The sequence below is a fragment of the Lynx rufus genome, unplaced genomic scaffold, assembly GCF_022079265.1.
Source record: "Lynx rufus isolate CCGP_SWC_20201006 ecotype Redwood Valley unplaced genomic scaffold, mLynRuf1.p SCAF_9, whole genome shotgun sequence".
Lineage (NCBI taxonomy): Eukaryota > Metazoa > Chordata > Mammalia > Carnivora > Felidae > Lynx > Lynx rufus.
In genome coordinates this window covers 89038562-89110324 of record NW_025814897.1, presented here as the reverse complement: position 1 = coordinate 89110324, position 71763 = coordinate 89038562, and the positions used below count along the sequence as shown (strand labels likewise).

The window sequence follows — 71763 nt, the reverse complement described above, 5'->3', positions numbered from 1 at the left end:
GACGCTTCACCTACTGAACCACCCAGGCGCCCCTGGGAATTTTCATTTCTAATGCGTTGCCCCATGAGGCGGGTGCTACTGGTTCAGGGATCACACACTCTGAGAACCACTGGTGTAGACTTGTAAATCCGCATCAGTAACAACAACCATCACTGGTATCATACCTAGCAAACATTAGTCACTAATAGTTGAGGGTATGATTGAATTGAAAACAAAGACATGCAGGCCTTTATACTTGATAAGGTGGCCCTGCTCACTTTGTGTTTCAATAGGTTCAGACTGAGTTTGCTTCATTGTTCAGTCCAACCTAGGTAAGAACAAGAAAAGGAAAGAATGTTTGGACAAGGGAGGATTTAATCCTTGGGTTTGAGCTAGCATGTAGAAGCAAATATTTATTGAGCACCTTGTATAGACATGGCCCCGTGTAGACCTCTCTTTATTTTTATCCTTTAGTTATAGGACATTTCTAGAAGAGAGGAGACTTCCAGACACCTGTGACTATGAGTAGTAGAACTCAAGAGATGGAGGAAGGAGTGTCTTGGTGGAAGGAATGACCTAAATATCAACACACACACGTATACTCATTGAATTTAGAGGGGAAGTGGGAGAATCAGATTTGGTATCTCAAGGAGGCACAAAATAAATGGTAGCTGAAGTAAAGAAGTCTGATGACACTTTGTGACTCCTCAATCACCTGGAGCTTCTCCTTTTCCCAGAAAAGGAAAATAGAACCCCTTATCAGTGATCTAAGTGGAACACTTTCCTACCATCTTCCACACAGACAGACCTCACTATCCCATAATTTCATATTTGTGATACATACACATGCCTATATACATACACATACACCCAGGCACGCATATACTGTAAATGATTCTCGTGACAATAAAGCTTTTTAAATTGAGTAGAACGGACAACTTTGACGTAGCATTACTACCACTATTTGTTTTGTGCTTTTTTTAAAAGAAAGGTAAGTTTTGCTTTTTTTTTTTTTTAAATAAAGGTACATGTTATCTAGAGCCACAGATGTTTGATTTTTTAATGGTTTCAGGACTAGAATTTAGTGATTCATATTTGTTTTACTCTCATCAGTTCCACTACTAAACCTAATAATTATTTTCATAAGGCATTACATACCTGCAAAGAGCTATCAATGAAAACTTCCCTCTTACTTCAGGGTACTTATTTGCAAAGTAAAGAAACTGATTCTGGCCAGGACAGCAAAAAAAAAGAAAGAAAGAAAAGAAAGAGAGCAAGAGAAAGAAAGAGAGAAAAGAAGGAAGGAAGGAAGGAAGGAAGGAAGGAAGGAAGAAAGAAAGAAAGAAAGAAAGAAAAGCCAGCCAGTCCGCCTGGAATACGTGAATCTGCTTGGAAGAGCCCATACAATTGCCTTTGCTGCAAAGGAGCCTGGGAATACGTGAATCTGCTTGGGAAAGCCCATACAATTGCCTTTGCTGCAAAGGAGCCTGGGAAGTAGTCTCTCCCTTCCACCGAGAGTCACAAGATGGGAAATTCTCCAAATACAGCCAAGAGGTTGAGGTGCTGGGCAGTCAAATGGAGCAATAGATGTCCATTTGGCTACTTTTAGGCCGCTAAACATTGTATAATTTTCTTTTCCTTAACAATTCTACTCTTCAGATATTTCAAAGTCATACAGATTTTTTTTTTAAATAATGAATTTACATGCCAGTTCTGAAAGGAAGCATGTACTTTCTTGTTATGAAAAATCTTTTCCCAGAGTCTCTGGGTTTGGAGGGGTCAGAAAACGGGACTCAGTAGCTCTGAACATTTCAGTGAGGAACTGATATGTGCAGGAGGGTTGGCTGCAGAAATACTAGACCTTGTCTAGACTAGTTGTCTGCATTTTAGCTCATTATATGTTCGCCTCTGGAGACTCATTCATTCTACCTGCTAGAGTTTTGGCACAAAACGGATGGCCACTCCAAAGGATGATTGAAAGAGAGTTTAAGGAAGGGCTATTTAGGAAGGTGTAGATCTCCTTGGTGGAAACAGACAAGGGATAATGAAGTACCCTAGGGCTATAAGCGCATGAAGGTGCTAGATTGATAAGGTCTGAAGGGGGAAAGGGAAGAAGCCAGCCCAGGTCCTATAGCTGTGAGAGCAAGAAGGCTGATGACATACTATACCACACACACTCAGTCCACCAGGCTTTATCACTGCATGCTGGTCAGTTCCATGCACTTTACCAGGGTCCCAGATCAAGAGCAGAGGCTATTCAAAGAAGTTTTCTTCTTTGTTGCTTTGGGCTTTCTCCAAGGTGCAAGAAGTCACTTAGCCAACACAGGTACAACACAGAAATTCAAGGAGTTTGTGTTTCCAGGAGCGATTTCAATCAGTAATGAATAGGCTTCAATGGATAAACCACCAAAGTCCTTGACCTCTGTGGTAGTCATTCTGAGGCACATGCTAACAGTTCCTCAGAGAGTCCTCAACGTGACTGAGCCCCAGTTGTCCATGGAAGTAACTAGATTATTAATAAAAACTTTATTGGCTTTTCTTCCTCCCTTCTACTGTCTGGGACCAACTCCCAAGTAAACCACTGACACTCCAGTTCTTTTCTCAGGGGCTGCTTTCAAGGGAACTCAAACTAAAACACAGAAAGCCAATCTTGTGTGGAGAACCACAACCACCACCAGTCTGCAACTTGGCATGAAGGGAACTTGGGGAATAAATGATGACATTTGCTTCTTTCCATCCTACCATGTCCTTCCAGGGCCTCTTGGAAGCCAGAGGTGAGAAAACCCAGTTGATGTGGTCTGTAGCGATCAGTCTCACAGGGCACAGAGACAGATGGAGAATGGTAGAGTGAATTTGGAGAAGCAAATAGAAACTATTCATCTCAGCCCACCCCTGTTGTCCCTCAGCATCTTCAAAGTCCCTCAATGATTGTATTGTTTCAGGGTGATGAATTCTATCACACTGTCACCTGAGATCTAAGACTTTAGCCCCCCACCAGAGCTTTTCTGATGAGGTCATGGAGGAAAGCAGAGGCAAAGAAATAATTGATATAAAATAGGCTTCTACAGATCCCAATTCTATACCCAGCCATTAGGTCTAAGGTAATAACTATAGTTTCCTTTCTACCACCCATTCTATGCTTTCTATGCCCTCTGCCAGCACCATGTTTGGATGACATCCTTTACCTTTTATGACCCAAACCTTCATCGCCACAAGATCTGAGTCCTGAGGGCAGCTCTCTTCATTTGCATGCCACAGTTATCCCATGATCAGGACCAAAAGGCAAAGGGTACCAGGAGATGCCCCTGGTGTCCTATGTTTGGAATCCCCCCAAATTCTAACCATAGTCATTCTTGGCCCCATTGTGTGGCAGCATGTCAATTTTTCCTTACTAATACAGTGATTCTCTTCTCTTTCGGTTCAGGTATATGAGGTTCCCATGATGGCCAGCAGCAAGCTCAGCTGATAATTCATTAGAACCATAGCTGTGGTCCCTGGGGGAAGCATTCTACCTTCGGGCACTAGGACCTCCAATCTTATTAAGCTCACAGACACAGGGAAAGGAGGCAACATTTTTTTCTAGGAAGGTTATTTCTTGTAACAATGAGAGGGGGCACTTTTATTACCACCCCTGGGGTTCCAAATCTGTGCATTCTCCAGGTGGGGCAATGTTGACCATATGTTGACTATTTGTCATATGCTGCAGATTGTGGGACAGCACCCTAACCTCACAGGGTAGTGCCTGACAGATAGATCTGTAACTGAGGCTTCTGCAGGCTGTCTTACTATTACTCCCAGGGTGATAGGCAGTCTCTAAAATGCCTCCCGATGATCCCTGCTTCCAGGTATTCATGTCCCTGTGTATTCTCTTCCCCTTGAATGTGTGCTGGACCTGGTGACCTGCTTCCAATGAATAGAATATAGCAGAAGGGACGGGATGTCACTTCTAAGATTGAGTTACAAAAAGACTCTGGTTTCTGTCTTCCTCACTTCCTCCTGCTTTCTTGTTGGCTTGTTCTGATGGAATCCGGCTGTTCTGTTGTGAGCGGCTCTCTGGGGGAGGTTCACATGGCAAGAAGCAGATTTCTGCAGCCAATAGCCAGCCAGGACCTGCAGCCTGCCAACAGCCATGTGGGTGAGTGACTCCAACCCTAGTCAAGTCTTGAGATGATTACAGTCTTGGCCAATATCTGGCTTCTAACTTTGTGAGGGGCTCTAAGTACCCAGAGAAACCATGCCCATAGTCCTGACATCTGGAAACTGGGAGTTAATACTTGCTGCTTTAGGATGTGAAGTTGTGAGGTAATTTGTTAAGTAGCAATAGATAACTAATACATCCAGCCAACTTCTTCTGGTTGTTGGGGTATATGGAAACATCAGTAAATTCTGTAGTCATGAACCCCATGCTGTACTATTGTTACAAAATGATTCCCTTACTTGGAGTCAACTTCATATGGAACACCACTCTAGCAAATAAAGCTCTCTATACAACCCCAAAAGATAATGCTACACAGCACTGAGGGTAAGGAAAGAAAATTCTGTAAATGAAATGGGTGTCTTTTCCTATGAGGACAAAAGCCTGCCTTCTCCATAACAAAAGGGACTCATCTTGCTAATCATCTTGCTACCAGGCTGGTCCCCGGGGAATGGAAACACATTACAGGCTTATAGTTGTTTCTTTTTGGGGCAGAGTGGTCTTGGCAATGGTGATAGCTATATGAGCCTTGGTAAGGGAACATTTATGTTGTTGGGCCCACATTGCCACCCACTCCTGCTGCCATGACTGTTTCTCACATGGAGCAAGCACAGGGTCATCTAGAAGAGACTGATATCCTTCAGACAGATCACCTTGTCCATTTGATTATTGGGAGCCCCGTCCGCAGTAAATGCCCTTGGTGAGTATGTATAGAGGACACAGATAGCCTCCCACTGTGTGCCTCTTCCCAGAGAGCCACACCTCTCCCCAACCTCCTTGTCACTAGTCTTTCAGTTCTTCTCTTTCCAAGTCCCCAGCCCATCAGAAGTTCTACTCAGAGCATTTCCCATCACCGCTGTCTCTTAGGGACACCCCTGACTGTGTCTGTAATAGTGGCCATCCACTTCTGTTGGTGCCAGGATCCCATGCAGACCCATCCATAAACTTGATCTGTTATTGTCTCTTCTTCTTTAACTAACCATGACAAATTTCCATGAAGGCATCCATATGGCTGCAAGGAGAAGGACTAAATGCCATTGGGGTCTGAGACACTTGCTCATGCAGAGTATTTGTGCCTTTCAGACCACACAACTGGCCGATTTTCTTTCTTTCTTTTTTTAAATTTATTTTTGAGAGACAAAGCATGAGCAGGGGAGGGGCAGAGAGAGGGGGCACAGATGATCCAAAGCGGGCTTTGCACTGACAGCAGCAAGCCCAACGCGGGGCTCAAACTCACAAATCGTGAGATCATGACCTGAGCCGAAGCTGGACATTCAAGTGACTGAGCCACCCAGGTGCCCCGGCTTGCTGATTTTCTACCTGCATTCTCAGTTGAATATTCAAAGCTTCTAACTTGCCCTTTTCATTGTGTATACTCTTTTAGGGTCTCCAGAGATAGCCTGCTTGCACCATAATCTTTATAATCATCATTGTCACCTAAGGGACTAAAACCACAGCCATTGATCTCAAAACAATACCCATTGCATCGCCTGCCATAGCAGAAATGATCAAGTACTCCTAAGACCACAGCAAACCACAATAAACAGTGCCCCTCCACCCACAAGATAGTTGTATGTGTGCTTAATGGGTCTTAGCAACCCAATCCCAGATTCCCGTTTTGCAGGGCTGTTTTCTTGGGCCACTCTGGTACCATTTACTATCAGTGTCCTGGCACAAAACAGACAGCACTCTGACTAAGGGGACTGAAGAGAATTCAAGAGGGTACTGTTCACAAACGTGTGGCTGGGATACTAAAGCACTCTGGGCGTGACTAACGAGAAAGCCACCACCACTCCCGCATCAGAGGAGGAGAGGAATGGAGTGGTTCCCAGAACCTAGTGGGGCCTCAAGCCGTAAGGGAGAGCTGGTTTCCGTAGAGGAGCACAGCTGTTGTGGAGGTCTGGTTGGCAGGGAGCTGGGGAGTAAACACTCTGAGCATGCTCTTATCCCGCTCTCCACCCCCCTACCCTCGTCTGCCATGAGCCATCGACCAGATGTCAGAGGCAAGAGAGGCTGCTGATGTGCACACACGTCAGCCTCCAGAACTACAGAGCATGTGGACCAGGGTGGCAGGTGGATATGAAGGGGCAGATGGGGACCTTTCAGCACATGCCATCCTCTCAAGAAGGTAAGAACGGAGTTGGCCTAAATGTCAGGAGACTCCACTTTTATCACCACCTCTGTCAATCCTTCTCATCTATAAAGGAGTTTTAGTTTCCATGCTTGCCCAACTGTCTTAGTACCAATGGGGTTGGGGACACAGGCAGGAGAGCGCTAGCGTTGGCTCCAACTATGGTGGGATGTGGGTCTTGAGTTTTGCTTGAAGGTTTGAGAAACAAATCATTATTTCTTTAACATGCATTATGAAATCGAGCACAACGTTTCTAATTGTGTTGTTGAGATACTGTGCATTTAGGGAGGTGAAGTTTAAGTGCCACCCCCCCCCCATTCTGTGCTGGGGACATGATCATTCTCACATGTCACCACGTGGGCTTTGGTGGAGGAATTCAGCAAGCACTGAATGATTCTCAAGAGTGTCTCCACATCTGACCTCCAGAGCTCCCAAAGATCCAGACTTCTCCTGGCATTTGAGTTCCACTCCCTTAGAGCCTGGATTCATTTTTCAAATAGCCCCAAACAGAAAAGCTCAACTTGGGAAGGTATGAAGCCCTCTCAAACATGCGTTGAGTTTGCGAGCCCATCACATCTCAGCCCCACCTTGAAATATCTGACCGGGATGCAGTGCTGCCCATTGGTTGACCTCCTAGCAATGAGCTGTTCCCTGGAGGGCTGCTGGCTTCCCAAGGGCAAGAGCTGGGCTCAAAACATAAGAAGAGTGAAAGGTAAGCAGACACTGGCAGCCAGAAGTGTCAGAGCAGAATAAGACAGGGATAATGGTGGCAAGAGGTGGAAGCAGAGAGGAGCTTAGCAGTTGGTAATGGGGGCACGGAAGTGACCATGGAGGTGGTGGGACTTACTGTAGGTCTCGTGCTAAACTTCGCTGTTGCTGCAATAAAGCAAAAGGAAATAGACCTACATCCAGTTGAGCTACCATTATTTATTGGCTCGGTGGCAGGCTCTGTGTTAAGAACTGAGGACAGCACCCAGGGAGTCAACTACGGTCCTCTGCTCCGAGCTACTGAAGGGATGAGAACAGTACCCAGATAAGACAGATGAGTCTATCGGCTTGCATGGCACTTACATCTGTCTAACGGAGGCAGAAGAACAGAAAAATGAGGAAGGAGACTGACTCATCCATTCAGATACTGCTAGGTGCTATGAAGAAAAGAGTCTATGGGCTAGACAGGGGCTGGTGAACTTCCCCTTCAAGGGTCAGACGATAGTTTCAGCTTTGCGGGCCATCTGGTCTCTGCTGCTACCTGTCATAAATAGTACTCAGCTCTGCTCTTGTAGCACAAAGGCAGCCACAAGCAGCATGTAAATAAATGGGTCTGAGCAGATCTGAGCCTCTGACCATAATTTGCCAAGCCCTGGAATAGGACAAGCTGGGAGGAGGGGAAAGGATGTTAAACACCCCGGGGACCTGAATAATAATAATAATAATAATGGCCAATCATGGGTGGTCTTGGAGAAAAGCAGTCCAGATAGGACAGTGAGCACTTGCAAAAGCCAGGGGGTGAAGGATGCGGCATGTTCCAGGGAGAGAACGAAGGCTGGTGCATATGGAATATATTAAACCAGAGCGAAAGAAGTATGGGGTGATGTCACCAAGGTAGGATGCCACCGAGTCTGGAGTTTTTCTAAGTATGACGGGAAGCCATTGGAGGGTTTTAAGGACAGTGACAATCAGAGAGGTCTGTTTCTTGTCAGACAGAAGAAAGAAAATAGTAATTCCTTATTTACAGGGCATCTGGACAGTGTTTCGCACATGGTGGTATGTAATACCTTCTTGTGTATTGGTTGATAAGGCACTGTGCCTCCAAAAGTCATCAAACGCAGGAGAAGGTGGGACTATAGAAACCAGCTGGTGCATCTCCTATATTTTAGAGCAGAGTGGATGGAAACACAGAGAGGTTAAACACTTTGCCCAAGATCAGTCAGCAAGTTAGAAGCAGAGCTCGGCCAGGAACCCTAGGGAGAGAGAATGTCAGCAGAGAAGCTTGGCCTGATAACAAAGCATTCATTGTGGGAAGGGCGGGATGATTCTGGACCCAGTAATGGTGAGGTCACTTGGCTATATCAGTGAGCCCGACTCCATATGGACTTAATGTAAGAGATCTGGGGAGAGACAAGCTATGAGCAAAACTTGAGCAGCAAAGATTTGTAGGTACTATGAGTTGAGCGGTGGCCTTGAGTGCACGGAGAAGGTCCTGGGCATGTATGTCCTTCCAGTGCCTGTTAGCTGAAGAATCATGGACACAGGACTCCAGTGGGAGAGGTCAGATGTGGACAAGAGGTCACGAGCAGCCCCCAAATGGAAGTGACAAGGGCTCGTTTATGAGAGCGTTTCATAAAACACTAAGAGAGCTCAGAAATACTTTAGTGACACTTTGAGAAGAGCTGAAGGATATAGTAGCCGGCGAGACCAGTGAAAGGTGACTTCTCGCTGTCACCTGCATTCCATTTTTGCCCCCCTGTCTGGTGTGCTCTCGGGAAGCACGAGTCACGTTTCAAATCCAGGTGAAAATATACGCACCCATATCCTTGTCCATTCAGCAAATACGCGGGCACCACCTTAAGTACCTATCTACTGGCTCTTCCAAAACATTGGTTTTTCTTGGAGCTCGTACACATAGCACTAATGACCCCAGACCTGTGCCAAAAGCAAGCTTTGCCAACCAACCTTGCATGCTGGTCCGGGCAGGATTATGAAAGACAGAAAGGGTCATACCTTTCGTGTGGAATACAGCAGGGCTGGGCACCAGGAGGGCCATGCTCAGGGTCTTGATGTCACCTCTCAGGAGATCGGACTCCCCCACAAACGGGGGAAGCAAGGTCTCACCGACTTAAGACCCTGATGGCCTGCCAGCCAGGTAGCTTTCCTGTCATTCCGGGCTAGGGCCCCAAGTCCTGCCTCTTGCACGACAAAGCTAACTTTCTATTTTTAGGGGGAAAACTGCAATGAAATGTACTTTCCAATTTTAGGGCTCTTGCCTGGGTTCTATTTCTAGTGACCAACTGGAAAAATATCTCTCATTCTGCATGTACGTATTTGAAATCTGGCCAGTGACTTCAGAGTCCACTCCCTGGAGAGAGTTCGCAAGAGAGAATCACTTCCAAACAATGACAGGACCGTGCTTTAAGGAGAATGTTAGCCTGTATTTTGCAGAAAAGATGTTAACCTTCCCGGCGCCGACCCTATCACCTTCAGCCACAGGGAAATTTGATTTATGTTTTGTTTCCCTCTGGGATTCAACTATGGCCTTGGGGCTTTCTGTTAGTGAAGATGATGAAACTTTAGAACGCCTAAGGAAGAAAAGTCAGAGTTCCCAGAAGAATGCCAGCCCTTTCGTGACTTTCTCCCAATGGGTTCCAATTCTAGGAGGAATCATGGACAGAAGAGAAATGCCTTACTGTAAACAAAACTGAGCATAAGATGTGCTGCATGGGCCTGTATTATCTTCACTAGAGAGGATGTAAGCCTGCCCAGGAAAAGGTGTTGGAAGGAAGCCACAAAAACCAACATCAATTGAAACATTAGATGATCCACGCAGTGGGATTGAGACAGTTAAGGCAAGTCAGATCCGTTGGCCCAACAGGACAGTTACGTAGCTGGCATTATTCAACATGTCTCAAATGTGCTTCCACTTTTAGGAGATGGAAACCGTGCTCTCTTTTGGGGGATGATGACTCATCTTTAACCCCAGATACACTTGATGAGGCTGGGCAATGCGTCTGGAGGGCCCAGGCCTGGCTTCTCAATCTGGAGTAACTGTCCCCTGGAATTCCAGGCACCATGACAGGTTCACGAAGTTTAGGAAAACAGAGCATATGTCTCTGGAACATTCTTTTCACTTGCAGGTTGGTAGTTTAAAAAATAACGGTAAAGTATATAATGTATCGGGGCGCCTGGGTGGCTCAGTCAGTTAAGCATCCAACTTTGGCTCAGGTCACGATCTCGCAGCCCATGGGTTCGAGCCCCGCGTTGGGCTCTGTGCTGATGGCTCAGAGCCTGGAGCCTGCTTCAGATTCTGTGTCTCCGTCTCTCTGCTCCTCCCCTGCTCACTCTCTCTCTCTCTCTCTCAAATATACATAAACAGTTTTTAAAAAAGTAAAAAAAAAAAAGTATATAATGTATCAGTGAGGCCTATTGATGACCATATCGTATGTTCTGAAAGTCTTTCTCTATTGGGAAAACGTCTTCTATTGTGAGTCCTGCTGGGATTCACTCTTCCGCTTTCCCTTGTAGCTAGGCTAGGGGCTGTGTCTTAGGTGATGCCAGGCAGATACATTCAGCTTGGCAGAAAGCCCTCCAAGAGAGGGGCCCTGGAGGATTCCACATTTTGGCACCACGGTGGCAGAAGCGTCGTCTCCCACGTGCAGCAGTGCTGGGTCTCTGGTATCATCTCCAGTGGGATCAGAGTGAGGAGACCCACCTGGAATGAGCTGTGGCATTTGTGTTCAAGCCTGATGCCCCGGGGGGTTCGCCGGGGCAGCCCCTGCCGGATGATTTGGGCATGGTTCCTGTGTGTGGAGAGCACGACTTTCTGGTTCTCCTTTCAAATCCACAGTTGCCCTTAAATGTCCTGTTCTGCCTCAGCTTGCAGGAACGGCCTCTGCTGTCTTCAAGCAAGAACCCTAGCTGCTACCCATGAATGGCTCACGGAGCCAAAACAAAGGCTCGCCAGCCAACGTCCATGAAATTTCACACTTGTGTGGAGCACTGTAGGCTTAACTTTTTTATTCTTTTTGGTTGCTAAGGGCACGTTGACCGAAACGTCTTGAAAATCCCTAGCTGAAGGTAAAGTATGGGGGAACAAAGGAAATAAATGAGAGGTGGGAAGGAGGCAGGACAGAGGACAAAGGAGGCGCAGAGAGAAAGATAAATAAGCGAAAGCAGCGTTGGTGGGGCTCCGCGTCGGGCTCTGTGCTGACGGCTCGGAGCCTGGAGCCCGCTTCGGATTCTGTGTCTCCCTCTCTCTCTGCCCCTATCCCACTCGCATTCTGTCTCTGTCTCTCTCAAAGAGAGATGACCATTAAAAAAAAAATTTTTTTTTTAAAAAGAAGTATTTGTGTACATCATCGCCTCCTTAAAAAGGCTGAGGCAGGGGCGCCTGGGTGGCGCAGTCGGTTAAGCGTCTGACTTCAGCCAGGTCACGATCTCGTGGTCCGTGAGTTCGAGCCCCGCGTCAGGCTCTGGGCTGATGGCTCAGAGCCTGGAGCCTGTTTCCGATTCTGTGTCTCCCTCTCTCTCTGCCCCTCCCCGTTCATGCTCTGTCTCTCTCTGTCCCAAAAATAAATAAACGTTAAAAAAAAATTTAAAAAAAAAAAAAAAAGGCTGAGGCATGCATTATCCCATGTGTTCCTCCCATCAACCTCCTGACTGTGCCCATTTTACAGATATGGAAGTTGAGGCCTACTCAGAGAGACTGTGGGACTTGTCCAAGACTATGTAGGCGGAAGGCAGCGGAGGCAAGTGTTGGAGCAGACACTTCTCCATCGATGGGCGGACGCTCTGTTTCTTCATCTTGTTTTCCTCAACAGCAAAGGAAACTGAAGCCCAGAGGGGAAGAACCAGAAGCCATCTTTCCGACCTCCCTCTCCCAGGATGCTTCTCTCTAAAACTTGTTCCCCACACCCAACACCCTGTCCGTGCCAGGTGACCAGATCCCCGTGGCCCAGCTGTCCGGCAGGTGTGGGTCTGCTTGGGTCCTGCGGTTTCAGGTGTTGGAATGCCGCTCTGAGCAGCAGGTGCTGTCCTCAGCGAGTGTAAACAGTCCCTGGCCAGAGGCACTGCGGCTTCCAAGGTGCCAGCTGGCTTTGGCGGGAGCAGGAGCTCTGTCTCTTCCTTCTCTGCCCGTCCCTCTCATTATGCAGTGTCACAGTGGCCTGAGCCTCGCATACACACAGCTTTGTCTGGAGCGACACGTGCCAAAAGGGACCTGGAAGTGAGAACTGGGCCGCTGACAGACAGCATCTCCTTTTGGAAACTCGCACACCGCCACATGGCCTGTGTTGGCAAGACAGCCTAGGGCAAGCCTGGGGAGAAGAGGGGAGACCCAGGGCCCCCAGGCGGGCCCGGAGCTTCTGGCTACATGGAGTTGGAACGCGATACCACTTGTGGGTAGAAAGGAAAAGACATAAAGGGGGTGTGGGAGATACACCCAAGAGTCCGGAACTTAATCGCTGATGATTCTGGCTCTCATTTATTGAGTATTTACCATACGCCAGCCATTCTGTTGAGCACCTCCCATATTCGTTCTATTTGAATAAAAACCCTAAGATAGGTACTATTATTATCCTTATTTTTCAGACAAAAAAGGGTTAAGATATTTACCCAGAGTGACACCATTAGAGAACGGCAGAACAAAGATTTGAGAACAGGCCATGCCGTTTGCAGAAGCCATATTTGATTATGCTCTTATTACGTACTCAGCCTTTCGAGTTCTAGGTGGCTCATAAAGCCATCTAGGAACAGTGAACTTGGTACAGTGAATTTGAGCCTTTTCTCTCCCCTGCAGTCGCCCAAGGATTGTGCACCCAAATCCAGGCCGAGCTCCTCGGTTGAGCGACTGAGGACCCCTCCACGGTGTTCGTTAAATGCCCGCTGGGAGCTCTGCCTGGCACCCTACCAGTCCTGCAGGCTCCCCAAGGCTGTCAGCAGATCATGCACATTCATACCCAGTAAATACAAGAAACCTGACTGGTGGGATTTTCTTTATTTTGTTGCTCATACAACGCCAAGTCAGTACGGGCTGATAATATTTTAGTGCTTATTTTTGAGGCCGGGTTATTGTCCCCGACATCTTCAAACTCTTTATCCTCTGCTGGAGGAAGGTGGGACAATTTTTGTCACCATGGAGCATAGGTTTGGGCTCCATACCCCACTCCACCCCATCCCTGCTTTGAGGACTACGTCTCTGACTTACAGGGGAGGAGTACAAACAGATGAGAGAAATTATCATGCCCTTTTGTCATTAAAAAAAAAAAATGCTGACTTAGAACCACCTTCCTCAGTATATGTCCAGCCCCTTGTCACCCAGCCAAGGTGGAAACAGGTGGTGGGAGATGGCTTTTACATCTAATACATGCAAGAGGCCTAGTTCATGGGTCTATAACTAAATGCTACTATGGAGCCAGGATGTAAAACTAGACCAACCTCCGGGATGACAAATATGTGGCCAAAGCAGACATTGCTAGTCAATCACAGCACTCCTTGGAATCAGGATGTGACCCCTCAAATGCTCAAGAGAGTGCTCTCAGCAGTCGATACAAATCAATCAGAGCACACGAGATAAGATCTGGTTTTAAATGTAAATCAGTCTCTGTGTTCCTTACCGGGAGAGACCCTAACTTTTGAATGCATTTGTCTCCCCTCAATGTAACTTAATTGATATAGCCTGAATAGCCCCACATGTTGGTTGAATGCATAAATGGATGAAACAGTGAATTAAGGTAGCTATTTAGACAGAGGTAGCTCAGACTTCTTCTGGATGCCCTATCTTTGATGGAGGTGCTGGATTCTTCTGGTTACCAAAGCTGGAGTCTTCTGGGTACCAAACCTGTGTTTCGTTCACATAGATCCCCTCTTGCTGCTTTAGCTCTACAATTTTCCACACCGATCCCAAAGCTGGGGAACTTGTACTCCAGTGTCCTACAGGGCTGTTAAGGAGATACCTTTTGCCCATACTCTTCCTGTACCCTCCACCATAAAAGTCAGACAAGACTTCATTGAGTTTAAGCCAAAAGACCCATTAGAATAATAGACACTAGGGTGGATTTTCTCAGCCTCTGATGACTAAGTCTTTGTTCCCAGCCCAAGCTTCTCTGCTTGACTTGTTCTTCCCTTGGGATGAGTTCTCTCCTGGGAGGCACCTCATGCAAATAACCTTCTACTAGACCTGCCCTGTCAGCTCCTCAGAGTTTCCTAGTCACGACTGAATTTTAGCGGTGGACACCACAGCTTATACATAACCTTTTATTCTCCCTCTTTAGCCCTACATGTGGGAGATCCTATGTAGCAGTTAGTTATTGCTACATAACAAACCAGTCCCAAATTTAGTGGCTTAAAGTAACAACCATTCCTTATTTCTCACAAGTCTACAGGTCAGCTGGGCGGTTCTCCTGGTCTGGGTTCAGCTTGACTGATGCCAGCTGGGCTCACCTATGTGGCTGTGGTCAGTTTGTTAGGTGATTGGGGATACCCGGTCTAAGATGACAGGACGACTTGGCTCTCTTCCATGTGCTCCTGACTTACTTCTAGCAGACTAGCCTGAGAATGTTCTCATGAGGAGGGCCAGGGTCACAGAGGGTAGGCAGAAATGGACTAGTGTTTTTCAAGCCTCTGTTGGGGTCAAAGTTGATTACATGACCAAACCAAGAATTAGTGTGAGAGGATACTACTAAAGGGGTAGATGCAGGGAGACATGAAAATGGGCCATGAATGCAATCTATCTACCATACCATGGAAGAGGATGTGGCTTTCACCAGTGGGAAACATTTGAAACAGTGCCTGGATGTGAGCCTGATTCCCTTTCATGATGGGAAAAGTTTCAAATCAATGATAGTCATAATTTGGTTGAATGTCTTAGGATCAAAAGCCTCAGTTGAAATGCTCTCTGTGTTGAATGGGCTTTGGCTTTGGTCAGTCTGCTAGATTTTCCTCAAGGACCTTATAAGATGAAGCAAAAACAAAGGACTTCCTTGGATGGTCAAAGCTGGCTTTAGGGTCCCCAGCCACTTCCCCTCTGTGTCCTGAAAGTATTTCCTTTGTATCCACAATGACACAGACAACCAACTTCCTGTCACTCCCCATCACTTGGCTCTTGTACCAAGCTGGGCATCACTCCACTTGCTTAGATTTCTACAGCAGCTGTCATCATCTGGTGGTTTGGATGTGGTAGGTGTCAAGAGTGGGAGTGAGGATTCATTTTTGGTGCCTCCAGAAGCTATCTGGTTCCAGCAGCAACTCTTTAGCCAAAGCAAATTCTCGGTTTCAACAGGGAAGACATTCAGGAAGTACAGACTGATTACGCCTTTCTGAAGGTTTAACTCCCTTCACGCCTATCGTGGACTAGCTGAGTCCTACTGAAGATCTGATCATTCTCCCGGGCTAGCCTGAACAGCCCTACAAGGATTATTGAATGCATCAAGACTGTAAATGGGCAACCACCTTTTGGGGATCATCTCAATTGGAGAGATCTAAAAAAAAAAAGCAGTTATTTGCAGTTTTTTCACTCTTTGGGGAGATCCCTCCTTTAGGAATGAGCAGCAGGATTTTAAAGCCTTCTGCTCGTTGGGTGAGCAGATACACGACAAACCCCCCTATTCCTTATGTCCGGTACCCATTAAAAAATCCAAACCAATTCCAATCACCTTTCCCATTAATCTTGGATGTTAATTCACAACCCTTTTCTGTGCAACTTTCCAGGTAATCACTCCAACTGATTAGAGCTGGCAACTGAAATGAAGAAGATTTATCATATTGAATAGGGATGGACCAAGGATACCAAGAAGCTGGTATACGTTTTAAAAAAAAAAGAAATTTGCACATAGATTCACCAGGGGAAACACCATATGAACATGAACACAGAGCTGTATAAACCAGGGGATATCAAACATTGCCAGCAAACCATCAGAAAGTAGGGCAGAAGCATGGAACAGATGCTATCACAGCCCTCAGAAGGAACCAACCTACCGACATCTTGATCTCAGGCTTCCAGCCTCTAGAACTCTGCGACAATAAATTTCTGTTGTTTAGACCCCTCAGTCTGTGGTACTTTGTCACGGCAGCCCTAGAAAACTGATAACATAGGTCAAGGAGAATCTTGCCTATGGAGCGCAGATTATTTCTAGGAGGTTCAAAGAGATGGGCAATTGGAATAAAGAAAGGCAGCTTGGAAACCAGATAGATGAGCTCTCACCCCTCAGCCACAAACCCACTTAGAAATACACCAGAGCCCAGAGAAGTTACAGGGCTTAACTATAGTCAGTGAGCCAGCTAGTCAGAGATGCGATTTAAGGTTAGGTAACTTTTGACCGTCACTTTCCCATGCCCAGTTTCAATGCATACCTTATTTTGTCATTTGCTTACACACACGTCTCCTCTAATTTACCGTGACACCTTGAAAACAGGGATTATATTCCTGGACTGTGGCTTGGTGCCTCCCATGTAGCAAGCCCTCAATAATATTGGGTACTTATGGCTAATTTTTGCAGGGTCTTCCACAGGGTCGTCTCCATGTTGACCCAAGACAGTGCCTTTCCAAGAGAAATGTCTGCTGACAATATGGCGTTCCGGGTGAAGGGAGCCGCTACGAAAAGACTGCCAGCCACCCGTAGGTTTTGGCCAGCTCCCTTCTACAAATTGATGTCTCTTCCTCAGCTGATACACTTCTTAGAGGCAGGGACCCTTTTATTTATCTCTACACCCCCCCCCCATGTTGCCCACAGCCCAGGGTCGGGCTCAAATCATGGCCGACTCCCAGTGAACATGTGTCAGCTTGGACAGACCTTCTATGCAGCCGCCTCGCTGTTGAGCACAAGAGGAAAATTTACAAGGTGTTATTTCGCTAAAAATATACCTCTGAGGGGAATCTGATGCTCTGCCTTGTTATTTGTAACTCTTTCTTTCCAAAGGAAGCGCTGAAAGAAATCATCATCAAAGTGACACTTTTCAACACTTAAAATGTCTGCCCAAGTTGAGAGAACAAAGCTTCAGTCAGTCCAGTCTTTGCAAGAAGGTCTCCCACGAGGCACGCGTATGGTGTAAATTTTACACCGTGCTTGATTTTCTATGATAAACAAATGCTTGTAAGAGCTTAGGACGTGGAACTCGTTTTATGCATAAACATACAGTAAGATCATGATTGTACTGATATATTACATAGATCAAATAAATGTCTTAAATGTACTTAGGAGGTGACCTCATAGTACTCACGTCTCGCTTTCATAATTAGTTTTGGTATGTTTATGGTTTCAATGGGTTCTGGGGAACAGAATGTTATTTGCTGTAATTGAACTGGTAGGAAGTCAGGATTGGCTTTATTCATGACAGCTATTCAAGACCTGCTTCGACTGTATACGGAGAGTCGCTGGTGGTGTTCAAGAGCAAGGTGAACATACGGCAGGCAAGTGGAGAATCTCCCCTTCCCCTTTCCTGCCGCCTCAACCCAACCCCCGCCCCCCGGAGGATTTCAGCCTCCACCATACACAGATTGGGGTAGATGAGAAGACCCCGCCATGTCAAATACACCATGGCACTGTCAGCCCAGGGCAGGGACAGCACTGCCATGCTCTCCCCCAAGATGTCGTGGGGTGCATGCCCCAACGCATCCCCCGCTGAATCTGCTCCTAGGTCTCCTACCGGGAGCAGATGGGAGCACGGGGCATCCTGCCCGCAGACGAGGCCTGGCAAGCCACCCTGGGTGAAGGTGGCAGCACTCATGGAATGGTGGTGGGGACAAGGCAGTCGGGTGAGGTCTGGGGCACTAGGAGGTGGGGGCAGGGGGCAGGATCGCCAGTGATCTGAGCTTCACTGTCCCATCAAACTTCACTTACAAAACACAGATTCAAAGATGAATTAAGAAACGCAAGACTATAGCAATGCCTTGTGTCAGACTCAAGCAAGGTCTCCTGAGCACAAGTCTCAGATGACAGCACCAGCTCCTTGCCCTTGAATCCAGCCTCCCCTGGGACATTTGCAGAGGGGCTTTCTTTCTCCTATGGGCTTTGATAGACGTGCCGGTCCCACGTGGAGGGTGTAATGCTTTTTTCAATGCTGTGTACGAGCCTAGCTAAACTAGCTTGTAAGATTTGGGGGAGTCATCTTTATCCTTGTTTTCCCCAAAGCACGCAGAATGGTGTTTTCGACACGCGAGGCACTGACAAACGCCACAGAAGTCGTACGAGTCATAAACCGGTGTGCTGAGAGTTATTCTGTCGCACGTTATGTGGAGCTGAATTACAGTTTCAGTCGTGGCCACGCAGACCTCATTCCCATCCACAGATTTCCATGCAGCGTTTGTGGCAGAAAGGGTGGAGGGGGCAATTTCAAGGCACGATGCGGGACAGAGGTCCAAGGAGGGAGGTTTCTGAGAAAGAGGTTGCCTGTTGGCTCGGAGCCTCAGTGCACATCAGCGATATACATGCATCGTAAAGCCATGTCGACTCTTCCGGGAGAATTAGATAATGGTATGCCCTGGAAACCATAAGAAAAATGGAGACACGCCTTAAGTGTTGTGGTTGAAAACTGGAAACCACAAACTCTCAGCTCCTCACCATTGAGACCTCTTAATAACTAAATCCCTTCCTGACTCTGTGCATAATTGCCTGGAAGAGGGAGCGGGAGATGAGGTCCTTCCATCCTGTAAGGTCCACACGCCTATTGGCCCCATTCACTGGCTCCCTGCCGTTGGAGATCTTCATGCCAAGTGGCTGCTGGGAGAGTCACGAAGCCGGTGGATGGAAATAGCCCCGCTCGCTGGGGGAAAGAGGACTTTGGAGCACCCTCGTCTTGTCTTCTTACAAATAGCAACCAAGCATTTCTGTACCTCTGCCGGTTGCCATAGAGACCGTGGGGGGAACACATATAAATATTCGGCATGTGTGAGACATGCTAATGTCCTCCAGGGCAGTGTGGTTCCTCTTCTACTTGGCTTTTCTCTCTCTGGCCGAGCAGAGCAGCAGTTTGCAGCCACATCAGTGAGCCCTGTGGTTTTAGGCGTCAGACTCGTGCAGCTCGTTTTTAAGGAACTCATCTACCGGGAGGGACTGGGAAACACCCCACATTTAGATCATGAGACCTGGGCTTGCAATGCTTGTCTGTCTACTTTGTGGTTGCAGAAGCTTGTTCCACCTCCATCTTCTTTCTCGTCCTCAAAGCAGGGAAAATAAAGCCCTCTTCCCGTGCAGAGGATTACGAGAACGGACACAAGCTCTGGAAAGATGCGAGCACTAGGTGCGCTTAGTGACATTATTATGTCATTACGGTGCGCTCCCAAAGGCTCGTCAAACTGGATCCGCGACTCAGGGGTTGGCATGTAGAAACGGGACAGCTCGTCATGAGAGTCAGCGGCTGGACGGCAGTGCTCCTTCTCGGAGTTTGGTGTGGATGTCTCCACGCAGTGCACCTTGCTCTATTGAAGGCCGGTGAACTCACAGGAGGAATCCCAGGCCCTGGGGCTTTGCCCTGGCCTCTCTCCTTCCATTTTCCCAGGGCCTCCGTGGTGATCAAGGGCCCTAGCACAGCCTTACATCCACACGAGAGCAGAACAGCTCAGCCACTAATCTCCCTGAACCTTGAAGAAACCCAGGTGTCTTCTTAAAACGCAAATCCACCCCCGAGGCTTGGAGAAGTCCACAGATTCAGCAGCAGGAACCTCCTGCTCAAGGGGGCACCGAGAACCGAGGGGTATGTGTGGGCTCAGCTCCGGGTTTGAATTCCAAAGTCAGCCCCTCGAATTCCAGCCCCTTGTGTGGCTCCTTCGGGGGGGGGGGGGGGGGCGGTGTGAGGAGGGGCGGAGCCAAGGATCAGGGTGTTGTCCTCGATGGCTGCCTGTCTGCTGCCACCCACGCTCTGAAGAGTTTCTTTCCCATCGGAATGTTCCTGCGTATCTCCTTGACAACCCGGACACAGTGCTGTGGTGAGGGGAAACAATGCGAGTCAGCCAGCTGGGCGGAGCCGGGCCTGCGGTGGCTTCCCAGGACGCACTCTCCCTTCCAGGGTTCTAGGTTCATGTTTGTGCTTCAGTCTAGCACAACAGCGACGCTGAGGCGCGGCCCCAGAAGAACCAGCCTGGCACATGTTTCTTGGGCCGCACAGCCAGGCTGTGTGGGGAAGTCGGGACACCCAACCCTGGGGCTCCAGCCTTCCCTGACCAGATTTGCAATCTGCTGAAGCACAGAGCTCATCACGTGGATCGCTGACCAGGAGAAAGGCAGGGGGCAGCCAGGAGGGAGAGATGTATGGGAGCCGGCGGCTAAGAGAGACCGGCTAGGCCAAGAATGTTCCACATTCTCTTCCCTTGACGTTCTACAAGCCAAATCTCGCGTCTAGAAGGAAAATGGACAGACAGTCCTGACTTATGATGCTGTGACTCAGTGGTGTCCAACTTTACAATGTGCCCAAATGATGCACACTGAGTAGAAACCGTACTTGGACTTCTGAATTTGGATCTTTCCCCAGGCTAATGATACGCAGTATGGGCCTCTCTGGTGACGCTGGGCAGAAGTAACAAGCCTCAGCTCCCTGTCGGCCGCACGATTGCGGGGGTCAAGCTCACAACCAGCCTGCACCCACACAGCCCTTCTGTGTGTCACTTTCAGTACAGTACTCATAAGTTACACGAGGGAGCCAGACGACACTTTAGTATCAAGTGGGCCTTGCCTCAGATGATTTTGCCCAACTGTAGGCTAAGGTATGTATTCTGAGCACGTTTAAGGTAGGGTGGGCTAAGCTATGATGTTTGGTAGGTCAGGGGTGTTACATGCATTTTTGACTTATGATATTTTCAATTGACGATGCGTTTATTAGGACGGAATCTCACTGTAAGTTTAGGAAGATCTATAACATAAATATATATGTAAATATGTACCAGAATTTCCATGAATGATAGCCTCTAGTGGGCTTTTGTTGTTGTCGTTGCTGTTGTTGTTTTGTTTGCATTTGCTTTGCCAGGAAAGGAAAGAGAATTAAAAAGCAAGGCACTGAGAAAGGGAAGACATGATATTGACAATAACTAGTAGGAGCAAGCTGAGAACTCATGTATTCAATTAGCATGTATGAGAATTCGCTATATACCAGGCTCTGTTTTAGGCCTGGGGATACAGCAGTAAACACAATAGACAGAAATTCTGCCCGCATGGAGCTCACATTCAGGCGACAAAGGCAGGAAATAAGAATGACAAATTTATTACCAAATGACAAAATTACCCAAAAACATTCCAGTAAGTGAAATAATATCGTGCGTGCGCATGCAAAAAGCAGAAAAGGATGGGTGAGGAGGAGAGATTTGCCGTCTAGGATAATAATAACCAGGGGGATCTGAGTCAAGTCGACAGATAGAGATGTGAACTGTGCTGGTATATGAGGAAAGAATACTCGAGACCAACAGGAGGCCACTGCAAGGAAGGGAAGGAAGTAAGTGGAAGAAAGAGGATGGGGTTGTAGCGTAAAGTGTCAGTTCAAGTCGGGCCTCGGCACCACTGAAGGGATTTGGACTTTCCCTGTGAGTTAAACGAGGAGGTATTGGTGGGTCTTAAGCAGAGAAGGGGCACTGCTTGACTTCTGTTGAAGGGTCCTGGTGGCTGTCTCATGCAGAATGGACTGGGAATGGAAGGCCGCCAATACTCTGAGTCTGACGCCTGCTCTCACTTTGTTAAAGACGGGAACTGGAAAGTGCTCATGAGGTCAGAGACAAGGCTATCGCCAAAACTTGCTCTCATGTGATTAGAAGGGCCGAGACATTGGAGAAGTTGAAAATGGGATACTTGGGTGTGATTCAGTGCTAATTGATGGTGTTTACACACAACCTAAAATCACCCTAGCTATCACCAGTGGTTTATCTCCCATCCTTTGAAAAATGCGGTCCAGAAAGCAGCCCAACCGTCACCATACACAAATCTGTAATTTATCCAACCCGTGGAGGTTTCTCTGCAGGAAGTTGCTGTTCAGCTATGACTTAGGAGATGCTAAGCCTGACCTCTCCTTAACTCCATTGCTTGGGCTAACGTTCAAAACGTAAAATGTTTTTATTCAAGGGCAATGGGGTCACCAATTGATTCCGACACACTCAGACATGGAAAAACATGCAGCTCCTTTGTTTTTTTACCACTAATCAAACCTTTGCACCCTCCCAACCACATAGAACTTGGAAGAAAAGCCTGGACTTACACACTCAGTCAGCATATCTTGGCCTCTTCCACTATCCCCTGGTCTTCCGACATAGCACCTGCACCTCTGGTTGATGGAGGCGTCCTTACTATGTGTCTGTGGGTATGGGAATAAGCATGGCGAACTCTGGTCTTGGTGGCCTCACCTGCTGGGTTTCTGGACCCAGCTAGTATCCTCAGTCGCCCCTGGTCTAGTTTGTTTATTGGCATGGTATGGCATCTGTAGTCACGGGACATTGATGCTGCCCTTCCTCCCAGAAATCAAACTGCTTGATCTCACTGGCCTCCATTTCCAAGCCTCAGGCTTCTGCATTGCCAACCATCCCTGACCTTCAGCAGGGCACGTGGTAACGCAAGGATATATCACATCGCTGACTACCGAGTTCCCTCCATCTTCTAACGCTGCCGTGTCCTACTCAAGCCATGAAAAATGTGGGGCTTCCGGTAGACGCTTCCAGCCTCCTCCAGGTTATATGGGGGACATAGTTCACTTGCCCCAATGGTATTAGTCTCCCCATACCTTTCTGAACGCATCCATGGTTCCCTCCCCAACAAGGCTTGGCCCCAAGGAGGAGGCCCCAAGGAGGCACCCAAGTATGTGAAGGTCTTACCCTGCCCCCACCTCTCTTCTCATTTCTGTACCGTCCTGGGCAGGAAAGAGTAGGCCTTTCCCCGTGCCTTCCTTTCTGGTAAGAATGTTGCCCTCAAAATATCTTTTCCTTTGCTAGATTGGCACCTGGCCTGCCCACTTCCTTGGGGCCCTGATGGCTGTGTCAAGTGCGCCCCGAGAAGCAGACACTTAGGACAGAATTAAGAATGTAAGAGATTTATCGGGGAGTGACACTTGGGAAGATAGAAGATGCAGAGAGCAAGATTGGACAAGGGACAGCCTCAGACCGCTCTAAGTTTTGGCCAATGCAGTGGGGGATTCCAGAACACAGATCACTCAGTAGAGGAATCTCATATTGAAAAGAAACGGCCAGGCCTATCACTGGCTGTGGCTCAGCCATTAGCTGGGGGCTGCCCCAGCTCAAAAGACGAAGCAGAGGCTAAGGTGTTAATATCTGGAGGCTTTAAGCTGACTGCACACCTTACAGCTGAACGGCCAGTGCTTTCTTGAAGGGAGGCCCAAACGGGCACCTCCAACACCACTACCGTGTGAAAGTGTTGCTAGAGAGATGATCGATCGGGGGGGGGGGGGATGGCAAAACCACATCAGTTTAATCTTTTTGACATATCTTACAAAATACCCAAGCTCTTAAAGCCAGCACTGAGACTAATAATAATCTCAGCCCACATCCTCTTCACTGGAGGTGAGGCTTCTCCACTGACTGCAGCATGGGACAAATCACACAGATGTGACTTCTCCTGAATCTCTCCTAAGAACATCTTCACCGAACACAATGCTGGTGTAATGCTTTAAAACCACGAGCCTGAGCGTGGCCCTCCTGGAGCCTTCTGCTTTTTACCTGAGGCTTTCTGTAAATACCCCGAATGCCCACTTTAATCCAATGTTTGGAACCGTCGAGTGCCCAACAGTTAATCTAAACCCAGGTGTTTCTGTTTTGTTTTGTTTTGTTTTGTTTTGTTTTGTTTTTTTAAACCAAGGCTCTGTGTGCTGCTAGGGAAATGTTAGTGGTTTGTCAATGGCAAACTAACGGTGATAGATGTCTACAAATCTTTAGCAAAGAAATTTTCTGTGAGTCAGAAGCCTATCATCCAACTGTCTGCTCACCAGGTTTCCTTCCTGTGAGTCACATTAAGAAGATTGACTTCTTCTTTCTCAGTTTTCAGCCCTGTTTTTGGTTTAATCAATGGCAGTTGAAGCCATATTATAATTCTTGGAAGTGTGGGTGTACGTCATTGGTCCTTTCTGCCAGACAGCCCTTGAAAGGAAGTCATAGAGAGGAACTGGAAAGAGGTGAGAAAGAAGAAGTCTGTATGTGGAGAGAGGGAGAAGGGTAAAAAAAAAAAAAAAAAAAAAAAAAGACTAGAAGAGAGACCAAAGGACTAGAAATTTCTTGCTGCCCCAGAAGTCAAAACACTGTTTGTTTAGTCACGATGTATAACAAAGGTGGCCAGTGTCCTAGGAATGAGGTTGCCAGACAAAATGCAGGATTCCAGTTAAATTTAAATTCCAAATAAATTTTATCATAAATGTGTCAAATGCTATGTGTCAGACACACTAATATTAAATCGTCTTCATTGTTTATCTGAAATTCAAGTTAAACTCAATGTCCTGTATTTTTATTTGCTAAACCCGGCTACCCGACCCAGGAGGCATTTCAATCTCATCACCTTGGGTTGATGAGGTGACAAGCTACCATACTTAGGAGGAAGTAGAGAGGATGACACCATACGCCTATTTTCTAGAAGAAAGGTCCAAATTATTTGGACTCGGTAGTTCCTTCTTTCTGGGGCAGCCTCTGCCTTCCAGCTCTGGTGAGCGTTGAGCACTTAAAACTGACCATTGGTTCACACCCACCAGCCGGTCACTAAAATGGGACTCACTGTCCTAGACTTGGTATTTTCCATAACTGAGGTAAGCTTGAATCCCACCATTCTACCGAACCTCATTCTTGACTTAATTCCCACCATGTTTGTCCTGTCAATGGGAATGAAATTTTGCCTTGGTTTCTGCCTGTACCTGAGGCACTGAACTCTAGAGCATTCAGTTATGGTTTTGACATCCAGCCTATACCTTCTCTTTTCCCTCTTTTCCCTCAGCCCATACCTAGGATGTGTCTTCAAACCAAACATGGCAGCCGGGACCACAGTGCTGACTCCAACCCTCATCCTCCGGTAGGACAGGAGTTACCAAACATTTTCTGTTAAAGGGTCAGATATAAAACGTTTTGGCTTTGTAAACCCTACAGTGTATCAATCCTACCACTGTAGCGCGAACAGACATGTCCTAATAAAACTTTATTTACAAAAACAGATGACAAGCCAGATCAGGCCCACAGACCCTAGTTTCTGGGGCAGCTGTTTCTGCCCCAAGGCTTCCACTTAGATATAGATGCTGCCCTATGCCACATCTTTTTCACCTGATATTATGTCGATGGCTGCTCCAGGACCCCATTAAGGGCCAGTCCCATTTTACAATCTTGGTGCCCTAGTCTTGAGCCTGGCAGTTCCCAGATTTCTTCTCTTTTCCTCTACCAGGCTCTGAGGTCCTAGCATGTCTAGAGGATGAGCACACTCAAGTGAGTCAACTTCTGCTTTGTTTCCACACTACAATAAGGATCCACCCTCTTTCTTTCCATAGACACTATCTTAGTTTAAGATTTAGTTGCCTGTGCTTTCGACTGGGTCTGGAGGAATGTTCCTCTGCTTATCGCTGCTGCATAGTAAGTCAATGACACTACCCACAGAGCTAGGCGTGGTTTATCTTGTAACAGCTATGGCTTAAGAGAAAACCCTTCTCTCTTAGCTGATTAAAAAACCCAGGCGGAACCAGGTAAAATCAGCCAGTGCACAGTTTCAGGGCTACGCATGCAGTGCTTCAGCATGAAGAAAAATCAGCATTATAAATTGTATTGATGCTGTTATTAGCGGTAATAATAGGCCCTCGGAAAAACCTTATTATGGTGTGAGCAAGCAGGGCAGATTTCACAAGCAACTCAGGACATGCATGAATAAATCCACCTACTCATAGGGTAGGACTTTGGGATCTAGTGAATGAATGTTAACAAATAAAGTTTTAACTAAGGAAAGGACAACAGCTTTGAAAAAAAAAAACTGCACAAACATTTTCAATAATGTTAATTGACATTGGCTGCTGCTCTGGGTCAGTTTGACCACCTTGTTCTACATATCCTTTTACTTTATGGGATAAGTATTTATCTCAAAGGTTGAGTGCAGTTAAAGGGTTTGTAAGCCAAATACGATTTTAAATAGAGAGTTCTAATTTTGGAGCCCTCATTCCCTCATTAAAAAATTGTTTCTATTTATCCTCTTTCATTATAACAAATTTGCAATAACCATTATATCCCAAATTAAAACTCTCTATGCTTTCTTAGAAAAGAGTATTTTTGAATTATCTTTTGATAATTGTCTGAACTCCTTCAAACCAGTCAAATGTTGCAATTAATTTTGATGACTTTGGAAGAGATTTTTTACATTACTGTTATTTTGTGGTTTGATCATAACTGATTGCATTAGATATATGCTCAACAAATACTACTTGAGGTAAAGAGTTCTGTAATAATTGTGATCAACGGTCAAAATTTATTAGCATAGACTTTGTTTTAACAGGTGTATTTTTTATAATTGTCCTGTAATGAACTGTGCACATTTAAAGCATATAGTATGATAAACTTTGACATATGTACAGACCCATGAAACCATCACTCCCATCGAGATAAAGAACATATTCATCACCTGCCAATTTGCTTATGTTCCTTTGTAACCCCTCCTTCCCATCTCTCCCCATCTGTCCCTCACCCCAATCCCCAGACGAGCACTGGTCTGCTTTTGCATTTTCTAGGATTTTATATAAATAGGACCATACATTATAAATTCTTGTTTGTCTGGCTTATTTTATTCAGCAAAATCATTTTGATATCAATCCATTTGAAATGTGCATCAATATTTTACTTTTTGTTGCTGTGTAATCACTTGATAACGGTTTGCCCATTTACCTCTTGATGGACATTTGGATTGTTTCCGCTTTGGGGTTATTAAAAATAAAGCTGCTATGGACATTCATAAACAGGTCTTTGTATGGTTAGGCACTTTCATTTATCTTGGGTAAATACCCAGAAATAGAATGGCTGAATCACATGTTAGGCGTGTGTTTAACTTTTTTAGCAAACAGTTGAACCTGTTTTCCAAAATGTTTGTACCACTTTGCATTCCCACCAGTCCTGTGTGAGAGTTCTAGTTTTTCTACATCCTCGCCAACACTTGGTACGGCCGGACGGCTTTCACTTTAGCCTTTCCAATATGTGTGTAAGTGATATTTCTATATAATTTAATTTGCGTTTCTCTAGTGACTAATAATATTGAGAACTTTTTCATGGGCTTCTTTGGCATCTGATATTTTATTTGCCAAGTTGTCTGTTCAAATATATTGCCCATTTTTAAATTGGCTTTTTTGGCCAATTTATAGTAAGTTTGAGAATTCTTTATATATTTTGGATCCAAATTATATCACAAATAGATAATTTACAAATATTTCCTCCCACTCCGTAGTTTATATTTTCATCCTTTTAACAAGGCCTTTTGAGAGTTTATTTTGTTTCGGTTTAATAGACTAGGATGTGGTTTATCTTGCTATATGCTCCTTAGACACTTGAAAATAATGTATTTTCTGCTATCGTTGGGTGGAGTGCTCTCTAAATGGCAGTCAGATCCTATTGGTTGAAACTTGCGTTGAGTCCGACTTCCGCTCAGGTCATGATCTCGCGGTCCGTGAGTTCGAGCCCCGTGTCGGGCTCTGTGCTGACAGCTCAGAGCCTGGAGCCTGTTTCAGATTCTGTGTCTCCCTCTCTCTAACCCTCCCCTGTTCATGCTCTGTCTCTCTCGGTCTCAAAAATAAATAAATGTTAAAAAAAAATTAAAAAAAAAAGAAACTTCTGTTGAATCCTACATCTTTGCCAATTTGCTCTCCAGGTATTCTGTTGATTATTGAGCAAGGGATGTTGAAGTATCCCGGAATAACAATGGATTTGGTTTTTTTCTTTTCAAGGTTTTTTTTTTTTTTATTTATTTTTTTTTATTTTTGGGACAGAGAGAGACAGAGCATGAACGGGGGAGGGGCAGAGAGAGAGGGAGACACAGAATCGGAAACAGGCTCCAGGCTCTGAGCCATCAGCCCAGAGCCTGACGCGGGGCTCGAACTCACGGACCGCGAGATTGTGACCTGGCTGAAGTCGGACGCTTAACCGACTGCGCCACCCAGGCGCCCCTTTTTGTCTTTTAATTGGCATATGTAGACCACTTACACTTACTATAATTATTTATATCTCAGGGCTTAAGTCTGCCGTTATGTGTCTTGTCTGTTCCTTTACTCTGTTTTTCACGTCCCTGTTTTTGCTTTCTTACCTTCCTGGGGGTCACTTGAACATTTTTTCGAACTCCATTTGTATTTATCTGTAGTCTTTTTGAGTGCATTTCTTTGTATAGTAGTATTTTTGTGGGTTGCTCTAGGTATCACATTGTATATGCATAGTTTATCACAGTCTACTGACATCAACATTTACTAGTTTGTGTGACGTATGGCCACTTTATTACTCTTTATTTTTCTTTACCATTCTCCATTTATAATTGTCTTAAATATTTCCTCTACGTAGGTTGAGAACCATATCAAACAATGTTAAAATTTTTGCTTCAACTATCGAACATAATTTAGAAATCTCTAATGGAGAAGGCAAGTCTATTGTGTTTACTCATATGTGTGCCTCCCATGTCCATTCATCTTCTTCTCTGGTGTTCCAAGATTCCTTCTTTTGTCACTTCTATTCTGTTTACAGAAATCCCTTTAGCAATTCTTTTAGGGTAAGGCTGGTTGACAGGTTCTCTTGCTTTCCTTTATCTGAGGATATACTGATTTCCTCTTTGTTACCGAATGGTATCTTCGCTGAATATAATAAGATTTTGTGTTAACGATTCTTTTCTTTGAGCACTTGGAAAATGTGTTGCTTCACTTTGGCCTCCGCAGTTTCCTCTGAGAAATCTACTGTCATTTGAATTGTTTTCCCCTTACAGGTAAGGCACTGCCTCTCTCTCACTGCTTGCAAGATTCTTTATCTTTGGTTTTCAGAAGTTTGACTGTGGTGTATCTTAGGGTGGCTTTAGTTGAGTAATCTTTGCTTGAGAGTTTTCTCAGCTTCTTAAATATGTGAATTTGTAGTTTTTGCCAAATTTGGGAAGTTTCCAACCTCTGGTACTTCTTTTTAGCCCTGCCCTCTTTCTATTCTTCTGGGCCTCTGATGACATGAATGTTAAATCTTTTGTTACAGTCTCACTGACCCTGAGGCTCTGTTCATTTCTGGTTTTACTTTTCCCAGCATATGTCTCTCTGTTGCTCAGGTTGGGTAATTTCTATTGTTTCATCCTCCGGTTCACTGATTCTTTTGTCCTCCCCATTCTCCTGTTGAGCCCATCCACTGAGCTTTTATTTCACTCCTCATATGATTCAGTTCTAAAATTTCCATTCGATTCTTTATATGTTGCATTTATTTGCTGAGACTTTGCTGAGCTACTCAATAGTCTCATTTGTTTCAGATATGTTCCTAATTGCTCCTTGAAGCATTTTTCTGAGGACTGCCCTATAATATTTGTCAGATAATTCTTACATTTCTGCCATCTAGGTGAAGGTATTTATTGATTTTCTTTTTTCTTTCAGAGATCTTCCTGGTTCCTGGTATGATGAGTGATTGGAACTGGAACCTCGGCATTTGAATCTTATTGATTCAATAAGACTCTGAGTCTTATCGAAGCCTTCTGTTTTGGCTGGCTTCTGCTGACATCTCTCTGGCAGGAGAAGGGGGTAAGTCCACTGCCTAATTACTGCCATGTTTCCCACTTGACCTCTGTTGATACCCAAGGGGGACTCCTCATTATTGCTGGCCAGAGGTGGGTGCCCCTCCACTGGTATCTCCCTGGAGGAAGATGAGTGTCTCATTACTGTTTCCCACGTAGCCTTCACTGGTACCATTGGAAGAGTGGCCACACTCTGCCACAGTGGTACTGATTCTTCACTAAGCTTCCTCTACCACCACTCCTGTTTGGGGGCCTGGTGGTGGCACCTCACTATTGTTGAGTGGGGATGGAAGTCTAGGTTTCCTTGGTCTTCACTAATACTGGAATGGGGCTTCTAATTACCACCTGGCAGGATGAAAGTCCTAGCTCCCTACTTAGCTTTTTTTAACACCACCCTGAGAGGGAATTGGGGAGGTAGGGGTGTAATGTTAGGGGGCTTGCTCCAGCCTGGTGAAGGTGGAGTCTAAGCTTTCCACCAGGTCTTTGCTGAGTGGGAGTGGGGTCATAGTTTTTTTGGTGGTGTTTGTCTAGAGTAGAGAAGTTATTATCTAAAAGTTTCCTATCTTGCTAGGCTACTCATTTCCTACAACTTTGGCCAGAGGGAGTAGACTTTTGGTGTGTGTGTGTGTGTGTGTGTGTGTGTGTGTGGTTGCGCCTGTTGGTGTTTCCAGGTTGCCAGTTTCTTCAGCTCCAAGGCTGGGATATACGAGATGAAAACTCATCAATGTTTTGTTTGCCCATGGGTCCCAATGTTCCTAGACAATATACCTTCTTCTCTCCCGTTTTAGCGTCTCCTTACATTTCTTTAATATATAATGTCCAGGGTTTTTAGTTGTATTTTTCAGTTGTTCCTCCAAGGAAGAATACGGAAAACTTTATCTACTCTACCTTCCCATAAGTGGAGTCACTCATTTGGTTTTGTTTGTTTATTTTGGAGTTATTCTCCGTGTGTGTGTGTGTGTGTGTGTGTGTGTGTGTGTGTGAAAAATAATGTGTTCCAGCAGGCAATATTTTTGTTCCAGGTTTAAAAGAATTATATGGTACTCCTTTTAAAAAGCAGATAGTCACTTTCCAGTTTACGTAATATTTCATATCGGGTTTTCCTAAAGGGTAACACTGCCTGTGTCCAGAAAAAAAGTTCTTTTGATGACAGTATAATCTAGGAGGCCACTTAGCTGCATAATAACTTCATTCTTTATATGATAGCTGTTATTCAAACCTGGGCCCATCCCCAGAAGTATTGGATTCAGCAGCAGTTCTAGATATGATTATAGCTGCTCAGGAAACACAAAGAGATGATTATACCAAGACCAAATTACTTCACAGTGGAGAACCAGGCCCATTGGCCTTTCCAAGGGGACTGGCCACTGGCTATTGTATTACCTACACTGCTCAGTTGGTTTTTTCCTCATTTCTTTCAACCACAGAGCTTAACAGCCCAAACACATCCTCACTGTTTCTACCCAGTTTTCACCAATAGGATTATTTATTGGTTAAATTTTAGAGTCGGATTCAATTTTGAATTGCATGATTGTCCTCACTCCCACTCTTGTGCTGGATATAGACTAGACCATGTGACATAGCACCTAAAGGAAGAGAGACAGAGACAGAGACAGAGACAGAGAGGAGAGGAGAGGAGAGGAGAGGAGAGGAGAGGAGAGGAGAGGAGAGGAGTGAGTGGTTTCTCCCTAACAAAGGATGCTGGCAGCTCAGAACAAAAGGCTATAACACTAGTTCACAAGGGAGAGTGTTAGTCCAAGTATGAGATGTGGAGCAGGCGGGCTGAGGACCAAATTAATTGATAGGGAGTTTTCCAGGATGGGACTAGTAGGCAGCAAAGGTGGTAAGGACACCATCAAGATGAGATGAGAGGAGAAGTCGAAAGACTGAAAACCAATTCAGGAACTAACCTCACAAACATGACCCAGTCACTGAGGCATCCCCCTTATGCTCAGCTTGATGTGTGTTCTTGGGGAAGCACCACCCATATGAGTCCACATTTGTCAGTGGTGATAAAGAAGAAAGAGAAAGAACTGGAGTGGGTCAACAAGTCCTGTGCTGATGAGATTTGTATCAAGTTGGGTCAAATATAGAGCCCTCCCCAGAACGAAAACAGAGAGCTAAAATAAGGACAAGCAGAGGGCTATGGTACAGATTTCATTCGCTAAGTCCAGGAAAGCAATATAAGAAGAGAAAGTTTCAAACTACATTGCTTCCTTTGGACCTCCATAATATCACCTCTCTTAAGGAGATGACATTATCCACTTTTTTCCCAAACAAGTTCCCAATAGTGAATTTTAGACCATTGTCTCGGGAACAATGTCACAAAGACCTCTGCAGACGTTACACAAGATCATGGAAAAGGAGGCGGGCGAGTTGGGTAGACAGCTGTTGGGTAGACAACCAGTAGAGTCTGTCGTTAGGGCAATTGGGCTGTTTCTTTGATTTCTCTCCCTCACAGAGGCAAAGCCACATCACACGAAAGGCATTTTAGGAGATGTGATCTGCTTTCATGAGATCATGGATAATGCAGATGTTATAGTTCTGGGGCAAGCGATTCCATTTTAAAATCCTGTTGTGACTCTCCAAAGAATATTTCCTAAGTTACATGTAAAAGCAAGTCATTAATGCAAGTCACATTTATTTCTATGTTTAGCCTGTAATTCATCAAACCTCACCCTCTGGGCTAGGAGCCCACAGATACCTCATAACACTTACTAAAATGTGTAATAATTTGGATGTGTTTATTTTCTTTGCCTCTCCCATCATTTTTACTGTAAGACTCATCTGCCTTGTTCTCCATTTTTTCTGAGGCACACAGCACCAAACCTGGGCTAGTAGTCATTCAATAAAAAGATGCTGAATGAATAAGTGAGGAATGAAAATTTTGGATGCCTGAACCGTGAGGTAGCTCTTTGGAGTAGAAAGGGTACCTAGTAATATCAATGTCTTTAGCAAACTTTTGTTTAGCACAAAAGATTGTTTTTAATGCTTGTTTCTGTGGATTCTGCTAAGAATGCCCCCTGATACACAGTAGGAACCATTTCGTGGAGAAGGGCCAACAAAGGGACCCTTTCCACTGACTTCCATAAATGTTTGCATGTGGAGTTTGGACACATCAAAAATATTTCCTTTCTTCCCAGTTACGAGAAGCAGAGAGTAAACTGTAATTCACTTTTGTATTCCAGGACCCTGATTGAATATAAGAGAAAATGGGTTTTGTCTTTCCAACTCTCCAGGGATCACAAACTCCTCAGTTTTTATTACTGTGTGCTGAGTTCCCAGAGCTGACTCGGAGGGAACCCCATCCTGAAACAGCTGGGCACCAGCTACACGAACACTGCCTCTGCTTTCAAGTGGTGGGCTCCTTGGACCACCTTCCCTCTTGGGTAGAAAAGCGAAAGAGGAGAGTCTCTGGTGAATGTGAGAGAAAGGGAGAGTGGGAGGCCTTGGGACAGGCACCCGCCAACTGGGACTTCAAAAGCTGTGGAACAGCTATGTCTGTCCACTGCTCCTTTACCACAAAGAGGAAGACAAAAGGAAAAAAAGAATCAAGCTAAGAGAGGGAAGGAGTGGGCAGGTCAACCAAGTATATGTTAGAATCATTTTAAAGAATGACAGCTAAGGTGGGAAAATAATGGCGTCTCTGGAAAGTGAGGTGGGGCGCCGGAAAGTTTACGTCAATAAACACCGTCTCTGCTGCTATTGTTTTTCCACCTTTTCTCCTCTCCGTGGGTGCTTTTCTTGGCTGGAACTCCCTCCGACAAGTCCTAGGGAGCCTGAGTGGTGACACTAAAGCTGAGGAAGCGGGGAAGCTGAGGAAGCACTCGGAGAGCTTCTTCCTCAACACTCTTCTTCATGTATCTCCCTTGTAATCTAGTTTTGGAAATAAAGAGCAACCCTGGAAAGAGGTTCTGATTGCAGCCTTCCAAGGCTACCATCAGCCATTTCTTCTCTTTGCTCAAACCATCAAATCCTGTAAGGTTCTTATGAACTTTCTAGCAGAGGCCCTGCTCATTTGATGACTCATTATAAGGGGAATGGAAAACATTATGAAAGGATTTGCAACTAATGGGTAAAATGTGTAGGATGGCTCCTATCCAAGCCCCTGCTGCCTTGGAGGGCCCCTTTCTCCAGCCCTCAGTCTCCAGCTCAGTGTGAAAGGATGTCCTGCTTGGCCAGGGACTAAGCATTCTTCTGGGTGGAAGAATACCCTGGGCGGGACCTGGAGACAGGCGAAGAGAACCCCAGAGGAGAAGGCCATGGGCACTTGGCAAACCTGTACTAGGATGGAGAAGCTTGCCTCTAGGTTGCTAGTTCAAACCCCAACGGAACTGGGGTCAGGAAGACGAGAAATTTTAACTAGAAATTTTAATTGTAACTGGTTGGTCTCCTTTGGGTTCTAATTTCGAGGACACTGTATTGCTGCATTTATCCTCACACCTGTAGTGTGAATCAGCCATCTGGCACAAGGCGAAATGAGGCCAATTCTTCCAGCATGAGGATATATCGCCTTCCCGCAGCGGAAGCAGAATTTAGGGCAGGGCTGATCTCAGAGGGCCATTCCTTGGACAACTTCTCTTTTCTGCCTATATCCTCTCCCTAGGTGATCTCATTCAGCCTTGTGGCTTCATACACCAACACCCAAAGTTACATGTTCAGTCCCAACTTCTTCGAGTTCCAGCCTCATTATCTCCCACTGCGTCCTTGCAACCTCCCCTTGGATGGCTAATAGACATCTCAAACTAACATGGGCAAACAGTATTTCAGAACCTTCTACTCACACCCATCCCACCCACATGTTGGTTGACGAGAAATCTGTTCGTCCAGCTGCTCAGGACAAAACCCTTGGCCCCTCTCTGTCTCACAACCCAAATGGTAAACACTGTTGATCTCTACCATAAAATATATCCAGTTCTCACTGTCTGCACAGCTGGTCCAAGGAACCATCGCTTCTCACCTGTGTCACAGAATCACTTATTTTGCCCTTACTGCTCTTCTGTCTATTCTCTCCCAACACCCTGAGTGACTCTTAAGATTTAAGTCAAATCAGGTCATTATTTCTACTGAAAACACTCCACGGGCTCCCATCTCACTCAGAGGGGAAGCCCAAAGCCCTTAGACTGGCCTAGGAAGCCTCGTGATCTTAGACTCCCATCTTTGATCTGGTCTTTGCTCACTCCCCTCCTGTCCCACTGGCCCCCTGGCCGTTGCCCTCATCTGAGGCTTCCTCTGCACAGGGCACCTTTCTCCTATGGTCGCTCCTCTTCTTCTTCAGATCTCTCACCTTTGGGTGAGAACTTCCCTAACCACCCTCCACACGTGGCAAAACCTTAGCCCTGGTTCCTGCTATCCCATGCCCCCCTGCCTTGTTTCTCTGCATGGGATTTGCTTGTTTTCGTGTGCATTTTCTATCTCTACCACAATAGGATGTTTTCTGTTGTTCACTCTTGTATCTGCAGTGCCTAGAATAATATCTGAGTTACAGCAGGTGAATGAATATTATCAGGTGAATGAATGATAGCTGGAAAATGTGCGTGGGAGAAGCATAGCAATCTGTCGTCGAGAGACCTAAGTTCTAGTCCTTTTACTTCCATGAACCAGCGAAGGGGGAAATATTATCAGGTGAATGAATGCATACATTTCGGATCCACATTCACCTTCTGATCCCAGGATGAGTATTGTTCTTGGACCCAGCATTTCAGCATTCATACCCATAAAGTGAGGGAGGGTGAGGTCTGGTGGTTTTATTTGAAGGTCGTGTTTTTTAAAGACCTTACAAGGAAGACATTACACTGAAAAAAGAATCTGTAAAAATCCATTAAATTTTTTCCATTGTGACTGACTCATTTGGTGAGAACAAGTTCATGCAGTGGGGAATGTGGCTGGGGGAGTAATGTTGGCAACAAGGAGGGGAGAAACATTTTGTCATTTGTTAAAATGAGTGTTACCCCTCGAATTTCATTTCTTTAGATAAACCATCTGTTTTAAGTAGAGCATGCATACAGGAAGGTGCACGAACTTTAAGTGAGTTATTGATGGATTATTGCAAAGAAAACACATCCTGGCATCCACCTTCTAGGTCAAGAAGTGGAACTTAGTAGCACCCGGAGTTCACCTCACACCCTTCCCACTACTACCTCCTTCTTCTTTAAGGGGATCACTATTCTAACTGGTAACATTGGAGATGAATTTTTCCAGGTTTTGAACTTGATATAAATGAAGTCAGACAAAATGTAGGCTTCTGTAAATAGCTTCTTTCATTCCACACTGTATGTGTGAGATTCCTCAATGTTGAGTATAGTGATGGTTAATTTATTTTCATTGTGTAGAGTATTCCATTCAATGACTATACCACAGTGTCTTATTTGTTCCATTCTTGATGAATATCTGGGTTGTTTCTATCTTGAGCGTATTATGAATAATGTTACAAAGAATGTTTTTGTGCGGGTCTTTGATGAATATAAACCCTCATTTCTGCTGGATAAATATCCAGGAATAGATTTGATGGATTTTGTCACATTTACATTTAGTAGATACGTCAAACTTTTCCCTAAATGGCTGTATCATTGTAGATTCCCACTGGCAAGGTACTTTACTGGCTGTTCCACATCCTCACCAACACTTGGTATTATTTGTCACTTTAATTATATTCATTTTCATTCAGGTGGGTGTTTAGTGATATGATTTTCATTTGTTTTTCCCTCATATGACTAATTGAGCACCATTTCATGTGTTTATTGGCCATTCTATTTTTGTGAGGTACCTATTCGTGTCTTTTGCCTGTTTATGTTCAAATGAGGTAGCTTTCTTTTCTTCTGTAAGAATTCTTTGTATACTGTGAATGTGAGCCTTTTATCAGTTATCAGAATATCTTTCTCACTCTGTAACTTGGATTTTTTTTTTACCTTCTTAATGGTATCTTTGGATGACCTAACATTTTTAACTTTAATAAAATGCAATACATAGATGCGCTTCTTTATGGTTAGTATTTTTGTGTCCTATTTATGGGTATTTGAGAGTTATTCTCCTATGCTATCACTAGAAGTTTTCACCTACAATCTACAGACCACAGAGGATTGATTTTTTTTTTTCCTGGTATGAGGTAGGAGTTGAATTTTATTCTTATTTCTCCATCTGGATATCCATTTGACCCAGGACCATTTATTGATAAGACTGTCCTTTCTCCACTACTTTGAGGTGCTGCCTTTCTTATAAATCAAGTGCCTATGTGTGCATGGCTCTGTTTCTAGACTCTTTTCTACCCATTTGTCTATTGTTGTGCCAACGCCACACTGTCTTCAGTACTGTGCCTTTAAAAACTTCTTCATATCTAGTTGAGTACGTCTTCCAGCTTTGTTCTTCTTTGAGGTTGTCTTGGCTATTCTTGGCTCTTTGTACCCCTACCTTACTTTTTACATGAAATACAAAGCGTGTTTTAAAGTAAAATGTCTCCCCATTTCAGTGGAGCCTCACGTCACTAAGCCACCAGCTCTGAGCCACTGTCATAAAGGCTATACCACAACTGATTCTGCCAGCTGCTTCTAGTGTGGTCCTCACTGCCTCGACAGACACTGTCTGGTCCGTACTCCCTTCTCCTACTTCCTTTTTTTTATACAAACAGCACTTTCTTGTGTGTAAGTAGAACACCGCACCACAATGTTCTGCAAGTTTCTGCTACTATTCTATTACGTCTAGTAGTAAATGAAGCATGTTGTGTTCTTACTATTAGTCAGGCACATTGCTAAGTGCTTCACATGCACCATCTTGTTTAATCCTTCCCCTCCCCGTCATCTTGAGGACCCTACTTCCCTTCTCTGCCAGCTTCAACATCTCCACAGGACATAGTTCCTCTGAGCTGGAAGGAATCCGAGAGATAACTGATTTGGCAAATGAGGGAAATTAATGCCCAGGGAGGGAACTGATTTACCTAGAGCCCCCTTCGCTGGCTCATGGAGGTAAAAGGACTAGAACTTAGGTCTCTTGACGACCGATCACTATGCTTCTCCCATGCACATTTTCCAGCCATCATGCCCAGCAAACAGATGCCCTGCTATAACCCACTTTATTTCTTCCCCATTTCCATTTGAATTTCTTCAAAGACTTGTCTATGTTGTTAGCTACTTCCACTTCCTCATCTCCCTTTTTCTCCTCAACCTACTCCAATCCTACTTCCTTACTGAAACTGCTCTCCTCAAGGCTCTCATTTCTCTGTTGCCTAACCCAGTGTCTCTCATATTTCTAGACCGCTCAGCTAGTTTTGACCCACCTGTTTATTCCCATTTTTCTTGCAACATGCTCTCCTTCCTTCGCCTCGATTGACTACACATCCTCAGATTTTCTTCTACCTCGCTGACTATTTTTTCTCAATTCTCCTCAGCTGGATCTGCCACCCCCCACCCGAACATTAGGTTTCAGAGTGTCTCGGGGTTGTTCTTTGACCCATATTTCCATCCACACCCTCTCTCAATGTGACTGCATTAGTCCTCTGGCCCTAAGTACTATGCAACTTCTGATGTTTCCCAAGTTAGTAGTTTCACCAAGTTAGTAGCTCCAATCCTGACTTCCTTCCTGCGCTCTAGACTTTTCACTTCTTAATTAACATCTCCGTTTGGAGGTTGTCTTAATTGAGTCCTCTGTAAAACAGAGCCCAAGGCAAGGATTAAGGATCCTGAAGTTTTAATCAGGATGTGCAAGTCCTTGGTATTGAGTGTAGGAGAAAAAAAGGCAAGGAGGCAGAGGTGTGATACGATGTGCCGAGCAGCATTATCATTCTGGCTTCCACCTTAGAAGGCTGCCAAGAGACCCAGGAGGTCACTCAGAAGTTGTGTTCACTCAACATATGGGACTTCTCTGGAAGAGCTGCTTGAGGCTATTATATCCTTGAGTTGTCCACAGGAGAAGGAAACATGAAGACTTTGTCGGGTTCCTTTTTAGCCCCATTTCCCTTTGTTCACGGTCCACCCTCAGGTTGCTAACTCCATACTTCTGGTATGTGTAATCTCAACCCTTGCCGCCATGTGGGAAGCCACCTTGCAGGGTGATATGCCATTAAAGTCTGGACGTGGGGAAATGCACAGAGCTGATGGAGCACAGACTGGGACTGAGGAAAAGAAGGAGGCTGAACAATGTTTGTGACCCAATGCACATGTCTATCAGACATATCAAAATGAGCATGACCAGACGGAACTCTTGATTTCTTTCTTCCAACCAAACCGATTCCTTCCTTCCTCCACAGTCTTTCTCATCCCAGAAAGCGGCACCATTGTCTCCACCGCTAAACCTTAGTTGAGGGACCCATCACAGAAATGGCCTGTGAAGTGGTCTCCTCACTTCTATTCTTGCTGCCTTTCGACGTATTCTTTACACTGCAAGAGTGACCTTTCCAAAGGTTATACAGCAATGCTCTTCTCCCCAGCTCTGGGACGCTGTTCCATCATTTAGGTCTCAGATCAAAACACTTACTAGGTAGGCTTTTCCTGACTTTCCTCTCAAAAGAGGATCCATCTGCTAACACTGCCTGCATTACTGCATCCTTAATACTTACCACTCCCTGAAGTGGTCTCATTATGTGTGTGTTATATATTGTTCGTCTCCTCGCTATAATGTAAGCTCCATTCAGGTACAGACAGTCTATTATTTGTCTCACTGGACCCACGGCACCTAGTACAGTCCTGGGTACATAGGAGTGGCACTATACATGCTCATTGAATGAGTGAGTTGACATAAGGAACCGTCGGTGAACTGAGGCCATAACTGTGTGGCAAGGAAAACATTCATTTGCCTGACTTCTGATCTGGTTAGGTCTTTCTATAACTAGAAATTCTTTTGAGCGTGGAATATGGGAAACTTGAGAAGCATTATGTAGGTCTTACTAGAGTTCAAGGTGAGTCTGGGGATAGTTAACAGTCTTTCTCCTCTCTCCTTGGTTTAAATTAAACTTTTATTTGGAAATAATTGTAGACTCACATCCAGCCTTAAGAAAGGATGCAGAGAGTTCCCTTCCATTCGTATTCAGTTTCTTCCAGTGGTACCCCTTGCAAAAACTATGGCATAATATCACAACATTATGTGATTTTTAGCAATAAATTATCTTGTAATTAAGGTAAACACCTTGTTTTTTTATTAAGCCATAATGCTATTGCACACTTAATAGACTGCAGTGTAATGTAAACATAACTTTTATATGCCCTGGGAAACCAAAATAGTCATTTGACTCACTTTATTGCAGTGGTCTGGAACTGAGCCTGTAATACCTCGGAGGCATGCCTCCAGTTCATTCCTTCTGTATTGCTAAGTAATACTCCATGGGATGGAGATGCCACAGTTTGTTTGACCATTCACCCGTGAATGGACATCTGTGTTGTTTCCAACTTGAGGATATTACCAATAAAACTGCTATGAACATTTGAGTACAGGTGTTCGTGTGAAAGTCAATGTGTCATTTCATGGGGATAAGAGGGCACGAGTGCGATCGCTGGGTGGTACGGCAGTGGCGTATTTATTTTTTTTATACGAAATTTACCGTCAGCTTGGTTTCCATTCAACACCCAGTGCTCATCCCAACAGGTGCCCTCCTCAATACCCATCACCCAGCCTCCCCTATATATTTATTTTTTGAGAAACAGCCAAACTGCTTTCCAGAGTGGCCGTACCATTTTAGTCCAGCAGCAGGGTCTGAGTGATCTAGTCCCTTCACATTCGCACTGCCCTTGGAAAAAACAGACGGGTATTCCTTAGATGCTACTACGGGTCCGGGGGTTCGGGAATTCAATAACCGATTTTTTCCCGCCCTATTTTTCTCAAAAGGCTGATGTTCTCTGTTCCTAGTTTAGCTCAGTAGGAGATTAACGATAAAAACCAACTGTCACCTAGGTAGAACAACCCACCAAGCATTTTCCTTTAAGAGGGGACAAGAAAGGAAACTCACACATTCCCTGGCCTCCCTGGTCCACTTCAAATAACATCGGAAATGATGAGCATCGCTTGAAGCTTTGGAATAGTCTTATGGCCAGATTTCTGTCAAAACCTTGATAAGCCATAGGAAAGCACGCACTCAAGCCACATCAAGCGGGTAGAGGACACCTTGACATGTCTCCAGGCAGAGAGTTCCACAGATGGAAGCAAAAACAGCAGAAAAGCATGTTATCTTGCCAGAGCGCACCCTGGATTCAAGGCTGCGTCTAAGGTGGGAAAAACTGAGCTCTGGTAGTTGGGACTGGGGCCACGCTGGGATTTTTGCTTTGGGGGCTTGACAAGACAAAACTGAGAAGCAGAAAGGTCTGCTGTCACCTTCTGCCATGATTGTCCACGGTGTCATATTCCTGTTTCCTCCAGAGACCCGGCAACCTCAGCCCCCCCCGCCTTGCCTCCCCAGCCTTGCCTTTCTCTCGCCTCCTCAAAGTCATCTGTTGCTAACACCTGAACTGTTTGTATTTTATTCAACACGTACTTATATAGTGGTTACTATTTTCTAGGCATCATTTTATACACATTAGCTCCATTAAAACATTTAGTGACTCCATATGGTAGGAATCATTAATGGCCCAATTTCACCTGTGAGGGAACTTAGACACAAAGAAGTCAGGTACCTTGTCCAAGGTCACACAGCTCAGAAGTGACAAAAAATGAGATTCAAACCCGGGCAGCCTGGCTCCAGCATCCATGTGCTTAATCACTATATTATGGTGACTTTCTATTATTGACAAATACGCTTTAAACGATTCTCTTTTGCAAGGCCATTGGTATTTCAGGAAGTGTTGGGGTGCCAGACTGGCTCTCTTGACCTCAGAGTTGTGAGTTCAAGCCCCATGTTGGGCACGGAGCCTACTTAAAATAAAAATTAAAAAAATAATAATAATAAAATTAGGTGGGTGTTTCAGTTCAAGCCTTCCCAAAGGAATGAAACATTTAAATGTGGAACTTCAGACAGCAGGTAAGAGAGACATCTGGAGGCACCACCGCCTTTCAGGTGTTTTTGATCTATGTCATACCCTGTCACCCAGGCTAAGGCATGGACAGGAACCCCACAAGGAAGAATTCATTGCACATAACAGCATTATCTTGTGAGGTTATTTCAAAGGACTGCAACTAACATTTAAGAAATGGGATTATCGGGGTGCCTGGGTGGCACAGTCAGTTAAACCTCCAACTCTTGACCTTGGCTTAGGTCATGATCTCATGATGTGTGAGTTCAAGCCCCGCATCCAGCTCTGTGCTGATGGCGTGGAGCGTGCTTGGGATTCTCTCTCTCTCTCTCTCTCTCTCTCTCTCTCTCTCTCTCTCTGCCTGTCTCCCCCCTCATTCTCTCCTTCTCCCTCCTCCCCTAAATAAATAAATAAACTTTAAAATTTTTAAAAATAAATAAATTAATAATAATAGAAAGAAAGAAATGGAATTGCTATGTGCCAGAAACTGAGCTAGGAGCCATACACACAATCTACCAACGGCTCTGTGGGACACTGGACATTAGTTCCTTTTTAGAGATGAGAAGACCGAAGCATCGAATGGTGGTGAGTGGCCAAGGAATTTGACTGAGGTCACGCAACCTGAAAAGGGCCATCCTAGTTAGGTGTGTCTGAACCCAGCCCTAGGTCTGTCTGGTCTCTTCTTGCTAAACAAAAAATGACTAAAAAGTTCAACCTTCTAGTTTTGTGTTCTTTATTTTTGGTCAGAGTATCAATTTTGGCAAATGACAAGGTAAGAATAGAACCTTCCATTTCCCAACCCATGAATCAGTTACTCCCTCAGATTTTCACATTGTAGAATATGGCACCATTAGCCTCGTACTCAGATAAGAAACCCAGAGCTGGGTCTTTGTTACCCCCTTATCCTGCATCCTTTATGGCAATTTAGCAGCAAGTACCGTCAATTTCATTTCCAAAAATGCATCCTGAGTCTACTTCTGTCCACTCCACGATCTCCACCAGCCCGTGAGCCCAGGCTACCACCATCCACTGCCTCAACAGCATCAATTGTGCTTTGCGAGCACACCCCACTTCGTGTGCAATCTACCTCCAAATGGAAAATGTGTATGGGCTTCTTAAGATAAGGATTGGATCTCGTCCCTGTCTTCCAGCTGGATTCGATGCCATATTCCCGCTCTCTGACTAACCCCCAGCTGCAGCAGAAGAGCCATGCGCTTCCACACTTCGGCCCTTCGGCCCTTCGCTTGTGCCGGGGTGGTCTCCTTCCGCCGTTCCCGTCTCCTTCCGCCGTTCCCGCGGCTGCGACCTCCTCAAAGAGTCCCGCCGGATCTGCATTTTCGACATCCTCCCTCTGCTAAGATTAAGTGTATCAGTCTATCCACCCAAAGGCTCAGACCGGCACCTGGCATACAGTAAGCGCTCAGTTAATGTTAGTTCCTGTTAACTGCTTTGATCATTGTTGTTCTAGTAGATACTCTAAAATTGCACGCCTAGGTGATTAGTTAAAAGAAGTAGGAAAGAGTAATAATATCAATATCTGGGCCCCCAGGAGCTTTTAAGAGAGCTATTTTCAGAGGAGTAAGAACGTGGGCTTGTAAATTTTTTTCCCTGCCTTAAAACAAGAGTTGTCAGCTGCTATTGTCACACACGCAGTTACTTTGTGTCTAATGACAGTATGTAAAACAATAGCAACATAAAATGTATTTGGAGAAAATACAAGAGTACTTAATAGATTGTTAAAGGCAGTGTCTAAACCTGATTTTCCTTTTTTTGAATGTTTATTTATTTTTAGAGAGACAGCATGAGTGGAAACGGAGCAGAGAGAGAGGGAGAGAGAATCCCAAGCAGGCTCCCGGCTGTCAGCACAGAGCCCAACGTGGGGCTTGATCTCACGAGCAGCGAGATCGTGACCCGAGCCGAAATCGAGAGTCAGACGCTTAACTGACTGAGCCACCCAGGCGCCCCATCTGATTTTCTTAAATAAACCTCACCCAGCCTCTTACAGTCCTGCATCACCTGTTTTCTATTACTTAGCAAAAGGTACCTAAGCCAAAGTTTGTCCTCTTTTTTAACTTGCCAGTGTGCTTGCTAACAATGTGAGAAATCACTTCCCGAGACATGAGAAGAGGGACAAGAGTGAAGAAAAATTGGGTTAGAATAACCCACGAAACGGATCATTAGAGTTTGTTCAAGTAAGCACCGCTTTTTAACGGAGAGAGAGGGGACAGTGCGGAGGCCCCCACCCGACAGGTGGCGAGGCTGGACTCTTCTTTGACCCGGTTTATGCACAAAGTTGTCTGTCACGGCGGTCCTTGCAAGATATCACGTCCAAGGCCGGGGCCTGCTTTCATAGGTTACGGAACAGCCATTGGATGAACTATCATAAAGCCATTAGAATGATACTGGCAAGGAAATTCCAAAACATCACACGTTCCAGGGAAGTGCATAAATGAGGACTCTGAATGGGATGCGTTCACACGGTCCTTGTGCTAAAAGCCCTTGTTAAGGTTTTACTTTATTTCGGGCATCGTTCCCAAGTGCGGACAGACAGGACTGGCTTGGAAGGGGTCAGAGACGGCACCGCGCCACCGACCCCTGAGTCGTTCCTCCTCATCTAAAAGCCAGGACTGGAGCCACACCGAAATATGAACACTGCACATCATCGCAGGCTTTTCTTCGTTGCCCCTCCGCAGTTTGCAGATGTTCTGACGCTTTAAAAAGAAAACGCTTTTGGGGCGCCTGGGTGGCGCAGTAGGTTAAGCGTCCGACTTCAGCCAGGTCACGATCTCGCGCTCCGTGAGTTCGAGCCCCGCGTCGGGCTCTGGGCTGATGGCTCGGAGCCTGGAGCCTGTTTCCGATTCTGTGTCTCCCTCTCTCTCTGCCCCTCCCCCGTTCATGCTCTGTCTCTCTCTGTCCCAAAAATAAATAAACATTGAAAAAAAAAAAGAAAAAAAAAAAAAGAAAACGCTTTTGTTCTCTTTCAGAGTTTCCCTGGAAACTTCTAAAAGGCAGCTGCTGCGGTATTGCATCGTCCCCTCTTCCCTCCGCAAATGTGCAAATAAAGCAACATCTCTATGCCTTTAATTTATAACAGGCTAAACTTTCCCCTGTAAGCTGATACTCTGACCAGAAGTCTGTGGGTGGGATGGGTGTTGTGTTTTTTGTTTTTTTTTTGTTTTTTTTTTTTTTGTCATAGCTTCTTTGGGCCGATAAACTAGCACTTAAGTGTTTCCCTTTTCCAAACCTCCAAATGACAAGTGTCTTTGTGGTGAGGTGGCCGTCCAACTGTCACTGCCAGCATGAACGGTCCTGGGCACACTTATTTTTAGTTTGCTGTTTAAGCAACAGGCCGGGTAACCAGGGGCCTTGAGGCCTAGGCTTCTATGACCCAGAGCATGGAGCTATTAAAGAGACAGCAAGGCGAGGTAGGCGGACCTCGTCGGGAAGGCCCAAGCACCTGTTCTCCAGGTGGGCCAGCAAGACGAGGCAGGCATCTCGTCTTGGGCGACAAGATTGTAATCCACTTTTTACGCGGGCAAATTTTACCAAGGATGCTCTAAAACAGGAACGTGTTGACTCCACTTTGGATGCACGTAAAACCGGGCAGCCTCAGGGAACTAATTATAGTGACGAGGCTGATGGTAAAAAGCAGAGACCGTGGAAGACATCTGTTCTACGGCCTGCTCAGCATTCTGTTCGCCCTTCTGACAAAGCCTGAAGCAAGGTGCCTGACCTCCTGCGGGTCAAGCAGTGGTTTGTCCCCAAGCAAGGCCGATTAAGTCTCTCCGGGGAGGAGAAATCCTGTGTGAAGCGACATAAGGGAACCCTAGCTAAGGGGGAGCCCCTTCGTTTCTCCGACCTAGGTTTCCCAGCTTCCTGTCCTGTACAAAGCCAGATTCCATAGCTACCCTGTGTGTGTGTGTGTGTGTGTGTGTGTGTGTGTGTGTATTTTTTAATTTTTTAAAAAAAAGTTTATTTATTTTGAGAGAGAGAGAGAGAGAGAGAGGGAGAAAGCATGGGGGAGGAGGAGACACAAAGGGAAGGAGAGAGAATCCCAAGCAGGCTCCATGCTGTCGGTGCAGAGCCCAACATGGGGCTCAAACTCACGAACGTGAGGTCGTGACCTGAGCTGAAATCGAGAGTCAGGCGCTTACCCGACTGAGCCGCTCAGGCACCCTTAATTTAGTTTTGGATTAAGTTAGCCCATGTTGGTGTTTCTTTGCTTGGAACTAAAGAACTCCCCCTCAGGTAAGAACCCCAAATATTTCATTGAATATGCTCATCTCTGGCTCTGGATAGAAAGTCAATTTCTCCCCGCACACCCTCTGCCTCAACATCCTAGCCCAAATATTTTCAGCTTAGGGAAGAATGAGTCCTCCCCCTTAAATAGGAACTGTGACATGCTGGGTCGTATGAAAGCATTGGTGATTTTTTTTTTCCCCTTCCTTTTTCCATGAATGCAAACTTCTTACCATGTCTCACCCAGGGGCAGCCAAACATCTCCTCTCAAAAGGACCCTTCAGAGAGGAGAGGGAGTGAGGGCCTGCCCCCCACCCGAGTCTCACGCATTGCTGCTGTAGGACCTGGCTTTGCTCATCCTATGGGCCTCGAGCTGTAAAGCAGGCTCTGGCATTGACCCCAGAGATCGGCCACCTCTAGCAGAAGCACCTCAGACCCTATGAGAGAGGTCGTCGGACATCAAAAAGCAGTGCTCTCAACCACACGGGGCTGTGTCACAGTCAGTGCAGGAAGAATAGCCCCACCCACCCCAGCAAAATCTTTCTTCTCCATCACAGCTCCGCGCAGAGGCAACATCAACACGAACGGTGCAGGACGGGCAAGGACCCTCGATTGCCGCCACAGCCACTGCTGCTGGGCAAGCGTGGACAAGATCTCCCAGCTCCAGAGGACATACTTACATCTCAAGGCATCTCTTCCTGCATCGGATGCATCTCAAAATCCCATAAGGTATGAAAAGCCCGCAACCTTAGTCTCATTTTCCGGGTATGAAAACCGAAGCAAGTGGCAGTACATCACGTTCGCTCTTGGAGGACCATTCCTGACAATGACAATGGTGGTCAGAGACGTCAAATTACCAGACCTCTTTCCCAGAATCTCTTTACAGCACGGCAGAAACAGTAATCGTTCATATTTATTGAGCGCTCCCTAGGGGCTTCACATTTATTGAAGTAGATGCGATTGTCCCTGTTGTCAAGGTAAAGGAACTGGGGCTCGGGCAGATTAAGTAAGCTGCCTACAACCACATGGTTAGTAAATGGTTGAGTCAGCATATGAACTCAAGCGGTCTGACTCCAAAGTCACGCCCCAGACTAGAAAGCCACATGTCTGTTCGTCCATTTTTTAAGAAAAAAAAAAAAAAATCCATTAGAGTCAATTGGCCAGACTCTTAGACTTGGCTCTGTTCTAATCTGACCCCCACGTGTCACACTTGTGAGTCTGAGAGTAAACATCCCACACTCACCATGCGCGGAAGTGGCTCTTCACAAATATTTTCGGCTCAGAGTGAAAAGGTGCAAGAACTCAAAGGAGAGGGTGCCCCAGTTCATTCCCTAGGCCCAGATGGCTAACAGACCTGGGGTAACCACTCAGCTCGAAAACGCTCACAAAACTCTCAGCCGTGGCTCACCTCGGCCTGAGTGTGCCAGGCCAACAAAAGTCGTAGCCTGCGAAACGTCCAGGATCTAATCAGTTCATGCTGAAACCAAAGTCGACTTCCTTCTGCAGCGTGTATCTCTGCCATGTTGCTCTGCACAGCCCTGCAGACACCCACACGTGGCAGGAAACCCAACAGCCTAGGCTAGCAACGTCACTGTCAAAGTAGTGTTCAGAGGCTGGCGAGGCAAGGCAGGTCAGACAAGATCTTATGAATAACATAGGATCAAAGGTTTGATAGGACTTGGTGTCATTCAGATGACACCCACGGACATAGGAAAGGTGTTATGCTCACATAGGCAACCTGGGGCAAGCTGATGAGGGCAAGGAAGTTGGTAATCAGCAGCCTCGCCATCTCTCAGTGCCCCTTCTTCTCTTGGAAAGTCTGCTTCAGACACGCACTGCCCTCGACTCTACCATTTGTCCCCAGAACTGGGGCCTCTCCAGGGTCTTCCACACAACTCTGTCCTGCAGGGACAGAGAATGTCCCTCGATGTGTATGTGTGTGTGTGTGTGTGTGTGTGTAACTGGTAGTGACCACCAATCTAAAAATGCACTATTTAAAAAACGACTTCAGTGAATTTTGATTCCTACATTTGAAAAACAGCACATCTGTTATTCAAAATATTTAAATATATGATATATTCAGGCCACAGACACGTGTGTATATTTACAGACTCCTTGCAATGACTCTGAGGCTCCCCACAAGCTATTCCTGCCCGGGGGCTGGGGACTGTAAACCTAAGTGATCTATTGCAACCTGTATTTGGTTCCTATTTCCTCTTCCTCCTCCTCCCCCCTCCCCCGCCTCTGATTCTCAGGGAAGAAGATGCCGAGACAGAACGAGGAGTACATAAGGTTTTGGGGGGAGTAACACCTGGGAAGAAATGTGAGGAAGCAAGAATGGTCATGAGGAAGGCACCCGATCAGGATACGGAGCAAGAGCACCTGTTGGATCCGAGTCCTCATCAGGAGGAAATGGCCAGGTCTTTGTTCCATGGCCTTGCTCACTTACTGGCTAGTGCCACTCAGAACCGTGTGTGACTTTGGCTCAACAGTTGCTCACAGAGGAGGCTGTGAGCTAGCTACCCTCTCCATCGCTGGGCAGGGAGTCCCATCTTACAGGGGTAGCTGGGTAGTGTATCTGTATCTGCCACACCCCACCTTCCCCCTGACTCTGTGAGGCGATTTTACCCTTCGTGGTTCTTCATGAAGACAACAGAACTCTATAAATGACAGTGTGTGAATTGCCCTTGGGAAATAGGCCATCTCTCAACCAGCAACATTAGAAAGAAAGTTATAACCATACGTCAGTATAGTTGAATCAGCTAAAAGGTGAGGTGCCCCTGGGATATGGGACTGCGTTTCATTTAAGCAGAATCTCCTTCTGCAGAGGGAGCACCCTGCGAATCTGAAATAAGATCAGAGAAGGGCTTGCTGCAGCAGTCTGGCCATCCTCTGCCGATGAACGTGAACCCTCGTGAATAGGTGAGTCCTGCCTGTTTACTGTGGGGAAGTCCCTTTGCTAAGAAAGATGAAGCAGTCCCAGGATGGTAGGAAGAAGCCGAGGGAAGGAGCCTTAGGAAGAAGGAGTCTATTCTCAGGTCAGTCCCTTCACTTAGCCTGGGCTAGGAGGGTGTATTGAGCATGTGGCATCAAGAAAAAGACTGAAAGCGATCCAGCTAGTGGAAACTATCTGCGACATCAAACCTGAGAATGGGGGCCATGTCCTGTTAGGCCAGTTTCAAACATGGGAACAGTTAACCTCCAAAGATTCATCTTCCAGAAGCTACCATGATGGTTTCCAAGGGAGAGCCTACGTAGACCAAGGAGAGCGGAGGGGAGATGGGAGACAAGGAAAGCCGGGCCATCCCCTAGCCTTGCCTCCAGCTTCCTTCAGAAGAGTGGTCCCATCCTTATCTGTCATATTTCTTAGGATTGTGTGTGAGGTTACATTTAAGAAAAGGTTCTTTCACGAAGATAAACGCGTCCGAAAACTACAGTTTCCTCAGTCTCACCTGAAATCTACTGAAATAGAATCTCCCAGGAGTGTGTTCTTCCACAATGCTGCTCAATGCGCCCCCTGATAGGATGGGTAGCTGGACGATAGATGACATAGATAGATGGTAGGTAGGTAGATAGATAGATAGTATATTTACCAACATACTAATATGTAATGCATATTGTAACATACACACAAAAGTAGAAAATTTTAAATAAATGTAATAGAGGCTCTAGTATTTTCTCTTTGCACCCAAGGGATCATCTTGATTTCCCCTGATGTAGGCACACCTTGCACTGGAGCTTTCTCACAGTCTTATCTACGATAGCAAGAACGTGTGGGAAATGAGGGGATGACGCAACCCTGCTTACAGGTGTAAACCCGTCCCACTGTGTTTAATGGCCCCCGAGCCACTGAGAGAGCGAGCGGCACGCTCCGTCCTAGCCCATTCCTTCCTCTGTACCAGGGCTAGGGCTTAGGGGCAGAGCGCATAGTGACTGTCGTTGATTACTACAAGGTGGGGAAAGAATAAATGTCTTTTTCCAGACCAGATGGATCCTTTCTCCCTCTCCCCTTTGAGCACAGATGAAATCCAACTGAAGCAAAGTTGATATTTCAAAACTGAGCTCCAATGTTTAGAACAATGAGTGGAGCTGCTGACGCTTTAGTTGCTGGAATGTTCTCTAGCTCAAGTCTGAAAGTCAGTCGTCAGCATGTGGGCCTGATGTCTGGGCCACAATCAGAGAAGGACCAGTGTGAGGGGCATTGTCCCCGGGCAAGGTGGGTGGAGAGGAGACTGCAAGGCCTGAGCGGGCAAAGGCAAGGCTCGTCAACACCCCGGGGTCTTAGGACGTATGAGAAAGGCACCGCGTGTGTTTGTGTCACTTCTGTGACTCAGCTGCTATTTCAGCCACTGATAAATAAAGGACTGTTTCCAGGTATGCTATGTTTGGTTAAACCCTAAACTTGGACATTAAGTATAGCCCTAAGGTTCCCAAGACTACATTGCTCTAAACCACAATTATTTCACACATGCTGGAGTGAAAAGAAAATTAAAATTAGAAGCGTAAAGAAAATGAAATAAATGTCTGTGGGTTTCCCACACAACCTGCAAATCTCCCTTCTGTAACAGTACAACACAGCAGTTCTGCTTCTGTTCTGACAGCTCTTTCCACCTCGGGGACCCATTTTCGGTACTATTTCCCCAATGTGTTTCCCCCCCCTCCCCGTTTTGTTCATTCACAGTCTCTCTCCCCACCCCCCACGCCTTTCCTTCCAAATTCCCAGGTGCCAATCTGCTTTTCCAACTCCACCTCCAGATACATGTACGGGCTTTGCCCCAAAGCCTCCCTAGTGAGCAGTATCACTTTCTGGGGATAGTAAGCACTGAGTCATCGCCTCCTTCTTACCACAGTTTCCAAAACACAGTCTTATTTCCCCCTGGTCTCTACCCAGATCTCCGAAAGTCTGGGCCACCACGTACGTAAACAGACTCCTAATGGGGGATCCCCGGCCCATCTTCCTAACACCCTCTCACTCTCTGTCCCTCCTCGATGTCTGTCCTCCCAAAAGTCGGAAGAAAGCAGAGCTTAAGGGACTAGGACCCTTCAGGATCCATCCTTCTCCGTAACTCAGACACCTGGTCAACAGAGGAAAACACGCTTCTGCTATGAAAACAAGACTTGGAGATTTGTAGAGAATGGCACCGTGAAGACAAGATGGTAACCATGGTCCATTCCCTCTCAGCGGCACCACCTGGGCAGGAACGGTACAACCTAAAGATGAGCCCAGATTTTCTCTGAAGTGGGTAGCTAAGCGAATTGTATTCTTTTGTTGTTGTTGTTGTTCTCCCAGCCCCAGTGAGAAGCAGCAAGGGATTTAAATGCGAGTAGTTGAAGATGAAAGTTCTCAAATTTTTATGTTAAATACAAGCGTACTTATCCCTTGATCATATCCATACAAGGCAGCACCTTTAAGACACTGATCTGAGGGGGATGCGTGTTCAAAATGAGAACACTGCTAGGCAGCAAAATCAATCAGATCGCCCTCTTAGATACACCCAAGGTGAAGCAGCTTGAACTGGGTGTTCCTACCTCTCTCGATCCTCCCCCTGCTGGAAAAATCGGTCTCCTGGTGACTCAGAATTAGTTCAAGATACTTCCCCACACCCTTACTCTCTGTCAAGATCAAGCCTGTTCCCCGCTGATTTCCAACACTGACCCCACACGCCCTCAGGTGATCCCTCTACCAAGGCGCGCACGGCTTTCCATTCGGGAGGCAAAGGACAGCGTGTATAGCGGCCTGTGCCTTTAAAGCTCCTCAAAGCCCTGCCCCAGCCTTCCCGGAGGAATTTATTCAGGAATTCTTTAGTCCACCGTACCTTCATTTTCCAGAAGAGGAAATGCCTTCTTGTCTTCCAGAACTGCTGCTTGTCTGGCTTAGATTTTAGAGACAGCGTGATCTAGAACACTTACAAATGCGTGCTCATTGCAAGACTACTGAAATAGAACAAACCAAGCCAACAACAACAACAGAGGAGGATGGGTAAAGCATCCCCATGAATAAAATGGGATGTTGCCCCTGAAATGATGCAGTGGGGGAGGGGCCCCTGCAAGGAGTCCGCTCACCTGGTCCCCAGGCCTCAAAAAAGAATTTGCATTCCACAGGGCTGCCCGATGGCACACTGCAGATCATCTAATGTTCCTTCTGCAACATGTTCAATCATATTTGGGAATTAGCATCTAACTCGGGAGCTACCTGTCTCAGGGTGGGTCCATGAACATGACATAAACCCAGTGCTCGGCAGCCACAGTGACTCAAGTAACCAGAGGTCAATCGATCCCTCTTCTGTCTTCATCTACCTCCCGAACAGAGCTCTCAGCCAGGACTGTCTGCGGCTGCCTCTGATCCCTTTTCCGGTGCCCTTCTTCCAGAACATGTGAAGGAAGCAGAGGTTAAGGAACCAGGACTTCCAGGATCCAGCTCTCTTCTGTATGTCAGTGATCAGATAGAGTATTTTCGCTGCCAAGGAAGACTCTGAACCTCTTAGGTAAATAGGATTATAAAATTGAGAGTAGTCGGTGCAGTCATTTCCAACTTAAGTTCTCTCCCTGGGCCGGAAGCTCAAAGCGGAGTTAATTTTTCTCTGAAGAAAGATTTCGCTCATTCATTCATTCATTCATTCATGCATTCAATTAATTTTATCTTTGTGGTCATCGGATCTGAGGATCAACAGCCATCAATAACCACAACTCCTCTCATCTCCTTGGAGACCACAGACCATACAGGTACCTCTCTGTTTTGTTTTCTAAAGGCCACGACTTAACTGTGCCATGGAGAATTGAGGGTTAAGTCACCTCTTCTGTGTTGTGTGATCCTGAGTCCTTGAGCATAAGAAACAGAAATCAAGTCTGGATTAACTGAAACAGAAACGATATTTGTTGGCAGGGTTTAGCGACGTTCACAGAATAGACAGGAAGGCGGGAGAGGGAGGCTTGGGAAAAAGCAGAAACTAGAGCAGGTCTGAGGATGCAGGGAACAGTAAGCACCATCGAGATCATGTCTTAGGAAGAACTCGTTCAAGACATGTTGTGGCTACTACCGGTGGTCTAGCTGACCTCCTTGTGCTGTTACCACCATTTCTGCTGATTAAAGTCTCTCTTTGTGTCCCTCCATCCTACGCCACGATCAAGAGACTCCGTGTCCTGCAAAGGAGCATCTGATTGGATAAGTGGAGGTTACAGCCCACGCTGCCAGAACTCAGAAGTTCCCTCTTCAGGCTTCTATAGGAGGAGGTAGGGCACCGGGTTCTACCAATGCAAAACACATCGGGGTGGGGAAGTTCCCCCAAAGGGGAGCAGGAAGGTGGAGAGCCAACAAAAATAACAAGCATCTACCACGTATTTCAAGCTCCTCCAAAAAAGCCAAAGCTATAGTTATTCCTTGCAGAGCTATCTCTCCGGTCAGGTCTTTTAAGGGTCTTATCTTACACATAAGAAAAACTCTTTGAGACGCCTGCATGGTTCAGTCGGTTAAGCGTCTGACTTTGGCTCAGGTGGTGATTTCGTGGTTCTGAGTTCAAGCCCCTCATTGGGTCCCGTGCTGACAGCTCAGAGACTGGAGCGTGCTTTAGATTCTGTGTCTCCCTCTCTCTCTCTGCCCCTGCCCCACACTCTCTCAAAAATAAACACTAAAAAAAGAAAAAAAGGAAAACTCTTGGCTGAAAGGACCCACTTTGGGCTGTAGAGCATAGCCCTTATTTTTCACATTATCTGGCCTCTTCTGCCAAATTCTGGCACAGTAAACACATTGTTTATGTTCGTATCTATTATTCCTTTGGACACTTCCAATACAAATTTGATGTGGCTCACAAAATTTAATAAGTTATAAAACAGGTCGATGAAAAATGAAAATGACCCAGTTGGGACCCTGTGTGGTGGCCACCGCTCTCAGTGTTTCCAGGGAAGCAGGAGGCTAACCAAGGAAGATGGGGTCATTCTGGACTCTCGCATTCTCTTAAGGCCTGATGGGTTGGTTGGGTCCACAGGTATGGAGCATGGCTCAGATGTGTTCATGACAAGCGAGAACTAGGCTAGTGAAGGGGGCTAGAGTCATGGCAGGGACTGGCCAGTGGCTAAAGCAGAACCATGGACACTGGGTGGCAAGAGGAACCACAGCGGGCCTCCCGGTGGTTAATAAGTCATGGCCAAAACCAACAGGGTAGGGATGCAAGGGCTAAGGTGAGGTCAGAGGATAAGACTGGGGTTTCACCCAGAGATGGGCCTCTTCTGGCCAGGGGCTCGCCAAGTGCTGCCTCTTAGAAGGGAAGCCGGAAGTGGTTTTTCCAAGAGGTAGCCAAACCCAGAGCATTCTGAGTGGCAGTTCCGAATTCTTCATCTACTTATGACTCTTTAATCAGAAAAAAAAAAATTCAAATGTTATGCTTTGAAATGAACCTTTCAGACAGCAGGATGTGGTAGAAGGAGGCCTGACTTTTACTTGAATCCAGCTTTTCCATTAACCAGATGTGTGACGTAAGTCAAGTTTCTCAGGGTCTCAAAGCCCCTCTATTAAATGAGAAGATTGGGCGAAGTTTTGCCTAAAGAGTCTTCTAACTCTGAATATGTCTGTCTAGTCCACTTCAGGTGCCTGCGTTACACACACACACACACACACACACACACACACACACACACACAAACGCGTGCACACACACACACACCCAAGCACGCACGCACCAGGGAGGATTCTGCAAGTGTGTTCCAAGAAGGAAGTCTCAAAATACTGTCCCTGCTGCGCAGCTCCTCTACCCTGAAGCTGGCTCTGGGAGAGGCGAACTTCCTCACCAACCACAGCTGTTGAAATAGCTCCCGGGGAGTTGTACTTAATTCCTGTTTCCTCACATCCTGGATGTGAGGTCCAACAGAACTGATAATGGGGTACTTCCCCCCAGTGACTAACCACACACTGAAAGGGGGAAAACCATGCTACCCAAGGACCTAGCCAGTAGTGGGTAACTGGGGCCAGAAATAATAAGCCTGACCTGGGACACACCAGGTCATAGCTCGGGAATGCACAGTGGTAGCCCAGCTAGGATTTCCTTTTTTCCAAGACAAACCATGTCGGCTTTGATTAATCTCCTGGTGGCGGCTAAATCCCCCTCCTTTACTCACATCCTTATTCCCAAGAGCGCACTGTGCTCCATCATCGGGGTTTTGGGGGAAGTCTTGGAAATTATTCTAAGTGACGTGCTTTTACCTGCCTCTCCACTGAGCGACTGGCTGTGTCTTTATGTGCCAGTCCCCTTGCCAGGCATCAGGATCACCGCAGTCAACGGAACCGACATGGCCTGGGCCTTTATGGGACTTGTAGTCCAGGGGAGATTGAAAGCCAACAAATAATGAGGGACATAAAACGAGAAGTGGAGGGCGGTGCAGCAGTGGACAATAATGGCAGGGGGCCACCAGGAAGATGTCTGCCTAGAGCAACTAGACATCTCTCCGTGAAGGTAGCGTTAGAGCAGAGACCCAAAGGACGACAAGGCGCCAGTTTCATATAACACAGGATACAGTAGGAGCAGCATGCAGAGGGTGTGTGTGTGTGTGTGTGTGTGTATGAGACGCATCGAGAAGTGGAGAAAACAGTAGCCAAACTGGCAGAGGGGGGAAGAGCGCGTTGGTAGAAAGCTCCACCGGTGGAAGGAGCGGCGAGAGGTCCGTGCGGGTGCGGCCCAGGGGAGGTGATAGGAGATGAGACCGGTGAGCTGGGCAGAGGCTAGATCGCACAAAGCCTTTTCAAAAATCTGATATTTTTTTCTTCAACTTTTTGCAAATTCAATAGGAAAGGACTAAGGCATTTTAGACAGGAATAATGATGATCTTGTTTCCGTTTTCTGTTTGCTTTGCGGACAACAAAACAAGAATACAGATAAAATTTGAAGCAAGAAGTCCAGGTAGGAGATCACTGTCGTTCAGTGAGGAGATGGTGAGGACTCGGACCAGGTTGACCTCGGTCCTCCAGGGGACACTGGGCAGTCATGTCTGGAGACATTTTTTGATGGTCACGACTGGGGCCTGCTTCTGGCATCTGGTGGGTAGAGGGCCAGGGATGCTGCTAAACATCCTAAAAATGCACATGATAGCCCCCCAAATGAAGAATGATCCAGGCCCAAATGTCAAAAATACCAACATAGACAAACCTTGGATTAGGTGATGGCCGGAGAAGTGAAAAGAAGGAATTGGATTCAAGATGCATTTTTTAAGTCGAAATGACAAAGAATTCTAGAGATTAAAAGTGGAGTGTGGGAGGGGGCGCCTGGGTGGCTCAGTCGGTTGAGCGACCGACTTCGGCTCAGGTCACGATCTCACGGTTTGTGAGTTCTAGCACCGTGTTGGGCTTTATGCTGACAGCTCAGAGCCTGGAGCCTGCTTCAGATTCTGTCTCCCTCTCTCTGCCCCTCCCCCGCTCATGCTCTGTCTCTGTCTCAGAAATAAACATTAAAAAAATAATAATAAAATAATAAAAGTGGAGTATGAGAAAAAGAAATAATCCAAAGATGGCTTTCAGACTTCTGTCCTGAGCAACATATCAGGAAAACATGCTGGATGAATAGGTATTAAAATTTATGTCCAGGGGATAAAATCAATTGCATGGTTTAAAATTCCAGAAATACTATTTAGCAATTGTGGGGTGCAAAACGCACAAGCATTCTGCCTTCGTCCCCCTATCTATAAAGTGAGGATTACACTGTACCTTCTTCAAAGGTATGGGATGAAGATCCATGATTCCATCATGTGAAGGGTTTCAAACAGGCCTGGCATGCGGTCAACAGTTGAGTTTTATTTACTTTTGTTGTTGTTACTATTGTTAATAATATTATTATCATGGTCTGGGTCTCATGAGAGCTATTCAGATGGGACATAGGAATTCGTGAGCCACCAACATAGAGATGGCTACACCAACATAGACAGTATGCAAAGACTTGAGATGAGCATATACATAGGAAGGGTCCAGGACTGATCTTGGATACTCTATTGTTGGGACACTGGGGAGATGAGACGAAACCAGTGAGGAGACTAAGCAGGGTCAGATGGTGAGGTAAGAGGAAAGTCAACAGAAGAAAGCATTTCAAGGAGTGGAGGTTCAACTGGGTTAGGAAGAGGATAGAAAAAACATCTCTTGAATTTCAAGGTCATAGGTAACTATGGGGGAAGGTGAGCGAGAAGACATGACCACGATTGACCCATGAGCTGGACCCGAGCCATCCTCGCCCCCTACCCTGTCTTCGGAACGTGGGTTCTGCTTACCTTTCCTGCTCCCAGAGCTGCTCCAGGGACATGGCCGTAAGAGAGTGATGTGGTGTTAAGAATGACGTGTGTGTGCAGTATTCATGATTGAAACCCAATTAAGGCCTCTTTATAAACTTTTCAGATTTGGCAGTGGGGATCCATTCATCTTGCTGCTGCCCAAGTAAGTCCCCTTCGCTTATTAAATTGCCACTTCCTAGCCTGGAGTGGCGGCCTCTTTCTTTGGTCTCTCCCTGCCCTCTGCATAAGGGGGCGTGCTTCAGATTACGCCTGGGAAGCTCCCAGGAGGGTTACTAACTGGCAGTAACTTTGACAGAAATGACTTCTTCACTTAAGAAGTGGGAACGGAAGCCAGTCTGGGCTGAGCTGAAGCTTAAGTGGGAGAAGATATGCGATAGAGTATGTGGGGTATGTGGGAAATTTAGGGGAATTTTGGCTAAGGAGAGCAGAATTGGTGGGGGGGGGGCATTAAGTTAATGAAGGACTCTCAAGGTGTTTTTTTAAGATAAATACTATTACGTTATAGTTATGTATCGATGGGAATAACATGGTAGAAGGGGACACATTGGGGAGAGAGGAGGGAAGGTGATAAGTCAAGTATCAAAGTCCTTGCAAGGATGAGAGAAGGCAGGTCTTTGGTTAGATGGGAGACACTTTGTGTTTGGAAACAGGAGGCTGGCAGGAGATGGGCACCGTGAAGACAGGTTTATAGTTTCTTGCTTAGGGAAATTAAGGTAGTGCCTGTCTGGTCACTTTTACCTTCTTAGTGAAGTATGGGGGGCAGGCAGGGCCTCAGAGGAAAGGAGAGGAAGAGAGCATATTTTGAGTACAAAAGAGTCACCTCGGAAACCACGAAGGCTACTCATCTAGAGAAGAGTGGTAGAATGGTTAGACATGTTTTGAGATTTAGGATCATGAATTTTTAGTGACACCAGCGAACTTCATTCCTTGATTTTCTTCTGCAATGTCCAGTTGTTCAGATAGAAGCACAGAGAAGGGAGGAGGTAGAACATTGCATTCGTTGAGGAGTTGGAGTCTTGCCAGATGCATGGGACACAGGGTGAGGCAAGGGAGTTGGGGGCATTTGCAAGAGAGTGATTATAATGGTGGTCCGTGGAATCTAAGCTGAGATGAGAGGGGATGAGAGAGAGAGGGAGAGGGAGAAAGAGAGAGAGACGGTTGCTTAGCAAGAAAGCATACTTAGCAAAGGGGCAGGAGAGAACGGGGAGGACACCTCTTCCCCACCGGGAGTGAGGTGCACGGGGTGTGAGCGAACAAACTGTCTCTGGTTGACAGACCTAGAAGCAAGCGGTAGTCTTGTGAGCTGGCAGCTCTTGGTAGGGCAACGACGTGGAGTTCAGAGAAGAGGCCCAACCAGCTCCAACCCCTATTTGCTTTGTACACAGCAAAGTCTATTACACAATACAAAGTCCGGGCCTGCCCGCTTAAAGCCTGTTCACTCCCATCCCCCCTTTCCCCACTTCCGGTTCAGGGAGAAGATTTTCAGAAGTTTGCAGATGAAAAAATAACCAGAGTAAGCTAATTAAGCAGCATGAGTGGTTCAAACAAAGGCCCACACTTAGCACCAATGCGGGGTAGGGAGAGGCCGTTTTTATGAACTCTACATTGTTTTGAGAGCCGTCCCCCCACTCCCCACACCCAGCATTCAGTTCCAAACAAACTTTTAAGCTTTGTTTTAAATAGTCTAGATTCAAAATACCTTATAGATATTGTCAGAGAGAGAGAGAGAGAGAGAGAGAGAAGTCTAATGAACTCCGTGCTTGCTATGGCCTTTTAATTTGATCCTCACCCTTCCATATGGCAGATACCCCAGAGCTATTCATGGTACTCATCCAAGATCAGGGATAGCAATGCAATTATAATTAACATTTATTTAGTGCTGACCGTGTCCCGGGCATCGGTCTAGATTCGGTTCCTTTGTTACTGTGTGTGATGTTCACAACACATTTATGGGTTTTCATCCTTGTTACAAATTAGGAAAGAGACACGTTGAAGGGGCAAGCGACTTGTCCAAGGTCATCAGTCAAGAGGGGCAGAGTTGAGAAGGTCTGCAGAGCTTGCGCTCTTGACCATTCGTCACTGCCACCATACTCTGCAAATACATAGCATGTACCCTTCCTTTGTTGTCCAGAGTGGACACCACTGGCCTGTCACAGAACTATCCCCCCACACGTGGCCCCTAATCTGCTGCTCTGGGAGCTCTGACTAGCTGACGAGTGTTGACGCTGGAGGAAATCTCTCTGCCCTTCCAGGCCTAGACCCTCCTCCCTTGGTCATTCCCGTTCTCCCTCAACCCCTGTCTCTTCCCTGCTCTCGACGTGGGTTCTACTTCGACTCTGACCTTCCATACTCAGCCTATGGTCTTGGTCTCTCACAAGTCTGACTCCAGCTCAGGCTGCGACTTGTCCCCAGGCCCCTCTCTGCCCTTCTTTCAGTTCTTCCTCACCCTCACCCCATCCTGAGCTGTCTCCAGGAGTGATTTGGTCGGTGTCAAGGCATCTGTGGAGAGGGGCAATAGGCAGGACGGAACGGGAAAGGTCTTAGTGAAGACCCATTCTCGGAGCCCTGAGCTTCAAGCCCTCTGTGCACATTTCTGCAAGAATGGTATAGATACAGGGATTTAGAACGTCAGTCATGTTCTGGACCTCCTGCAGTTGGAAACATACCACTGAGTTATCCTGCCCATATCTTTTTAAACGACCCCCAAACACTCCCTCAAGTTTAGTCAACTGATTGGTAAACCCAAGAAAATCTTTTCATGTTGGAGGAAAAGCTTGGATATTTGTTGGGCACCAAAGGTACCAACTGGGGGGCTGAAAAGTAGTGAGTTCTAACCAGTGGTGCAATGTTGGAAAAGCGTTTCGCCTCTCCGAGCTGTGGCCGGTCCGTAAAGCGGGCCGATCGAGCGGAGGGCCTCTCGGGTCCCTTCCAGTCTCAGCACTTTGTGTCAACGCAGCCTGAGTTTCAGAGGCTTCTTGTCATCTCCCCCGTTGCTCCCAACAGTCACCAGGAGGTGCTTCTCATATACTGACGGGACTTCTGTCAGTTTCCACAGGTCAGATGACATCTGATGTCTCCTGCTGTGGCTCTGCCCATTATTGTGTCCACGGAAATTACCTATGGCGTCCCCCGAGTTGCTGCCTCTGTGGGGTTTAAAGTATATCTACCTATCACCACCATCATGGCCCCGGGGTATTCATGTCCTCTTGGTGCCAAAGCCCTTTGAGGACTTGTACACTCTAGTGTCGAAACCTGAAGCAGGACTGCCAAACTCCACGGCGGACCCCTGAACTGTGGGCGCACTTGCTAAGAGGTATTGTCGTGACGGTGAAAACTTTAGGGGCCCCACTCAAATTCTTGACTGCGTGTCAATCTCTCCTCTATTTACACAAAGAACAACACGAATTGGCAGAACACCCAAGACTCGCAAAATACAGGATTGACCTAATCTGTCCCTGGAAACCATTGAGACAAACCCATTATCTGAGGAGCCAGGACAAGGTATAATTAGAAGCCCAGTGAGTCACAGCTCTTGGGAGTTAGCTCGGAGGCTCATAAATGACACACTAGTTTGACGTCTGCTTGGGCTCATCCTGGGCATCAGAATTTAGCCTCGTCCAGGGACTGGGAGGATTTATTAAAGCAAGATTCATGGAGCGCAAGAATGTTCACGCTGGGCCCGGTCTCCCCAGGAAGAAGGAGCATCTGATACAGGAAATACAGAAAAAGCAATAACAATTTTTTTTTTTTTTTTTTTTTTTTGCTAGCAAAAAATTCCCTTCACCGCATACGTTTTCTCTTTAATTTTTCTTAAGGACGTCCAGTTGCTAATTTAAGCCCGTCACATACTTTCCCAGCAGTGAATTGACTTTATGAGTTTCCTGTACATCCTTCCAGGCCCAGCGGATTCAGAAAGAGAACGGGTTTTAAACTCCCAGTCCCATGACCTGCTTACTGACCGTGTGACTGCGAACAAGCTCGTCAAACCTTCTAAACCTCGGTCCCCTAATTTACAACATGGGGGTTGTAGGGTGACTGAAAAGACGATAATGGCTGCAAAGCACCTGGCTCAGGATCCCACCCATGGGGGTTGCAGTCAGCGTGAGCTTCCTTCCTCGTGGAAACCATCCGAGGCTACCAGCCCCGGGCCTTCCGTCAGACACAGAACACGCCCATGCAAAGTGCTAATGCCAGTTCAGCTCAGCAGACACCTCGTCTCAGGAAAGCCATTAGAAACCCCCAAAGTACTATATTTTTCTCCTGGCAAGTAGCTCGCTTCCCACAACTTCCCACCACTTTCTATTAAGTGAGCCCAACAAATGAGTCACTCTGCTTACAGATGAAAATTTGGGAGCCACACCCCAAACAGAGGCAGCTTGACTTTTCCCAAGAAGCCGGCAGGACCACCAGAAAGAGGGCCTCGGGGACCCACGGTCAGAAAACCCCAAACTCCCAAGCTACCTCCGAGGTCATAGGCAAATCCAACACCTTAGTTTTGTTTTTGGTTTTTTTTTGTTGTTGTTGTTTGTTTTTTTCTTAAGCGAATTTTGGTGACAGCTGAGAGTCCCTGAACAACGTTTAAGCTCTTGCTGAATCCGCTGTTTGAGGCCGGGTGGCATGGATACAGAGGGGTCCAGGAAGACGGGCCAATCATTTTCTTTCCTAGGTAAATAGGCAACACTAAATTAAATTGAAAATAACGTCCTAGGAGGGCCTGGGTGGCTCAGTGGGTGAAGCATCTGACTCTTGATTGCAGCTCAGGTCCTGATCTGACGGTTCATGAGTTTGAGCCCCACATCAGGCTCTGTGCTGACAGTGTGGAGCCTGCTCGGGATTCTCTCTCTTCCCCTCTCTCTGCCCCTCCCCCACTCACATTTTTTTTCTCTCTCTCTCTGTCTCTATCTCTCAAAAATCAACAAATAAACATTAAAATAAAATAACGCCTTACTTGTTGTATCATTTAGAAGGTGATTATTTACTTTTCAAAAACATCTACCATAGCACTTAGAGGATGACTGATTTTCATAAAAATCTTCAAGAGTCGATCCATTATATAAAAATACAATTATTTATATAAAAATGCAAAAACAGACCAAGGAAGCCTGCCATGTGCCAAGGTCATAGGTGAAGGAAAAAGTTGCACTTAAGATATAAACACTCCAAGTCCGCAGCAAACACAGGTGGGGTATTTGAATTTTTACTACTTGTGTTGTCTGAAAGTCTTATCTGAGGAATTAACATAAAACTGCTGTAGAACCATTGAAAGCCCTGGAAGCAGAAACTAAAACAAAACATTTCTTTACAGGCTCTTCCCCAATCCAGAGGACATGGGCCTTCTGCTGAAGATAAGCTCACAACATCAAAGGAGGTAAAATGATAAACTATGTGAGTAAGTAAATGCCATTAGAGAGAATCATCAGGTACCATAAACAAAAGGGTTAGCACCCAAGGTGCTGAACTTGATAGAACAATCTAGAAGAGACGACAAAATCATCATGTTTCAAGTAACTAAGGAGTTTTAAGAATGGAGGAAGGAGGGGCGCCTAGGTGGCTCAGTTGGTTAAATGTCTGACTCTTGATATCCGCTCAGGTCAGGATCTTGCAGTCATGGGACCACACTCGATGCTGAGCGCGGAGCCTGTTTAACATTCCCCCTCTCCCTCTCTTTGTGCCCCTCCCCTGCTTACTCTCTCTCCCTCTCTTTTCTCTCTCTCTCCCTCTCCAAAATAAATAAATTTTTTAAAAAGGAGGAAATAAGATCTATAGTGAGAGCAGAGGAAAGTACAGCAAAAGAAAAGACAGATTTGCAAAAGAATCGAAAGAAAATGCAGGCAATAAAATAAAGAATTAACAGGATAGTAGAGCTGCTGAGAAAATTGGTGAACTGGAAGACAGCACTGAGGAAACTCTCTAGACTGTATCACAGAAAGCAGATGGCAAATACAAATGGCCGGATAGAAAATATGAAAGCTAGATTGAGAAAATCCAGCAGATATAAAATCAGGCTGCCATGATGCACAATTCTAAAGTCTATCCCATTCATTGGGAACCCAATATAAATGGTGGGTTTTGGATTTTTACAATGTATCAGCCTTTATTTGATAAGAACTCCAAAAGGAGAGAATAGAGAAGATGAGGATAAAGTGGTCATTAAAAAAAAAAAAAAAAAAAAGATAATAGATTAGAAACATCCAAAATGGCAGAAAGACACACGTTTTCAGATCTCAGAAAATGTACCCAAGAGTCCTGGTCAGGATCAGTAAGAATAAATGCACGCCTAAACAATTTGTGAGGAAACTGTCCAAGACGATGAAAAACAACCAGAAATAAAAGAGATTACCTGAAAAGTAATGAGCAATTGGGATTACGGCTGTGTGGCTCTGAGAAAACCCGTCAAACTTTCTAAACCTTAGTTCCCTTATGTGTAAAGTGTGGTTTATACGACGATGAGAAGACAGCAGCAGTGTATGCAAAGCATCTGGCTTGGGATCCCTGGCTTTTTATCAGCGACATGGCATGCCAGGAAAAAGGAAATCAAATCTTTAAAATGCCGAAGTGGCAGTCCCATCATTTAAAAATTCTAAACCCGGGAACATTTTCGTCCCACCATAAAGTATGGCTCATTCACACAGTGGAAGCACACAATGGAGAGAGCATTTTAATACATTCTTAGGTGAAACAAACAAAACAAGACAACGAAGCAAACAAAAAAACCCCTTAGTGTTAAAAAGGAGGGCAAACATGCAAATATCTTCAGGTTACAGTAACAGCATATAAAACAGTGGAAGACTACCCACCAAATGGATACACTTGGCTACCTGTGGGGGAAGGGAGGAACTGAATAGATGGGGATGCGAGAGCAGAAGTTCTCGCCACTTATATCCTTGATTATCCCTTTAAAATTTGCATTTAATGGGCAAATTCCTGAAGCACAAAATCTACCCGGGCTGAGTCACGAAGAAATAGAAAACGCGAACAGAACCATAACTAGAAAACAGGATGAAGTAGTGACCAAAGAAACCGTTCAACAAAGAAAAGCCCAGGGCCAGATGGCTTCACTGTTCGATTCTACCGAACGCCGGAAGAAGCGTCAACACTAATCTTCTTCAAGCTCTTCCAAATAAAATGGAGAAGCAGGAAACATTTCCCAATTAATTCTATGAGGCCAGCATTATTCTGATACCAAAGCTAGACAAAACACAAGAAAACTAGAGACCAGTATTGTATATCGGTGTGAACATTTTCAGCAGACTACTAAGAAACAGAATCTAATGGCATATTATAGTATTTTACGCTATGGCCAATTAGGATTTATTTCTGAAGTGCAAGGATGGTTCGATATATGAAAAACAATCAGCATACTCCACTACGTTAACAGAAGGCAGGGTGAAAAACCCACGTGATCTTCACAAATAATACAGAAAAAGCCTCTGACAAAATTTAACACCGTTTCATGGTAATGAAAAAGCTCTCAACAAAGTAGGAATAGAAGGGAATGACCTCAACATAATAAGGGGCATATATGAAGATCCCACAGCTAGTATCATATGCCGTGGCGAAAGACTGAAAGGTTCTTCTCCAAGGTCAGCAATGAGACAGGGATGCTCACTTTTGCCACTACGAGTCAACACAATATGAGAAGGCCTAGACAGAGCCATTAGACAAGAAAAAGAAATAAAAGGCATCCAAATTGGAAAGGAAGAAGTAAAACCATCTTTATTTGCAGATGATATGACCTTTCATGTAGAAACCCTAAACATTACACACACATACCCACACAACTGTTGGAACCTACAAACAAATTCAGCAAAGTTGCAGGATACAAATCAACACACAAAAATCAGTTGCATTTCTATACACTGACAACGAACAATTTCAAAGGAAATTAGGAAAGTAATTCCACTCACAATAGTATGAAAAAGAGTAAAATACTTAGTAATAAACTTAACCTGGGAGGCAAAAGACTTCTACACCAAAAACGATAAAATGTTGCTGAAAGAAATTAGACAAGGCACTAATAAGTGGAAAGACATCCATTGTTTATGGATTAGAAGACAGAATGTTGTTGGGGTGCCTAAGTGGCTCAGTCAGTTGAGCGTCCAACTTCGGATCAGGTCGTGATCTCACAGCTTGTGAGTTTGAGCCCCACGTCGGGCTCTGTACTGACAGCTCGTAGCCTGGAGCCTGCTTCGGATTCTGTGTCTCCCGCTCTCTCTGCCCCTAACCTACTCGCATTCTGTCTCTGTCTCTGTCTCTCTCAAAAATAAATGAACATTAAAAAAAAAAAAAGACAGATTGTTGTTAATACCATTCATGGTGATCTATAGATTCAATGTTCCATTGAATCCCTCTGGATATCCCAACGATGTGTTTTCCAGAAATAGAAAAATCCATAAAATTCATATAAAATCCGAAGGAACCCAAAGAGTCAAAACCATCTTGAAAAAGAAGGACCATGCTACAAGTCTCACACTTTCTAATTTCAAAACTGATTACAAAGCTATAATAAACAAAACAGTGTAGGGTGGGCATAAAGACAGATATATAGTCAGTGGACTAGAACGGGGAGTCCAGAAACACTCACATACAAGGTCAAAAGATTTTTGACAAGAGTGCTCAGACTATTCAATGGGGAAAGGACAGTCTTTTCAATAAAAGACTTTTTGGTGTATATCCTTTAAATATGCTGTAGATATGCGTGTGTAAAATATACCAACGAGGATTGTTATCTGTGGGTATAGATGGGGCTGAACAGACAAGGGTGGTCCTTTCTACCCTCTGGACCATTATATACACGAAAGCTGCTTAATCCCCCAAACATTTTATTATGGACATTTTCTTGTCTTTCCTTTTGTAAAGTAGGCTTCGTGCCCAGTGCGGAGCCCAATGCAGGGCTTGAACTCATGACCCTGAGATCAAGACCTGGAATGAGATCAAGAGTCAGATGCTTAACCGACTGAGCCACCCAGGTGCCCCTTATTATGAACGTTTTCAAACAAACAAGAAGTTGAAATAATTTCATAGTGAGCAGTCTATATCCACCACCTACATTCAACCATTAACATTTTCATTATGCTTCTTTTATCACATATATATCTATTCTTCTTTCCATTCATCTATCTGCTTTTTTTGTAAACTTGTAGGGGTCAATACATATCACCCCCAATACTTCATCATGCACATTAACTTCTGTTTTGACATCATTTGTGTACAATGGAATGTGCAAATCTTGCACATCCACTGAGGTTTGACAAATGCATGCAGCTGTGTAATCCAACCCTCCCAAGCTCTAGTACATGACCATCACCTGAGAAAGTCCCCTCCTGCCCTTCCCAGTCACTTCTGCCCTCGCTCTCCAGAGGCAACACACGTGCGGATTTTTTTTCCACCATAGGTTAGTTTCACCTGTTGCAGAGTTTCATGCAAGTGGAATCAGGTTTCTACTCCACGTAATTAGCACGGCTTATTCAAGAGCTCAGCTAGAGGGGCTTAGGGACAATTTGATTCCTTCTGGTCTCCAGTGATGTTGGAACACCCATTTGATGCGGCTGCCGTCCCTGTGAGCCACTTGATGTAGCAACGGGACTCGCCACAGTCCATGAGATGGATGAACATGCCAGGCCACCATTCACGGGAGTCAGAGGAGAATGGAAATCGTAGGTTAGGTGTTTATGAATTATGTGCAAGAAATAGCGACTGCCCAATTCTACTAGCGCATTTCTAGGGAGTAGTGAGAATAGCCTTTTGTCATTAATCATACAGTTTAACTCTACGACTATTTGTTTGACAATTTTGCAATAAACCCTCTAGGCAACAAAAACCCATATATTTTTAACTCAACTAAAAGGGTATGTTTAGTGGAAAATTGAATACTAAACTTCTGTGTCTTATGACACTTGATGATGGCGCACGAAACGTGCTTGGCATTTGCTATGCATGAAGAGTGTCACGGCAAAATGGCCAACCAGTTGGAAACCAGAGGATTCGAATCCGTTGCTGAAGAAGCATCAGCATCTATGTGACCCCGGGTGGAATTCAAAGAAGAATGTGACCACAGCAAGTGGCTACTCCTTATATACCGCACGTGCAACAACATTTGCTGAGATATGCCAGCTGCTCTGGAGTACGAGACGAGACAGTGAAACTTCATTTATGATTTTCACAGACCGAGTCAAAAATCAAAGCACAACCTCCAGGGTCACAGTGAACTTGGAGGGAAGTGTCAATAAGATGTGCTCTGCATGGAACAAAAGCTGCTGGAATCTGGAAGACTCCTCCCCAAGCGAAGGATTGACTTTGAGGTTCACTCCAAAGGCTGAACGGCCACCGGGAACAGCTGGCCTCATAATTTTGAGGATTTAAAGCACTTCGATTCCAGTCCACAAGCGCTAAGGTAATTTGTGAAAGCGGTACACCCAGAACTGGGGTCAAGCTCAAAACTTAACAAGATCCCTTTTCTACTGGAATGTATTGTTGGCTAATTGCTCTCAGCTGTTAAGCTCGAACAGCTACGTGGGGAGAAGGCTTGGGAGCGGCACAGAGAACAAGGGGATTTAATTATTTCTCACATTTGTCTCATGTCTCTTTCCTTTGGTAGTTCATTCGCAAACATTCCTTTCGCCACCTTCTCTCTTCTTTGAGGTTGTACCAGCAACTATCTGCCCCAACTTATGCAAAACTATCTGAATAATTCATAATGCAGATGAGCTTATCGGCTTGTTTCCATTTCCCTTTGCCCAAGAATGATAAGCAATGAAACATTTCAAACATACAGAGAACTAGGTAAATAAAATCACCCGGCTTTAGCAGTACTCCACCATATATGCCCAGTGTAATATTGCTCTTTAGTCATCACTGCTGTATTTACAAGAATATTTTTCCTTTTGCTACGACGGGTGATATGAGCACATCCTTGTGTGTAAGTTCGACATATTTCTCTGACGTGCTTACCTGGCTGTCAGCCCCGTGGTCTTTGTTGTTCCAATATGGCCCACTCCGCAGGGCAGGGATGAGACCAGACGGTGTAGTGGTCTTTGGGGCCATGCGGATCTGCCTTCCAATCCCAGAAATCCCAGCTCAGTGGTGGGCAATTGCCTGTACCTAGTTTCCCATTTATATTATGGGAACAATACTACCTACCTCGTAGAGGCGTTGGGAGGTGATGTTAGTAAAGCATTGGAAGGGTCCCTAGCACAGGGTAAGTGGCCGTTATCAGCTTGTATATCTTTTGTATGTGCCGAGCAACCCCATAAAGCTCGGGTCCATCTCTAACCGATGCTGTATTTACCGGGAACCAGCCAACCACTATCCAGATAATTAACAACTCTTAATTATGGGCTAATCCTTGTCAGCTTTGCACATGAGGCCGGGATTAGCCAGGAAAATGGTGGTCTTTGTATTTACTTTTTAGCAGCTGAAGGTGAGTTTGCCCCGTGTGTCTGATCTCCAAAACACAATGAAGTGTAATAGAGTTTTGTAGCACTTACCTTTATGTAAAGCCGAATTAGCCCATGAGATAAGGGCGCGGTTGGTTATAACCATGAAGCAAGCCCCCTGGTGACCATGGGCATTATTTGATTGTTATTTCGGTGAGCATCTCCTTCTCATCATGTCCTTAGATGTGTGTATTATTTATCATTAAAGCAAATTGCCTTTAAAAGACCACATGGTTTAACATAGTGGTTCTCAACCATGGCTGGGCCCCAAAATCATCTGTGTTTAAAAAAAAAGAATCTATCCATCTGTCCATCCATCCATCCATCCATCCATTCCAAGGCCCCCATCCAAGACATGCTGGGAATCTCTGGGACTGAAATCTTCATCTCCTGGAAGACGTGGAAGGGATCAATGTTCCAGCCAGGGGAGGCTCTTAGAGACCCAGGGTTGAGAATCACACTGGGTTAACCTCTTGAAGTGGTACCTATCTGAAGGGCAGTTGAAGATTTTGGAATTAACCAGCAAGTCTTTTTTTTTTTTCTTTTTCTTAAATAATTTTGCAAAGCAGGATGCTGCTATCCGAAGCCTTCTGTTGCAAATTATGTCTTCCACAGGAATGAAGCATACACATGGTCCATCCAAGCACAATGTAAATCAAACCACATGTCCACAGCTGGACCAAAAGCATTAGGACTGTCTAAGTGGATTCCACTGGAATGAGCCTATGTGACACCACGTCAAAGTAATTGTGCACAACCCCCCCCCCAAAAGCTGCATGAAGGATGGCCAAAACACACACCAAAAAAAATGGATTTAACTCCATTTTCTAAAAAAATTAAAAGCATAATGCATATACTGTATCTTTTGCAAATAAAAGGACACCAAATGTCCGAAAGCGACACAAGGGTACATTATTTTCCAGACATGAAGCCCAGACGTCTACTCACCAGTACTTCCAATATTCACATTCCCTCCTCCTTTTCTTTATTCCAAATAGCAGTGTGATCTCCCAGGTAATTGGGCGGAGAAGTTCGTCTGAAGATGGAGGCCGTTGAGAAATCACGCTTCCCTTTATTTATGAGTTTCCGTGGCAAGAGCAAAATAAAAGACGATTGTGTTTCAAAGCAACAACACGAAAAGAAGCAACATCTCCCTCAAGTAGGCAAACCTCCGAGGGAAAGTAAAAGTTACGCTGCCCTATGTGCCTTTCCCCAAACCAAGGGACATCATTTGAAATGGTGCTGGCTACATGTAGACACTAACTCCGGAGACCAAGAAGCTACTCCCGGAAGGTACTAGCTTTTGTGTTTTCTTTGGGTTTTCTGCTGTTAACCTTCTCTTGCAATTGACTCCCAGAAATCAGACAGTGAAATCTCTGGGGCTTTCCTGGCCACCTGATTCAAGGTAATCAGGAACCTGAGTAGGGTCAGGATGTTGGCTGCCTTCTTTCAAAACACAGGGACCTAGAAATTGGGCTACTGAGATGTTTAGCCAGCTCTACCCCTTAAGATAAAGTCAGCAGGTAAAATACCCGAGATAGTTGGCTTGTGTAGTGCTTGAGGCAGGCGAGTCCAAAGCCAGATCCCTCTTCCTCGGAGCAACCAAGGTCATCACTATGTTACTCGTTAGTAACATAGGGGTCATACTCCCGCCCCCTCCTTATGGGTGACCTCTGCCTCACATTCAAGTGCCTGGTTCATGTCAGTCTGCTCAAATCATTAGTTTCAAGTATCAAATCATTAGTTTCTTCAGCACCCAACACAATGACAAAAATGTTCATTTTTGAGAGAGAGAGCAAGAGAGAGAGAGTGAGCAAGAGGGGGAGGGGCAGAGAGAGAGGGAGACACAGAATCCAAAGCAGGCTCCAGGCTCTGCGCTGTCAGCACAGAGCCCAACGTGGGGCTCAAATTCATGAACCGCGAGATCATGACCTGAGCCAAAGTCAGATGCTTAACCAGCTGAGCCACCCAGGTGCCCCATCATTTTTCTCCTTGATTAGCCTCCACAGCCCTATCTTAGAAGAGTGGAAACTTAGGCATAGATAGAATGGTGAAAGCAGCGGTTTCTAACCCTTCTTTTCTTCTTCTTTTTACAGGAGGAAATTCCCTCAGTGGATATTTTGCCTTAGAGCAAAAATGGTATCTCAGCGTTGGGCTTGCCCCTACATTCATTCATGTTGGTACTTTTTATTTAAGTTTTTATACTAGCTAGGTTCCCCTTTGCCTAAAAACCCAAGGGAAAAAACCCAATTCTTTAATTTACTCACATCCTGCTAGGCTTTCTCAGGCTATTCATTTTCTTACCCCGCTTCATCTTCAGCTGCAAGGAAGCTGGAGTTTGGAGGAAAGGGGGAGGCAGGTCAACCGGAGGTTGTCCTGACCTCAGAGGGAGAGCCCCCCTGTCGTCAACACCAGGGCTACCCTAGGCTATTGCAACATGTCTGCAGGCTCAGTTCTAGAAGAAAATACCATTTACTTCCCAACGTGCTGGGGCTCAGTGGGGCATAAAGAATAAATGAGGTAAATTAACTGACAAAATTTGGTAATTGCCAGTTCCTGAGAACTTAAAAGAGAAACCGTAAAAGGGATCCTGAGCCTTCGCGAGCGTTTAGAGACTATCTTGATCCATAAAAATAAAGGAGTGGGGCGCCTGGGTGGCTCAGTCGGTTGAGCGTCTGACTTCGGCTCGGGTCATGATCTCACGGTTCGTGAGTTGGAGCCCCGCGTCGGGCTCTGTGCTGACCGCTCGGAGCCTGGAGCCTGCTTCCGATTCTGTGTCTCCCTCTCTCTCTGCCCCTCCCCCGCTCATGCTCTGTCTCTCTGTCTCAAAAATAAATGAAAACATTTAAAAAAAAAATAAAAAATAAAAATAAAGGAGTGATGTGCTCTGCAGATTTGGAGAGGACCTCTTCTCTTGTTTTGAGGGTGCCCCTGGGTCCCTGGCTCTCAGAGACCACCCAGCCAGCAAAATTGACAGTTGCTTAAAAAAAAAAAAAGAAAAAAAAAAGCATAATGCTTGCTCTGCTTACCGCTGGGATCTGTGGACTGTTTTTACTCTAAGGGTGATTTTAAATTCTTCTCTTCCTGTCATGGCTGTTCCATGCTGTGCCCCATCTCAAATCTTTATATCCAGGTTTGATCACACAGAAATGAACTCTGAGCATCGTCAAGGAACCACGAATGGGGGAAGAGGTGGTAAAGAGGGGTCAGAAGGCCTACTTTGGTC

At 45.7% G+C, this 71763-nt stretch overlaps 1 long non-coding RNA gene across 2 annotated transcripts; it reads left to right on the top strand.

The window, feature by feature from the left end:
* Window positions 1-46405: 46405 nt before the first annotated feature.
* LOC124506276 (uncharacterized) lies at window positions 46406-71222 on the top strand. 2 transcript variants are annotated; one of them, XR_006960738.1, is made up of 6 exons: window positions 46406-46569; window positions 48668-48762; window positions 50849-53070; window positions 57206-57244; window positions 62408-62470; window positions 70634-71222. It is a non-coding gene; the product is annotated as an uncharacterized LOC124506276 (long non-coding RNA). The 2 variants fall into 2 exon arrangements; XR_006960737.1 differs by lacking the exon at window positions 57206-57244.
* The last annotated feature ends 541 nt before the right edge of the window (window positions 71223-71763 follow it).